Source organism: Xenopus laevis, chromosome 9_10L (genome assembly GCF_017654675.1).
Source record: "Xenopus laevis strain J_2021 chromosome 9_10L, Xenopus_laevis_v10.1, whole genome shotgun sequence".
Taxonomy (NCBI): domain Eukaryota; kingdom Metazoa; phylum Chordata; class Amphibia; order Anura; family Pipidae; genus Xenopus; species Xenopus laevis.
Window position 1 is genome coordinate 125,826,889 of NC_054387.1, and position 51,398 is coordinate 125,878,286.

At 40.6% G+C, this 51,398-nt stretch overlaps 2 protein-coding genes across 2 annotated transcripts; one reads left to right on the plus strand and one right to left on the minus strand.

Annotated features, from left to right (window-relative positions):
- Positions 1 to 2,715: 2,715 nt before the first annotated feature.
- On the minus strand, positions 2,716 to 35,475 carry LOC121398191. Its single transcript, XM_041577025.1, has 10 exons — positions 35,369 to 35,475; positions 19,470 to 21,459; positions 10,221 to 10,320; positions 8,335 to 8,418; positions 7,857 to 7,949; positions 6,647 to 6,782; positions 6,272 to 6,386; positions 5,718 to 5,836; positions 4,928 to 5,011; positions 2,716 to 3,011 (listed from the first exon to the last, which is right to left on the minus strand). The coding sequence occupies exons 1-10, from the start codon at positions 35,403 to 35,405 to the stop codon at positions 2,917 to 2,919; spliced, it is 2,853 nt and encodes a 950-aa protein (XP_041432959.1). The 5' UTR covers positions 35,406 to 35,475; the 3' UTR covers positions 2,716 to 2,916.
- A 13,418-nt stretch (positions 35,476 to 48,893) lies between these two features.
- On the plus strand, positions 48,894 to 49,888 carry LOC108701921 (taste receptor type 2 member 9). The gene has a single exon (XM_018236933.2). It carries the CDS (start codon positions 48,934 to 48,936, stop codon positions 49,810 to 49,812), a length of 879 nt encoding a protein of 292 aa, XP_018092422.1. The 5' UTR covers positions 48,894 to 48,933; the 3' UTR covers positions 49,813 to 49,888.
- The last annotated feature ends 1,510 nt before the right edge of the window (positions 49,889 to 51,398 follow it).

Genomic DNA, 51,398 nt, shown 5'->3' on the forward strand with positions numbered 1-51,398 from the left:
GGGGGGATTGAACAATGTTGTTGATCAAACATTCCCTGGTCCCCTGTCTTATAATTAATCTCGTATCTATACAAGTACATGTATGTACAAAAACACTGGCTTTTAGTTACAAAGTTATGATCATATAAGTCAACATACCACGTCAAGGTAAACCCCATATGGTGGTCCCTAACTAATTACCTCTGGTCATAGTATTCAAAGGCTGCCACTTCCCTTCATGGTAGCATCTTTTTTATATTAATGTCTCCTGACATGGGCATTGGTTTTAGTCTGAGGGCTTAGTCCCCGCTATTAGCTTCTAGAAGGGAGAGATAGCCAAGACCCCAGCATTGGTTCCACAAGCTTAATCCTCCCCCCACTTGTGAGTTTTAAGAGAGAGAGACTGCCTAGAACAACACCCATTTTTAAAAGCATGGGACTACCATTTCTGCATGTTTGAAGTTCATTTTAGGCACAAAAAAGGGTAGTGTGGTCCCATTATTAATATTAATACAAAGCAGAGTGCAGAGACCTGTGTTCTCTTGATAACTGCAGTGTTGTCTGTATTTGGTAGTGCTATGTTCAACACCCAGGTGTCTCTTCTCCTGCCAGTTCCCTAACTTCATGTTGTTTTGATGCACAAGGTAAGGAACACTGATAGGTGCAGGGCAGGCAGTAAGGACAGAGCTGACTTGTGCCCTCCAGTGCTGCAGTCTGGACCTTGCATCTGTTCAGAGTACAGCCATACCCCAGAAAAATTCTTTGGATGAACAATAACGGGTGTACTTTTGTGCCCATCAATGATCTTGCTCTTTGGTTTTGGCGGGTCTAGGTAAATGCCCCTATTATATCACAGTACAAGCAGAGTACTGGAGGAGTGGGGAAGCTGATGAGATGTTTAACCGATCCAAAAAAACTTTAGGTTCTGAGAAAACTGTATTTTCTCAAATGTTTCTGTTGAAGCACAGCATCTTCATATATGTATGGTTCCAAGTATTCCTTAAATGGAACCACTGGCTAAACTGACCTTGTCTATATAGATATGAAGCAGAACGTCAGCAATGCTACAAATATGTTGCCAACTGAATCTGCTGTTCTCTCTTGGACCTATAAGTATATTATCAAAATGGTCATGAGTTTATAGATAATGCTTAACCATCAGATGTATGGGTCTCTTGTGCTGAAATGGGGAAACCCTTAGCAAACATATTAATCACACACAACTATTGACAACACAAAAGTGACAGAGCTTCAGCTGTGCAGAGTATAAAGACGAGGTTAACGTTTGGAAACCACTTATTCTGTCAGCGCAGAGAATGATTTGCCATCTACATGGCAGTTTAGGAGAAATAAGTGACACTGGACCAATTTCCTAAGCCATGGCTTTCCAGCTGGAGGAAAACCTCAAATCCTGGCTTTGGGCTGTCATTTCTTCTTTGTATAACATAATCACTTCAATGTAGTGTAAGCATGATAACAGATAAATCCTATCCTTAAAGGGCATGTAAAGGCAAAAAAAAAAAAAAATCGAATTTTTACTTTCTTTAATGAAAAAGAAACCTATCTCCAATATACTTTAATTAAAATATGTGTACCGTTTTTATAAGAAACCTTATTGTATACAGTGAAATTCTCCCTTCATTTACTGCTGTGGATAGGAATTGTCAGACAGTCCCTACCTGCTCTGCAGGGAAACAATCATACTTATGAACAGCAGGGGGAGCCCCCGTCTTACTTCCCAGCCATGCAGAACTCAAGCAGCTTTGTTTATGACAATCCCTAAGCAGCCCAGACCACACTGAGCATGTGCACAGTCTTAGTCTTGCAAAGATGTTTAACAAAGTTACAAGATGGTGACCCCTGTAGCCAACTTTGAAAGCATAAATTATTTTGTTTGATTAGGCTTGTGGTGCAGTAAGTTCATGTTTATATTTAGTATACAAAATACAGCATTTCTAGCCTTATTCTGTTTTAGACTTTACATGCCCTTTAAGATGAAAAATGGACAGAAATGCTTTGGGATTTTTCAGAGCTGGATATTTAATTTGTTAACTGTTATTGTCCTTATTTTATTGACCATTTGGGTGCTATGTGTTTTCTTTTTTGGTTTGAGCCTTCATATATCTGACTCCTTCTGAACTAGAACCTTTGCCTATTGTCCTCTGTTGCCTATTGCCCAACCCAAGCTCCATTCATGGTGTTTGTTTGTAAGACCTGAAACCAGACACCAGCCAGATGACTTATAAGGGGTCACATTTTCCTTTTAAAATTGATGAAAATCATATCATACACAAGAGGCCAAGTTCTAACTGTTGTGCATGTGTTAGCCTGTTCATTTTCATTCCATTCTGTCCATGTACCCATATTTGTCTTTGCCACTAGATGTAGCTGGGTTCTTAAGCAGTTGGTGACACTCAAGTAGCTGAGGATAATGCCGAAGATCCTGCCTATGCCAGAAGTCCTATACTTCCCCTGGGTAGAGCTAGCTATATACAACAGTAAACTGTTTAGGCCTCACAAATAGGGATGAGCAAAATTTTTTGCCAAGTTTCTTAGCAAAAAATGATGCCCATAGACTGAAAAAAAAATGTTGTCGCCCATAGTCTTCAATGCATTTCAGTGAATTTTCGCGTTTCTCGCTAATTTTCGGGGAAGCGAAAGGTATCTCATAAAAAAGTCAAAGACACATTTCTCTACCTGTGACATTAGTTGAAAGACTGACACCTTCACCAAATATCCACTATACACATTTTTATTGTATAACAAGTCATATGACATCATAAATTGTCCAAGATTATCAACACATGTAAAATACAAGAATGTTCAACATTTTATTTTATTCCTAACTAAAAACATTTCTTCCTTGCATGTACAGAGAAGAGGAGAAGCTAAATGAAATCTAGATTACTTATCGGGCTGTGCATTAGTGGGTATTTGTTAAAAATGTAGAATTCTGAGAAGGAATAAAACAACAATGAAGTAGCCAATTCCAGAAAAGGCTGAGGTTCTGTAGGCTCCAGAAAGCTGTGACACTGCGAAGAAAAATACATGATGGTCAGACAATTAGATCTTGCAGCCCATATTCCAGATAAGAATTAGATTGTACAGGGAAGAATTGTATCCAATGAAGCCCATGGTCTGGAGCAGTAAAGACATATTGTTGATTATTTTTGTAGAACATTGTTCCCAGACACATGTTTTACAGATTTAATACATTTAACCTTTATTGGTTCTCCAACTTTTCCAGTTACATTCAATTTTTGTACCTCTTTTCCTGGAATTGGATCGATTCTGGGCAAATAATTCTGACTGAATTCAATATGAATTGTAAAGGCTTTAGTATAACATGAAATCATTTTGGATAGATAAGAGTGAACCAATTCATAACAATTATTAAGAAAAAAACTTGTCTCTAGATTAGTGGTTCCCAAACTGTAAGGCCATGTTCCCCCAAAGAGAAGAGGTAAGGGTGGTTGGCAACCTGAAGGTCTATATGATTGAGATCTGAAGAAAATGCCTATGTGCTCTCCAAAGTACACCTGAAAATCAAGCTTTAAGGGATCCTGTCATCGTAAAACATGTTTTTTTTCAAAACGCATCAGTTAAAAGTGCTACTCCAGCAGAATTCTGCACTGAAATCCATTTCTCAAAAGAGCAAACAGATTTTTTTTATATTCAATTTTGAAATCTGACATGGGGCTAGACATTTTGTCAATTTCCCAGCTGCCCCTGGTCATGTGACTTGTGCCTGCACTTTAGGAGAGAAATGCTTTCTGGCAGGCTGCTGTTTTTCCTTCTAAATGTAACTGAATGTGTCTCAGTGAGACATGGGTTTTTACTATTGAGTGCTGTTCTTAGATCTACCAGGCAGCTGTTATCTTGTGTTAGGGAGCTGCTATCTGGTTACCTTCCCATTGTTCTTTTGTTTGGCTGCTGGGGGGGGGAGGGAGGGGGTGATCACTCCAACTTGCAGTACAGCAGTAAAGAGTGATTGAAGTTTATCAGAGCACAAGTCACATGACTTGGGGCAGCTGGGAAACTGACAATATGTCTAGCCCCATGTCAGATTTCAAAATTGAATATAAAAAAATCTGTTTGCTCTTTTGAGAAATGGATTTCAGTGCATAAGTCTGTGGAGCAGCACTATTAACTGGTGTTTTGAAAACTGATTCATTTTTAAAAAAAAAATTTTCCCATGACAGTATCCCTTTAAGGATTTATTAGGGTGAGATTTGGGGTGAACACTGTAATAGAGAGCCAGAATAAGGGGTAGGCAGAAGAGGCATGTACCTAGGGCGCAAAGGCAGAGGGGCACCAGGCACGTACCTCTTCTGATGCCTTCCCCAAGTTCGGACTGTTTTGTCCGAAAGCAGTGGCAGCAGTTCATGCGAGTGCACACTTTTTGGCGAATGCGGACTTGCACTTCTTCGTCACTTGCGATGTCCCGTGCATGCACACTGGCGCGGCCTCGCCACTCTTACATGCATGCACACTCACGCTCTCGCCACTTCTGAGCATGTACGAGTGGTGGGGCGATGTAGTCGGCCAGGTTACCTAGGGCTCCCGGCCGACTTGGTCCGGCACTGCTGTAATATTTACTGTTTTTTGGGGAACTTTTGCTGAATGGCTGATATCCCATGTTTTCCAATATATGTAACCTTGTTTTGAACTAGGCAGTACCAAGACCAAATGAAGAGGTCTTCAACTGTAAAGGTTCAACCACTGCTCTAGATGAAGTTTTTTCCAACATGTCTTTATTTTATGTTGTTTTAGAAATATTGAAAGATAGATTCACTTTAATTTCAGGGTGTGGCTGTGTGTGCCAGATGCTTCGCTTACATTTTCCCTATCTGTAGGGGGTTTAAAGCTTAATAAGATTGGCAATTTGAAGTCATCTATGGAGTCCTTTCACTGTCTATGTATAAATCAGTGTATTTAAGATAATTACCTGGCTGGCATGATGATGAATTAGGAAAAAATCCTAACGAGCCTGGAGATACTAACGAGGCCACTGCAATTTTGTCGTTAAACCCTGAGGTAATGTGAAAAGGAGAAGGTGAGAGTCATCAGAAGGAAGAGAGTGCAAAACACAAAACATCTTATAACAGATTTTCTAAACCCACTTAAAATGTATGAACCTAGTACAGGTATGGGATCTGTTATCCGGAAACCCGTCATCCAGTAAACTCCAAATTACGGAAAGGCCCATAGACTCCACTTTAAGCAAATAATTATTTTTTTTAAAAATTATTGCTTTTTTCTCTGTAATAAGAAAACAGTACCTTGTACTTGATCCCAACTAAGATATAATTACTTGATCCAAACCAAGATATAATTTTTAGAGGCAGAATAATCCTGTTTGGTTTAATGAATGTTGAAATGATTCTTTAGTAGGCTTAAGATACGCAGATACAAATTCCTGAGCATTCAGGATAACAGGCTCCATACCTATATGTATGTGAACTGAGAATAAAGGAAAGCTGTGGGTCCTACCAGCATGCTACTTACAGAAATTACCAATAATTAGCTGGTTTATTCAATATCTATCTCAGTAGTGGTGTTGGCGAGAAAGAAAATGGTTACAGAAGAAGCAACTGGAAGTAGAAAGAAGGAAACATTTCTCTATATTTTTTTACTTTATCGTCTGAAAAAAGCAAAAGTTAAACTATCCATGGTAAGATAATCTACCCAGTGATGTGCTTGGCCTAGCAACTCATTGCTGCCAATTGTGACATTACCAATGATGAAGAAGGTGACCTGATAGCACGTCTCATTTCTGCCTTGGCTTTTCGATATCAAAATTATTTTCCAGGTGGGAACTTTTAAAGCAGTGGACACTGTCTTGCAGAAAGCTGTCCTGCAAAAGGGGGCAAATACATGTGGTTATTTTCACAATTAAAAAAACTGTAAGTCAATTTTTTTTTATTAGTTATTCTTCTAACCTTGTCCCTCTGTTTAGTGTCCACCATAATGTCCATTATGCACCAATATGGACTCCAATTACTGCTTATTTGTGCAAGTTGTGGTCTTTTGGCACACGCCACAAGTTACAAATGAGTGTGTTTGGAAGTGGGCACCTTTACACAAAGCTTCAATGTGTGCTCAATTGTAGCTCCATTTTAGAGCTTTTTCACTTGCTCTTGGAAGTACTTGAGCTCTTCTTTCCCAGTTTTGGAAATAATCCCTCGTGTCTTTTATCAAACAATCACTGCATCTAAATCACTACCCAGTACATTGTACACACCATCCTCAGGGTAGCAGGGCACATTCTACATTAGGAAGCACGGCTCACCTGTTAAATGGAGTTACAGTTGGTGAGTAAAGTGTAAAAAGAGGCACGTCGGGCAGAATTTTTGCAGATACAGGTTCCAGGGTGTCTGGCTTTAGCACTAGGGATTTTCCAATGACTGAAACACAAATAGAGAGCATTGAGAGCTTGCATTAGTCAATCCCTTTATACTTAGGCACTCTTTTATGTTGAAGACTTAATAATAATTATTTACTCTTTCCTTTTATGGGACAGAGATGTTGCAAACCAGCTGGTTACAATAATATTATTTGCAGTATTCAAACTCTGCCACCTTAACTTGCTCAACTGAACTGGTGGGATTTACCTCTATCCTTAGTCATCATGCTTTGGTACAGTTAAGTTTACATGTGCCATTACCTGTAAAGTCGCCGGTTAGAGGAAGGTTGATGTCAGTGAGCAGATTTCTGTTCCCAGCACTTATGGTTCCATGTTTGCTAGTTAGGTCTCCAACCTTACAATGAAGGGGGTTCAGTGAGCCGCACATCTTTTCACCCTGTAACAGAAAATGATTAAAATCACGAGATATTTACTGGGGAAATTCAACCAACAGCTGTTTTTCCATAAAGAGTAAAAAAAGTATAAATCTAAGCAATTTATAGGTGTAACTGTATTTGAAAGCAGCCTCTGTTGGTCCATTTCTGTTCTTTGGTTTTGACTTTTGAAATACTGTAAGGGAGTACAAATCAGCTCTCCACCAACTCTCCTCAGTGCTCTGCCCTATGTAATTGATATTAAGAAATTAGCAAGTGGGGGATTGCTAGTAGGTGTATAAGGAATGTAAACTATCCCTGTTGAGAGTACTATACCTATACTATGTCCTGGGGATGGGCATTGGCCCAGGAGTAATAGTTGAAGTGTAAGGGCTCACCCTGGTGGTCTAGTGGGGACTAGGGGCCTGGAGGGGACAACTTGAAGCTTTGTGCTTCACCAAGGATATTATGTGTGGGATAATTCTCCAGGAGACTCTATCCAGATTGTAGGGACTGTGTTTAGCACTTGGGGAAGCCTTTGTGTAATCCCTTGGAGCACCCTGTGAGATCCTGGTACATTTTGGACATATTACCCATTGTTAACTTGGTGTACAATGTGATATTGCGCCAACTATATTTGATGTACAAAGGAAAGACCTTCTGTTCTATTATTTTGTTTGCAAATCTTTCTGGTTAAAAAACAGTGGTGCCAAATTAAAGTTGAGCCAGCAGACCCTTTCTCCAATACTTCCATAATGAACTACATATTCATTAGCTGCATACAAGCTTAAATACCTATGATTTATAGATACACTAAACCAGTAAGGGACTCATGATTATTAAGACCTATGGACCTTGGGCTTCATGAGTTGGTACCATCCTATTCTGGCTTCCATTGGTGAGCGGAACCAGAAACTTCTTTGTTAAATATATACTGGGCATTATAGTAATCCTCCATAGTATTTTAAGCATTTAGCCATTTCCATGCAAAGTTCTATTAGCAGTCGCATGTAAAGTTGTAATGTAGATATCAACTATTTACTCAAGCTAGAGTTTTGGTTCCCAGAAGCAATTAATGGCTCTGTTTACATTCTTACCTGTGTGTGATTCATCTGTACTGGAATTTCATATGGATTGTAGAATTCCATTCCTGTGGCCTCACTGGGAAGGTACCACTGAAGGTTGGTGCTCTGTGAAGAAGAAGACAACACCAGCTTAATGGGTGCAATGCTAAATTAAGGTTTGGGTAAAATTACAACTGCCAGCAGGCTCACCTCCCTCTTACAACTTTCTACTTCTAGTTAGTGTTGCAAGGTTGCATGTATGAGGTTTAAGATGTTATGTGCAGGAACCCATAATGACTAATTAACTACCAAATGCTTCCTGATAACTGGCAACAAATCTCTTCTCCTCCAAATGCTTCCTTACCAGCGATAAAGCAGTTTGCCAGTGGTAAAACATATGCATCGCTTAGTTTTTTTCAAAGTCGTTTCCTCTTGAGACATCTTTGTTTCAATCTGAAGAAGACCCCACCCTGTGCTATCAGAGAAGAACATCCCTACTGCCTTACTGTACCTTGTTGGCATTTCCTGGAGTAGAAAGGAGATCCACCAGAATGATGGTATCACTGGACCCTCCATCTGGATATATCACCTGGCTCTGAAATAATAATGATACAGAGAGTGTAAGGACCTCAGTTCAAAATTTCTAATTTTTTTTAAATTTGCGTTTTCTTTCCCTCCATAAAAATGTCTGTATATCAGGAAAGAAGTGCTGTCAAACAGACACCAGAGGGCCTCTTAGGTCAGTTCACAACTGATATCATGTATTGGCTGTTTGTATGTTTATGATTTCATGATATACAGTACAGTTAAAACAAACATACCTGAGTGTTCTCTGCTTGGCCTACTCGGTCTACTTAAGAGCACCATGGTATCAAAGTTACTTGTCTGCCATAGGCCTCACCATCATTTCTGAAGAAACTTTTCCAGCAATACTCATGCGGTTAAGGTGGGTTAGATGGCTGACAAACCTCAAACAGCGACTTTCTTCTTTCCTACTGTACTTATAGTAGTAAATTCATGTTATTCTGCCCTTTGTAAGCCTTGTTATCAGTGCATTCACCTTTTCCTTGTACAGTACAAATATGCCCACTATATGGATATCTAGTTGGTCTAATGAAAGCCGAGAGATCTAGATTTGTTTCCTTGATACCTGTACTATCATTAGGTTCCAACAAAGAACTAACAATCATAATTAGGGAGATGCAGTAGATGTAAAGTATGAATATGTTAAAGCACTGCGGTTGTTCACCTTCAATTTAAGTTTTGGTATGAGGCACAGATTGATATTCTGAGACAATTTGCAATGTCTTCAGTTTTTATTTTTAGTTGGGTTTTATTTAAAATTTTTTAATTATTTAGCCTTTCGTTCAGCAGCTCTCCAGTTTGGAATTTCAGCAGGTATCTGGTTACTAGCAGCCAGGCAGTGGTTTGAATGGGAGACTGGAATATCAATAGGAGAGGGGCCGAATAAAAAGATAAATAATAAAAAGTAGCAACAATGCTAAAATAGAGCAATCATTTTTGAAAGCCGGAAAGAGTCAGAAGGAAAAAGCAAATAATTAAAAAACTAGAAGAAATTAAACTGAAATTTTGCTACAAATTGGCCATTCTATAATATACTCGGGGGCACATTTACTATGGGTCGAATACTGAGGGTTAATTAATGCAAATTTTAAAATTAAATTTGACTTTTTAAAAAATCACAAATTTTTCAGACATTATTAAACCCCGAGGATGGAAAAGTCAGAATCTGAAAATCCGGCAACTCAGACCTGTCGAGGTTGTATATAAGTCAATGGGAGAAGTCCCAATGATTTTTTGATGTGCGCTGGGTTTTTAGCAATACCTCAAAGTTTTTGGGTGAAAAATCGAAAAAAATCATGAAAATCCGAAAAAAATCTTGATTTTTCCGGATTTTTTCCCACAAAGAAATTTCGGAAAAACGGAAAGCCCAAAAAACCTGTGCGGATTTGGTTGGAGTTTTATTCAGAAAATATTGAGATAAATTTGGACTTTGATAAATAACCCCTTAGTGTTGCCACCTGGCTGGTATTTTACCGGCCTGGTCGGTAAAAATGATGGGTGGTCCCAATGTTTTTAATAGGGAAAACAGATAAATATATAGGAAGGTCAGTATTATTTTTCCAGAAAAGTTGGCTACCCTAGCGTCTATAGGGAGCAGGTCTAGGCCAGCTTTTCCCTGATGTCCTGCTGACCCAGTATGACCCTGAGTGTCAGGCAGCAGTCACTAAAGCTAGCAAATATCAACTATAGGCCTATAGAGGTCAAGGAATTTTCCAAAAACAAAATCTTATCTTGGATACAAGTAACTCTTCTCTACAGTCCATGAATCAGCTGGAGTACGGTTAAGACCTTAGCAATAGTTTCTTTACTCACCAAGGAGATGCTTCCACTTATGGTGCCATTGAAATTAGCTTGAGCACGAACGTAATCTCCACCGGACTTTAAGTCGGGAAGAAAGTTGGCACACTGCATTCTGGGGGAATAAAAAAAAATTATACTTTTGTGAAAATATATCTTTTGCACAGAAGCATTTAGACTTTATGGTGTAGAATTTTTTTTCCTCCTAAACTCAGAACTTAAGCAGCACAAGTTTGTTGGGTGAGCAGGGATGTGATATGGTTAATTCCCCTTAGGGTTATCCCCAGGGCTGGGACTTTTTTTGGAGCCGGTTGGTGAGGATTTCCCTTTCCAAGTTAAAATATGCCCTATGGAAGGAAATAGGTAGTTTCCGATTGGTTCAACTATAGTAACATTGTAAGTTAGGTTGAAAAAAGACACACGTCCATCAAGTTCAACCATTAAGTCTATATATAACCTGTCTAACTGCCAGTTGATCCAGAGGAAGGCAAAAAAAAACCATTTGAAGCCTCCCCAAGGGGAAACAGTTTGTTCCTGACTTCAAGATGGCAATTATATTATGGGATACCCTGTCCCCTAGATGATAAAAGGTAGGGACTGCCATACTAGACTCTTGGTACTCCAAGTAGTAGGTAGGTAGGAGTGCTGAGGGTCCAGAGGCTGAATTCGGCCTCACTTCTAGATTAAGCTGAGAGACCAGGACTTGTGAATAAGGAGTTGACATGTTATAGACCCTGTAAAAGTGCAGTGAATGATAATAAAGATGGACTAGGCCGGGGGGACACCAGAACACTGCCTGAGACCCTGTGCACTGCTCACTGACCTCCCACACTGGCCCTGATCACTGGCACAAGAAGAAAAAAGTGCATACAGGGGAAGGGGCTGGTGGAAGGGCTTGTGACTTGAGGCGGGTGTGGGGTCCCTACACTAGGGAGGCTATTTATCATGTTGTGTAAAAATTGGAATGAAGCATTACTTGTGATGTTGCTCATAACAACCAATCAGATCTTTTGTTTTATAACTGTTGTCACCTAATTGCTAATTGGTTGCTATGGGCAACAGCACCGGTAATGCATCACAACATGTAAGTGTAGGGACTACACTAGAAAGTGATCCATACTCACTCTTTTTTTCCTGGATGGCATTTGCTGTGGGCATCAGAAGAGTTAAACTTGTGGGTGAAACTCCACCCTGTTTTTATGTTCAACATCATGTTGCTACTTTAAAGGAGAACTAAACCCTAAAAATGAATATGGCTGAAAATGCCATATTTTATATAGTGAACGTATTGCACAAGGCTAAAGTTTGAGCTTGTCAATAGCAGCAATGATCCAGGACTTCAGACTTGTCACAGGGGGTCACCATCTTGGAAAGTGTCTGTGACACTCACATGCTCAGTGGGCTCTGATTGGCTGTTGAGAAGCTAAGCTTAGGGCTCGTCACTAATTATCCAGCAGAAAATGAGCTTCCCTGGCTGTAATATAAGCTGATGCTACAGGTTTGCTGATTATTCAATTCTGATGCTAATTGCACTGGTTTCTGTGCTGCCATGTAGTAATTATCTGTATTAATTACTAATCAGCCTTATATTGTGACATTTCTATTCTATGTGTACTGTATATTGTGAGTGGGTCCCTAAGCTCAGTAAGTGACAGCAGCACAGAGCATGTGCAGTGAATCAGCAGAAAGAAGATGGGGAGCTACTGGGGCATCTTTGGAGACACAGATCTTTACTGCTAAAGGGCTGTGGTTGCCTTGGGCTGGTACAGAAGCAAAAAAGCTCCATGAAAACTATTACTTAAATATTGATTTATAAGAAAGTGTATGTTGCTATATTTATAAAAAAACAAACTATTTCTTCTATAATCTTAACATAATAAATATGTGAACAAAAAACATGAAACAGAAGAGTCAAGCTGTTTGTTGATCACCAGCTAAAGGTCTACTGGTAGATCCTGATTAGGGATGTAGCGAACTGTTCGCCGGCGAACTTCGACTGTTCGCGTCCGCCGAATGTTCGCGAACGTCGCGCGACGTTCGCCAATAGGCGTTCGCGTCAAAAATCGTTCGACCATTCGACCATTCCATTCCTTCGATCGCTAAAATCGAAGGATTTTCGTTCGAATCGAACGATCGAAGCCATTGGATTGAATGAAATCATTCGATTGAATGGCTTCGATCGTTCGATTCGAATGAAAATCGTTCGATCGAACGATTAAAATCCTTCGATCGTTCGAATCGAACGATTTTCGGATGTTCGAAGTTCGCGAACAGTTCGCGAACTGTTCGCATTTTTTGCCGGTGTTCGCGAACGGCGTTCGCGAACACATAAACGGCAGTTCGCTACATCCCTAATCCTGATCTACCTTTTGGCACCCCTTACCATTACCTACTGAGCTGAAAGAAAGAAATATTAGAGAGAGAGAGAGAGAGAGAGAGAGAGAGAGAGAGAGAGAGAGAGAGAGAGAGAGAGAGAGAGAGAGAGAGAGAGAGAGAGAGAGAGAGAGAGAGAGAGAGAGAGAGAGAGAGAGAGAGAGAGAGAGAGAGAGAGAGAGAGAGAGAGAGAGAGAGAGAGAGAGAGAGAGAGAGAGAGAGAGATACAAGACAAATATCAGGACAATGTTAGTAATGGAGCAGAATGTGGAAGTCTGGGATGACAGAAGCAGATGTTCTCAGTTTCCCAGTCAGCATTGGGAACAATAGGGCTGACAAAGAAGCTCTTGAAGAGAAAATGTATAATGAGAAATCTGTACATGACACGGTGGAGATCGGACTGGTACAGAACACAGATCAGAGCTGGGAAAATACTCTGACTCTAATCTTTATTAAGGGAGGCATGATCATGATCATAGTAAGAATGTTATTGACAGTGTGTGATGGTGATTATAGCTAAAATAAAATAAAGGCCACTCACACACACACTATATATTTCACATAGAAAGATTTGCATTTTAAAGGAGAAGTAAACTTTAAAATAATGAGGCTAGAAATGCTGTATTTTATATACTGAACTCAATGTACCTCCCCAGAGGTTTAGCAACCCTATAACAACAATGATCCAGTCACTGCTGAGCCCCATCTTAGATTTTGTTAAAACATTTCTATGTAAGTCCCATAAGTGGTGTCACGTATGGTTTCCCAAAACCCAGGACAGACACCTAGGTTCCAGTCAAGGTTAATGCTTCCACCTATAAGAGCCGCCTATTGATTCGGGAGGAGCCCTCAGCTACTCTGATGGTGCAGTACAGTGTCGGAAACCAAAAGCATTGTTAAGGACACAGGCCTGGGTCAAACCATTTAGTAAATGCAGTACAAAGTCTGGATCTGGAAGAATAGTCAATTACAGGCAAAGGTCGGGTTCAGGCAGCAATACAGGGGTAGTCAAGAATGGGCGGTGGTCAAGGAACAGAGAAAGCGACTAAAAGCGCACCCAGAAACTATCAGAAATAGACTTACGTTGGTCAGGGAGAATTGTGGGTGGTGTCATTAAATATTTGGATTTTGCACCCAGCGCGATGATGTCATGCAGCAGTAGGAGTTGTGTGGAAGAGGCAGCGGGCGTCCCCGCAGGAGTGGCTCCTCCTCCCAGGTATCATTACAAGTGACAGCTTTTGTAGCCTAATTTATTGTTGAACTTTCCTTTAATGCACTTTAAGTCACTTTATAAATGTCCAAAAAAGACATGTGTACCAAAATCCTGCAAAATATAATACTTTCAGAGGTGTCTACCTGGGAATGCTCCTTCCTATGGAAATTCTTTTATATGTCCTGTAATGTGCTGTAATATTAAAATAAGCCTCTCGCTCCAGACATTGTACATTGTTATGCTCATAAAATCAATTCTAATGAGCTCATTCCTTACTCAGCGATTTCAGGCAGGTTTTTGTCCATTGGTTTCTTGCCAATAACTCTCAGCAAGAAGAAGCTTGTCCCAAGCTGTATTTATATCTTATAAACCTACTTCACTTATCTAGTGTATTTCCAGACTGGGGTGTATGGGACCCACACCCTCAGGGGCCTCCAGGCCAGTTGTGAGCTTCTCCAGATGCAATACCTAATGTCCTCTTCTCCCTTGCGTGAACCTTTTTTATGGTAAGGAATTGGAGGAAAGTCAGCAGTTTACGACGGACAGTGTCCCATCAACATGTCTGACACTGCCTCAGGGGGATGCAAGAGACTCTTTTTACACACTAGGCATGGTCACCATCCTCTTTCTGAAGATATCCAGTTCAGAACACCATGGCTTCAATGTTCATTTAACCTTCAATCTAGTGAAAGTCTCTGATAGGCTAAAGATGCTATCTATAGGTGGAAAATAATGTAGATTTAGGGAGGCTTAGTCTATACAATTAGAAGTGCCCCATTGGAATTGGCAGCTTCCTCAAACAACATTTCACCCATCTCCCCTGATGGTGCTCCAGCCAATTAAAGGATGGCACTACCCCAAGCATAGTTATATAAATGGCTTAAACTATTATAAGATTCAAAATATATTATTCTAATTTGTTTCTGTAGCTTAGCCATCCAAACATACAGAACAGGGTTTGCATTTAAGACGTACACCCATCTAAAGCAACACAACACAGTGCAGGAGAATGTTATACAGTACATTACATTTGTGTTATTACATGTCAGATAAGGTCACCGACTTTCATGAAAACTTTATAACCATCCTTTAAAGCCTCCACTATAATTTTGTTGGCTTTGCTCATCTTGGTTATTACTTGTATGACGTAAAGCCATTTTAGTTATTAGCTTTCATTCTAGGGTTTTTTCTAATCTATCCAGTGTGTGGAACATCTAAAAGTCTACCTTTTAGATGTTCCACACATCAGGGAGTATTCTACCAAATATTCTCACTTCAGTGCTGCTTCTGTGGCTTATTGTGTTGAACAGATGGAGCTGGATTTTTCAGTCTCATTAAGCTCCTTTATGGGGCCCAGTTAGTTCTACTTCTAAGGAGCCCGACCTGGGCCAGGAGACCCAGCGGGATAAGTGCTGATGTGACATGGGGAAGTCTATAGCCCTTCAAATTGAATTGTACTAACTAGGGGCTCCAAGTTCGGCAACACTGTTGCTGCCCTTATGGGGTTCCCCTTAAAGATAACTTGGTGAAGACCACTGGGAATAACTGTACATTTGCAATGGATCAATGGGACCACAAATCACAGCCATGTCTAAGGCAACATGTTGTCATATTGGGACAGAACGTTATTCTTTGTACTTAATTGCTTGTCTAAAGGTGTTAAATTGCCCTAAAATTCAAGATAACAGCACCAGTCAGAGATTATTCTGTACAGGGGCACATTTAGCAACACTGGGTAGATTTGTAGCTGGGCAGTAACACATAGCAACCAATCATTGACTGACTGCTTTCAGCCAGCTGCAGGTTGAACACTTAACGCAACCATCTGATTGATGGGTTACTGCCCAAGTGCAAAACTGCCCAGTTTTTATAAATGATTCCCAGTGTATTATGGAAAATGACTCTCTTGAGGCACGAAACATGGCTGCCTCTATGTGACTTTATCTTTATTACACAAATGCATCCCTCGCGGTGATATTCCACTACTAAAACATTGATGCCGGCCCTTATCCTCTCCAGGGTAGACTACTGTAACCTTTGGTTTGAAGAAGAAAAAAGAAGTAAGAACCCCCTGTAGTCTAATTGTTATTTGCTTATTTGTGTCAGTGCTGGTTTAACCACCAATCAATGCATATATCCACATTATAGTGCTTATAGTGACTTGTGCTTTTTATTGGATTTTTACTATGAGAATTAGGGTCAAATGTGACTATTTACTATTTGAATACCTATTGTTTGCACATGCCACTAATCACTAGTCCTAATGAACTGCAAAAGGGAGGTGTATTGATACATAAGATGTGCAATTGGGTATTTTGGCAAATTAAACTTAGCACTGGTTATTTTACGAATCACTGATTTTGGACAACACAAGTCACTATAAGCACTATAATGTGGATATATACATTGACTGATGGATAAGCCAGCACTGACAATACTAGGCAAGTAACATTTAGACTAGAAGGGGTTAGTTTCTTTTTTTTCTTCTTTGAACCAGTGAATTACGTTTCTCCCTAATAGTCCTATTTAGTTTGGAGTAGATATAAACTGATTACCACAGTTTTAAGATACTACTGTAACCTATTTCTAGCTGGTCTTCCAGCATCTAATTCCCACCCACGGCAAGGCACCCTTACAAATCCTTACTGCTGCTGCCCCATCATCTCACCTGCATCTAAACTTCTCTCCTCCCCTTCATTACCAAAGTCTATGTCCTAGTTCTTGTCAAGTGGTGTATAAAGTACCAAATTCTCATCCTGTCCTTTAAAGTCCTGCTCTGATGTGCTCCTCTTTATTTATAGTATCTGCCCTTATCTTCCCTTACACTTCCTCCTGGTTCTTACACTCATCTGGGGACAATCTATCGTCCATACAGTTCACCACAAGAACCGAGTCTCACATTAAACAATTCCCCCTGTTTTTCACATGCTTTTAAAATGCATAAGGAAAGCTCTAGCTCAGGGGTCCCCAACCTTTTTCACCCGTGAGCAACATTCAGAAGTAAAAGGAGTTGGGGAGCATGAAGAATATTCCTGGTGGTGCCAAATAAGGGCTGTGATTGACTATTCTGTAGCTCCTATGTGGACTGACAACCTACAAGAGGATCTGTTTGGCAGTACACCTAGTTTTATGGAACCAAAAAGTGTCTCCAAGCCTGGAATTAAAAAAAAAAGCACCTGCTTTGAGGCCACAGGGAGCAATAGATTGGTGAGCAACATGTTTCTCATGAGCCACTGTCTGGAGATCCCTGCTCTTGCTTTGTTCTCAAGCATCCTTAAGAATTACTTTGTAGAAGAAGACTTTTAACTAGTCTTTGTTTGCAAGTAAGAACAAGTTTATTTTCAATTAGGGATACTAATCTTTGATTAAAAGTAAACACGTGATTTTGCCTACAGACTGCCGTGTTTGGCATTACAGACTCTTTTAAAATCGATGTTCCACAAGGGTTGGTACCTCCTGTTCTTATGCATTCACTAGGAAGTTGCGCAGCCTACTTTAATGTGGTGTATTATTTACTATAAACAGTGTCTAATTCTAAATTCTACTTTTTATATGTTCTTTATATGAAAAAATAAGAAATATGGCTGGCATTACACCACACCCTGCACATATGCAATACGCCAATTAAATGTAGACAGCCCTCTGGCAGATGCCAGATTAAAAACCTTGTGCAGAGTTTAAAAGAAGCAAGAAACTCACCAGTAGTACCCCCGTCCCTCGGTGGCTAGCACCAGATGATCCGATATCAACTGAAAAAACTTTGTGCGTTAATGCTGCAAGTCTTGTATCCCATAGCAACCATGTCCCACATCCCGGTCTGTTGTTTAAAAGCAAACGTCTGATCTGGGTTACTAGTAATTGCATTAGTCATTAGATTGACCTTAAAGGTACAGTAACATCAAAAAGTGAAAGTGTTATCAAGTAATGAATAAATAATATAGAGTTGCCTTACACAGGCAAAACTGGTGTGTTTGCTTCAGAAACAGCACTATAGTTTATGTAAACAAGCTGCCATGTAGCCATGGGGGCAGCCATTAAAGCACAGGACACAGATAACAGATAATCTATGTAGAATCCCATTGTATACTACACTGTTTATCTGTTATCTGCTGTGTAACCTGTGCCTTTTCTACTTTTTTGGTCTTGACTGAGTGGTTGCCCCCACAGCTATCCAATAGCTTGTTTATATGAACTAAATTATAGTTTCTGAAGCAAGCACACCGGTTTTACCAGTATAGGGCAACAGTATATAATATTTTCATTACTTTAAAATACTTTCATTTTTTTGGTGTTACTGTTCCTTTAACCTAGGCCTTTTGCACCATGTGGCCAATAGCCTTCTCCCATTTATTTAAAGTTTTGGCTCTGTCCTAAACTTGATTGTTAACTGCAGAAAATGATCACCCAAGTTGACCAGTTGTAGAAGGAGAAAGCTTTAATGCTAAGGGGCCAAGTAAAAAAACATGGTAACAATTTATATCTATTTATAGAGACGGAGCAAAAAACTGTACAACTAGACACTTGACTCAGATTTCTCACCATGTCCCACCTTCTAACAGATATGAAACATTTTATAAAAAAAATTAGACCTATAATTTATACAGGTCTATGGAAAAGTTCTTACATTGTCTAACGTCTGGTTTCTGGTATAACGTTGCAAGTGATCCTTTTATATTATTCTATTGAGTTTTGTACAATCCTGCCTTGTTACATTCCCCTTTGTTCTTCGTTGCCCTTTTATTAAGAGGCCATTTCCTTCCATCTACTTAGCCGTTTCAAAATACAACTTAACTGCATGTGTGGCATCAAGTTCTTTCCATTCTATAAGTAATAAGATCTCATAGATTTCCCTTCCACCTTGGTGTTGTCTTCTGCTCTCTAGTCATATTATATTCCCCTTTGTTCTGTATTTTACATGATAACATAGCTAAAAGGAGTTGGAAAAGGAGACCTGTCCATCAAGTTCAGCATACCAATGTATTACCCAGTACTTATATCCATAGCAAAGGCTGAGAAACACCCACACCAGTCTGTACCTTAAGAGTAGGGAAATAAAAATTCTATCCAAACCTCATGAAGAGCAGGGAAGTTCTATGCTGACCCTATTAGTATGAAGACTAATTTCCTGAATTAGCTGGTATACTTCGAGGAGTGGTTTGAAAAATATAACATTGTTTCTTGACTTACATGAAGTTAGAGTTCATTCTCTCTATAATGTTAAATGTTTTCTGCCAATTTGCATAACCCATTCACTGGTACAGGTTCAGTCTGTAGGGTGTGGGTGTCTCTCTAAAGTAATGTGTCTGTGTTGTGCACAACATTGTGTAACACAGTTTCATAGAGTCTTAGAGTTGACAAATTTTGTTGGTTCTAACATGGCCTCAACTTCACTATTCCAACTTAATCTTGACCAAGACCTAAACCTTGACCTCAGTTCTGATTTGTCCACAGACCAGGTTGTTTTGACCCAAATACCCACTCCAGCTTTTTGTGTTATATTGAGATGCCAGGTTGAGATGATTGGCAATGGCAGTTCTTCTTTAGAGCCCAGCCCAGTTGAGGTTTTTAGCTACTTGTGGTATAATACCACTCCATCTAATATTATGGAATATTTAAAATTTACTTGGACTGTTCACGGGCATTGGAGTAATCACATCAGTAAAGAACTTTGTACTTACCGGGAGCCATTGGTGTAGTGAATGACTAGAGATCGTCCCAGGATGCTATGAGTCCCTGAAAGAGGGAAATTTGTGTCTGTGAATTGTGTGACCAGATGGTCTTTGCCCATCAATAGTCCACGTCGACCACTTATATCACCCATCTCATATTCATCATCAGTCCCATTTCCCGCTGGTGGGGATGTTGATACATTTACCCCAAAGGGATTGAAGTGACCTTTAATGAGGGAATTTGAACAGGGATCCATAGAACCACTTATGACTGGCAGTTGATGTATATGATAGCCACCACTTCTGTTTTTTAGTTCATGGAAAGTAATGTTTACAGTTGTTGGATCCAGGTCTGAGATCTGTGAAGCAGTTAGCATGCCCTGGGCATCACCAGATCCAAACCAAGGTCCTGTTTTGCCTTCTATGGGATGTTGGGGTATTATATTCGCACAGGCTAACCGGTATGCGGCTCCATCAGGACCATGAATAACTAATGCTTTTCCTAAAATGGAAGTTGGACCAGTTATAGATGAGTAGGAGTCAGTGAACAAATATCTGGTAGGGTAAGGGCATGCAAGGGTGATTGGTGTGTGTCTACCAGCATAATCTCCAAGTTCACAGAGCAGGGGATTCATGTATTTGCATTCATATTTGTAGTTTCCCCCTGTTGACACATTGTGAGGGTTGAAATGTGCTCCTACACTGGCACAGCTGTCTGACTCCAGTTGTAATGGAAATTCATGAACATGCCAGTTATGGCCATTGCTCATTTGTCCAGACACAGATGAGAGCTCCACCAAAATAGAAAGGTCATGGTCTGAATCTTCGAGAGGCTGGCGGAACACTACTCTGCCAACCGCTCCTTTACGGAATGATGCAGTTGCCACGACAATATCCCCCTCTTGTCTTATGGTGCTACAAACCCATTCTATGCCATCTGTTTTAGACAGAACCACAGAACGACCAACAATACTGTTATTGCCATAAAGTGGTAGATTCCAGTCTATTAAATTAGTGCTTATTTCTTCATATCCTTGAAAGGAACCATGACGACCACTGAGGTCTCCCATTTGCCACAGATTATGGCCACTTCCTGATTGTTTTGGGTAAGAAGAAGTGTTTCTGTTAACTCCTAAGGGATTCCAGATGTCCCCAGTACCATTCTGATTACAGAGATTTTGTCCAGGCCCTCGGTGAGCAAGAACAGGAAGAGAGTGGATGCTGTAATGCCCAAAAAGACTTTTTAGATTTCCTAGTTTTAGTTCTAGCTCAGTAGGGTGGAAAGGAGAGTTCTGCATGAAGAGCAAGTGCCCACTGACACCATGCATGCTGAAATGCGCAAGTGCTTTCTTTGATCTCAGAGGTTTTAGTTTTACACAAATTATTTTACTCTGGAATTCAAGAAGTACAAAGGGCATTACAGTGGTAGGCATCAGCTCTTTACGGCTTCTCAAAGACCATGTCCGGTTCCCAACTGTGAAGTTGCCCAAGGATTGGTTGACACGTGTATCGCAGCTATTTGCAAAAAATAATGAGGCATGGGATTCAGGGGTTTCCTGCAACTGTGCCAAGTCAGTCAGAACAATAATAGGATCTTGTTCCATTACTTTGAGGAAGTATAGATGGCCTACAACAAAGGAATGGAATGTGGCATGCCAGATCTGAAGTGGGCCACTGGTATCATGAAGATTAGTGCATGAAAGATGACCACATGCCTCCACTACCACTGACTGTCCGAGGGGCCATTGCTTGATTTTGAAAGATCCTTGAGAAGAAGCATTCAAGCTGAGTTGGTATTGTGAAGGTCCAATGGTACGGGTGTGGCAGGGATCCTGAGATGCTCCATAGAAGACTGGAAATTCATGTATGGAAATCTTTACATGCGTACAGGCTCCTGAGAGATTGGCTGTGATTGTCTGTGAGGAAATATTCATTGAAATGTAGCCCCTTACACCTTCCATGTCTATCTGGGCAGAAAATTCCCCTCGACAAAAGGAGCCTGTAAAAGGAAGAAAACCATCAGTTGACTTGGATAAAATGATCAGCCTATGGATCTCCTGCTGTTGGGAGAACAACTCCCTATAGAGGGATACCATGAGCTTTATTTTATAATCAGAATACTACAATATATTTAACCCTGGTATTATTGTGGCAAAGCTGAACCAAATAAATAAACAATCACATGACCTCAACTGGAAAATATTTTTTTACCCAGACAAATTCTATTGAAAAACCTATTATTTCATCTAAAACTGTGTTGAAATATAAGTATTATTGCTAAGCATGAGCATTTCCAGAAAAACAAAGAGAACGACATAATACATGATGAAAATACGAGCCCTCCCCCAAGCAATTAGCCACTGAGACATTTAAAAGAGCTACATTAATTTATTCATGGCTAGGGATGGGCAAATTTGACCCATTTCACTTTTTTGCAAAAAATTGGCAAAATGCATTAAAGCAAATTTTTTTCTGGATTCGCAACATTTCTATGAGTCTATGGGTGTCATTTCCACAGAGAAAATCATGAAAAAAATCGCTCATCCCTATTCATGGCTGTTTTTCCTATTTGAATGTATACACAGACACACACATACACAAACGAAGTGACCTTAATTTAACCTGGCTGGCATGTATATTTATAGTAACAAAAAATCCACAAATTATGGATATGGTATTAATTATAAAGTATAAATGCAGCAATCAATTATTTCCCTTTTTGATAAGAAATTACATAACCTGCTCTTGTAGTAAAAAAAATCCTCTGCCAATGGTGAAATCTCCATTAGAATATTTTGCATAAAGTTGGCCCTTAAGTGAACAAGTTGGTGATATATTAATAGAAATTTCATCTAAATAGAAAAATATAACTGAATTACATTTATTTATAGTTTTATTGCACTCAACAAAATTATTGTCATTTTGCCAAAAATTAATTCTCCTAATGCGCATAGGAAATAATTCATTTGGTTAGATCTGAGCTCAAGAACAAATTATTCCCCTAATTGGAAGCATTTGGATTTTGTCGAATTCAATGTAAATTCAGGTATTAAAATTTGAAATTCAATTTTTGCTGTGATTCTAGGGCATTTGGATTTGGTCAAATTCAATGTAAATTCATGTTTTAAAATTTGAAATTCAATTTTTGCTGTGATTCAAGACTATTCTGAAATAATAATAATAGATTTGAATACTTTAGAGCAGTGATCCCCAACCAGTAGCTCGTGAGCAACATGTTGCTCTCCAACCCCTTGGATGTTGCTCTCAGGGTCCTCAAAGCAGGTGCTTATTTTCGAATTCCAAGCTTGAAAGCAAGTTTTAATTGCATAAAAACTAAGTATAGTGCCAAGTAGAGCCTCTTGTAGGCTGTCGGTCCACATAGGGCTACCAATTGGTCAATCATAGCCCTTATTTGGCACCTCAAAGGACTTTTTCATGCTCGTGTTGCTCCCCAACTCTTTTTACATTTGAATGTGGCTCACGGGTAAAAAAGGTTGGGGAACCCTGCTTTAGAGTTTGAGTTTCAATATCAGAATTTGATATTTTTATTGCTGTACAAAAGACTGGGAAGCTTCTGTTCTTCATGGGACTTTTATTAAAAATATTTCTATATATGTGTGTGATTAATGTGGATAATGGGATTTTCATGATTTTATTTTTTGAAATCAAGTGTTGGGGAAAAAACGTGAATTAGAAAGATTAATAAATCATCCTCCTATTGATCCACTAAACCAAATCCAAATCCTTATATTCATGTGACATTACAGCTTTGGACAACTGAATGTGATAATTATTTTGGTTAAAGATCATTCGATTGCTTGAATTTTTTCTCACATTTGATTCTGCAAATTAGGACTTGAATTCAAAATATTTTGTGGATGATTCCAAATAAATCCAGAAATTACAGTGTCTAATTTTGATATCCCCCCCCCCAAATTCTGAAGGTTTATGTTCTTCAGGAACAATTAAGTGAAGGTGGATAAGGGAAATATACCAGATTGTCATTGCTATTAAATAGTGATGGGCGAATTTATTGAATGATACAATTTTTTTGGATTTTTCTGATGGGGCCCTGGCACTATGGGATTGGATGGTTTGTGGCTCCTGTGAGCAAATGTTGCAAGGTAATACATACTAGACAAGCACCGTTATTTTTTTATTTTAATGGCAATGGTGTACTATGAGAAAATGAAAATTTTAATTTTTTATTACAAAACAAGAAAATCTAAATGAAAAGAATTAAAGTCCTGACTGCACAATTATGTAATAATTCACAAATTTTTCATTTTCACTAATCATCTCATCTCTCAGCATCATCTCCCGCTACTATACCTGCTATTCCACAGCCAAATTCCCTTCCCAGAGACTATTATCCCACTACTTCTATAGGCACCATCTCTCACTACTATACCTGCTATCCCACAGTCACACTCCCTTCCCAGAGACTATTATCCACTGTTACTATAGGCACCATCTCTCCCTACTATACCTGCTATCCCACAGTCACACTCCCTTCCCAGAGACTATTATCCCACTGTTACTATAGGCACCATCTCTCCCTACTATACCTGCTATTCCACAGTCACACTCGCTTCCCAGAGACTATTATCCCACTGTTATTATAGGCACCATCTCTCCCTACTAAACCTGATATCCCACAGTCACACTCCTTTCCCAGAAATTATTATCCACTGTTACTATAGACACCATCTCTCCCTACTATACCTGCTATCCCACAGTCACACTCCCTTCCCAGAGACTATTATCCCACTGTTATCATAGACACCATCTCTCCCTACTATACCTGCTATCCCACAGTCACACTCCCTTCCCAGAGACTATTATCCCACTGTTACTATAGGCACCATCTCTCCCTACTATACCTGCTATCCCACAGTCACACTCCCTTCCCAGAGACTATTATCCCACTGTTACTATAGGCACCATCTCTCCCTACTATACCTACTATCCCACAGTCACACTCCCTTCCCAGAGACTATTATCCACTGTTACTCTAGGCACCATATCTCCCTACTATACCTGCTATCCCACACCCACAATCCCTTCCCAGAGACTATTATCCACTGTTACTATAGGCACCATCTCTCCTTACTATACCTGCTATCCCACAGTCACACTCCCTTCCCAGAGACTATTATCCACTGTTACTATAGGCACCATCTCTCCCTACTATACCTGCTATCCCACAGCCACAGTCCCTTCCCAGAGACTATTATCCACTGTTACTATAGGCACCATCTCTCCCTACTATACCTGCTATCCCACACCCACAATCCCTTCCCAGAGACTATTATCCACTGTTACATAGGCACCATCTCTCCTTACTATACCTGCTATCCCACAGTCACACTCCCTTCCCAGAGACTATTATCCACTGTTACTATAGGCACCATCTCTCCCTACTATACCTGCTATCCCACAGTCACACTCCCTTCCCAGAGACTATTATTCCACTGTTACTATAGGCACCATCTCTCCCTACTATACCTGCTATCCCACAGTCACACTCCCTTCCCAGAGACTATTATCCCACTGTTACTATAGGCACCATCTCTCCCTACTATACCTGCTATCCCACAGTCACACTCCCTTCCCAGAGACTATTATCCCACTGTTACTATAGGCACCATCTCTCCCTACTATACCTGCTATCCCACAGCCACAGTCCCTTCCCAGAGGCTATTATCCCCACTCATACGTTACAGTGAGAAAGTGTTTTTGGAGTTCTGTGGAGCCTAAATGATGGCTGGAATAAGCCCAGGCCCTGCTTGGTGTTTGATGCGGCTCCTCTGCAAACTTAGGCCCAGGCTTTGGGGCCTTGCTCTTGGGCAGAATCTGCAAGGCCAAGGTTGAGGAATTTCTTACCGGGAACCTCAAGATTCACAAAAGGACAGACAACCAATGAAGGCAAGATACAGATGGAATCTTTTTTTTCTAAAACAAAGAAATGAAGGAAAAATAATGCTCAACTGCACATGACTTGGAAGTGGAAGTCACCGTGGAATCCCACAAGGAGAAACTGCTCACTCCAGAAGGGTAATCCCTCACCCCTCTTTAGCTGCTGAAGTAGTGTGGGGGGGGGGTTGGCAGGAAAAAACCTTCAGCTAACGGAAAGGATGGAAGGACACTAGTTATGGGCGAATTTGCGCCGTTTCGCTTCGCTGAAAAATTAGCGAATGTCGCGTGAAATTCGCGAAATGGCGAAAAATTCGCGAAATGGCGCCGGTGTCTCGTTTTTGATGCTGGCGCCCGTTCTTGATGCCGGCGCCCGTTTTTTTTACGCCGGCGCCCGTTTTTATGCGAATATTTGGCGGGAAGTTTCGCAAATTTATTCGCTGGCGGCGAATCATGCAAATTCGCCACGAATTCACGCCTGCCGAATAAATTCGCCCATCCCTAAAGGACACCAAAAGGCTCCTGGTTGAAATGGAAAGATTAACAGCCCCTGGGGATGTGCTACAAACTGCTGATGTAGAGAGACCCTTGGTGAGTGTGAAGTAATTTTCAAGCATGTGGGAGGCAAACTTCAACAAACAAATCACCTTGCAGCCATTGATAGTAAGGGCATGCCAGTAACAAATATGATGCCATCAGTGAAGGAAAAAGGAGCTAGCAATGATATCGGCAGTGAACTTAAAGAGAACGATCGGAGTGATCAGTCAAATCTCAACACAAACAGGGGTTCGGGGGAGGAAGTAAGTGAGCAGGTTCACAAGAAGCAGGAAGTCAGGAAAACAGTCAGGGGCAACTGCTGAGGTTTCAGCTTCCCAGGAGGAAGTAGTTACAAAAGATCAAGGGCAAAGTCTAGGAATACTAAAAAGAAAGATAAGAAACCAGAGAAGGCAAAAGAACTGGAGGTTAGGGGTGAAACTAATGGAAAGAAAGCTAGGACTAGGCATGTGGCAAGCCCAGTAACCTGACCCAGGAGAAATGTTTTTTCAGTTAGCACCGGGAATAAATACTCAGTGCTGGATGAAGACCCAGATGCCTGAGGTAATAGGACAGAAAGGGAAGAGCAGGAGGAGCTTTACATGATACAGAGGGAGGAGGAGAAGGAGCAGGAATATATGGAAGTGCATATGGCACCTTAAAAGAGAAGAAGGTAATCTTAAAATCAGCCTGTAAGGAGAAAACCTAAGGGGGCAGTTGCAGATTCTTAGGGGAAACGTCAGGTTGTGTATGGTGATAAGGGAGGGCCTAATTTTCCGAGTGTTCAAGTGAAACACTACAGGGAAACTACTTCTCTAGTTAAGAGGGGCAAGAAAAATCAAGTGAACATTCATGATGGTATAGACTCCAGTTAAATGTTTAAAAAAAAAAAAAAAAAAATATATATATATATATATATATATATATATATATATATATATATATATATATATATATATATATATATATATATATATATCTCTGTAGCATTAAGGCTCAGAGTACTAGATTTTTGGTTTTGAGATCCTGGCTAGATTTGGTGCTGGGGTTATTTACCAGGAATCCCAATGTGCTACTAGGGTGAATCATAGAAGAGTGAAGGCTGTATGGTACCTCTTTTAGGTCAATAGCAGAGGAACCATATGAAGGTATTGCCGTGGGTTGGAGTCGTATTTGTTTCAGTAACACCTACGGGCTGCAGTCTGTGGCGGCAAGGTGGGCCCTGTTGGCTGAGATATAACTTTTCTTACATAAATTGTTCCTAGTTGTCTTGGCTGGTGACTTTTACCAGGTCGTTAGGCCTGAGGATCATATAGGGAATCCTAGGAGGTCTGAAGGATATTATTTAAATCAGATGATACATCAGGCAGGCCTGGATGATGTTACCACCCGGGATGGTCAGAAGGCAGCTCATACTTACAGGTGTGAAGGGAGAAGTAGTTGCCTAGACATGGCCTTTGTTGGGGGAGGAGTTTGTTGATGCAAAAGAGGTTGGAGTCGAATATTCTGATCATCTGGCACACTCTTTTGTGTGGGAAACCTCTTTGGTTCCAGCAAGGGGCAAAGGGCTGTGGCGACTTAGTGAGGATTCCCTTAAGGGTGATTCAGTGGTATAATCCTTTTATGCACTTCAGAGTTGCATGAGCTCAGCAGAGTTGATTTTTATGACTCTGTGTTGGTGGTAAAGAAGGGTAAAGAAGTAAAAACAAATGCTACACATTTTTCAAAATGGAGTGGAATAAGACTTTGGTCACTCTCCTCCTTTATGTGTGCTTAACTGTCTGGAAAGTTATACATATGAGTTTAATATGCATTCTCTTTGTCTTTTTAGCACTAAGCAGATGCACCCACCAATCTCAGAAACACTTGGAAAAAGCAAAAATTCTCCAAATTTTCTTTTGCTATCAAGGGTAATGTGAATGGGGGATGGGAGATGTGTTATGGATGGCCTGTTGCAAGGACTTAACCTATTCACTGCCAGCCAATTTGGCCAAGTTAAAACTTCTATTGCCAGACCGTTTTTGAACATTTGCTGCTCCACAAAACAGCATACATCTGATTTCAAGGCCAAACATTCCACTGACAGTAGGTTTACCCTAAAAAAAACTACACCTTATTGGAAAGAATAGATTCTAACGAGTTCAAAATGGGTAAATATATATTTGTACTCCAAACTACCAAGTTGAAATTCTTTCCTAAAGTCAGCAGTTTTTATAAAAATGTGTTACATTTTTGAAAAATTACCTCAAAGTGTCCAGTCTACAGCATCAAATCTCCCACATATCATTATATACCAAGATAAAGCATCGTAAATATGAAAGCCCAGGGTCCGCTGAACAGTTTGATGTCCAATATGCATAGGTACACCTAAGTATGTGGCTTATAGGGCCCCCAGAAAGAAGACACCCCATATGAGTTATCAGTTCTGTAATTGAAAATACTGCAAAATCAGCACATTTACAGCATTTTTCAAGGGGCAAAAGTACAAAAATGTATGTTCATCCCAGAAAACCATATATTTTTAGAAAGTACACATTCTGACAAATCTAATATGGGTATGCATGTCTTTCTACTCCAAAGTACCAAGCCGTAAAGCTTTCCTATATTTGGCAATTTCTATGACATTTCTGAAAATCACCTAAATTTTGCAAATCTGAAGCATTGTATCTCCCACATATCATTATATACCAAGAAAAAGCACCCTAAATATGAAATCCCTGGGTATGCTGAACAGTTTGATGCCCAATATGCATAGGTACACCTAAGTATGTAGTGGATAGGGGCCCCAGAACAAAGACAGTTCTGTAATTCCAAATACTGCAAAATCAACACATTTACAGCATTTTATGAGGGATAAAAGTACAAAAACGCACGTTCACCCCAGAAAACTATATAATTTTGGAAAGTAAACGTTCTGACAAATCTAAAATGGGTATGCACGTTTTTCTACTCCAAAGTACCAAGCCGCGAAGCTTTCCTACATTTTGCAATTTCTATGACATATACAAAAATCTCCTCAACACTCCAACTCTAAAGCATTGTATATCCTACATATCATTATATACCAAGATAAAACACCCTAAACATGAAAGTCTGGTGTCCGCTGAACAGTTTGATACCCAATATGCATAAGTACCTCTAAGTATGTGGCGTATAGGGGCTCCAGAAAAAAGACACCCCATACCAGTTTTGTAATTCCAGATACTGCATAATCAGCACTTATACAGCATTTTGCGACAGGCAAAGGTACAAAAAATTACATTCACCCAAAAAAAACATATATTTTTGGAAAGTACACATTCTGCTGAATTAAAATTTGCTAAAACTGTCTTTCTACTCCAAACTTACATACTGCAAAGCAATGCTAAAGGCAGCGGTTTTTATGATATTTCTGAAAATCGCCTAAAAATATTGCAGTTGGTCGCACTTATCTCACCCAATTTCTTACATACAAATGGAAAACACCCTAAATATTGACGTCAAGAGTCTACTGAGCAGTTTGATGTCTAATATGCATAGATATACCAAAGCAGGTGGGCACGTGCGGACCCAAATGAAAATAGTGCATATGAATTTTCTCAGCTGTCAATTCGTCTTCTGTGAACATAGCTCCCTGACTGCATATAATGTGCCGTAAGACCCCTAACAGTACAAAGACCCCCAAAAACCATATATTTTTGGAAAGTACACATACTGCTGAATAAAAATTTGCTGCAATTGTCTTTCTACTCCAAACTTACATACTGCAAAGCTACACTAAAGGCAGCGGTTTTTATGATATTTCTGAAAATTGCCTAAAAATATTGCAGTTGGTCGCATTTATGTCACCCAATTTCTTACATACAATTATAAAACACCATAAATATTGACGCCAAGGGTCTAATGAACAGTTTGATGCCCAATATGCATAGATATACCAAAGCAGGTGGGCACGTGTGGACCCCAAATTAAAGTAGTGCATAAGAATTTTCTCGACTGTCAATTAGCCTGACTGCATATAATGTGCCGTAAGACCCCCTAACAGTACAAAGACCCCCCAAAACCATATATTTTTGGAAAGTACACATTCTGACGAACACAGAATTGCTAAAAATGCTTTTCTACCCCAAATGATCAAAGTGTAAACAATGCTAAAAATGACACAAGGAAAAACAAAAAAACACAAAATATCAAATACAATTAGGAAAAATGAACAAAATAACAAAATAACTGAACCGACAGCGTTGTTAGTGGTCAGAATGCTTGATCCAGTAGTCACGCTGTGAAATCTAACGTTTTTAGGGAAATAACAAGAGGGAAACTTAGAAAATGAAGAACTAAAAAATTAATAAATAAAATAAAAAAAGCCCCTATAAGTGTGTGCTTGTGTATGCATGGATGTACAGCTCTAAAAAGTGTATAAATTTGTGCATATGTGTATGTGAGTGTGTAAATAAGTGCAAAAGTGTGAAAAATCAAAAAAATCAAAAAAAATTTTACTAGTATGTGTACTGTGTATATGTAAATGCTTGTAAATGTCTGTAAATAAGTAAGGGGGGCACTTACTGAATCTAGATGAAGGGGGGTCCTTTTCAGTGCTGGAGGGTCCAGGATCGCAAAGCAGCAGGAAGTGCGTGGGCGGCGGTGGAACACGTGAGGCCCAGATCCTACAACAAAGAAGTCGTTGGTGCGTCTCTGTCGCTTCTGTGCCGTCATGGAGGACGGGATCGCCGATCTATTGCAGGTAAGCTCGTTGCCTAGGGGGTTCTGCTGCTCATCGCCCCTCTCTGCACACTGATTTTGCCGTGCGTGATGAAGAACATATCTCCTACGTTCTTGGCACTTAAAGCCTTTTTTTAAAAGAATGTAGGAGCTACGTTGTTGGCAGGCAAAAGGTTAAAGGCCAGGATTTGTGTATATGATGCTGGTGTTGGGATGTATCCCGTTGGACTAAGAGAGGACATTGGAAATTATTTGCTGTGGGTGGGATTACTGACATAGGAAGGACATTGAAAGGCATTTTTATCTATTTTGTGATGGGTAATTTGTTGATATTTGTTCTGTATGGCTTGATTCTTATTGTAAATTGTTACATTTCTACTAATAAAAAAATCCCTTCCCAGGGAGACTATTATCCCACTGCTACAATAGGCACCATCTCTCCCTACTATACCTGCTATCCCACAGTCACACTCCCTTCCCAGAGACTATTGTCCACTGTTACTATAGGTACCATCTCTCCCTACTATACCTGCTATCCCACAGTCACACTCCCTTCCCAGAGACTATTATCCACTGTTACTATAGGCACCGGCTCTCCCTACTATACCTGCTATCCCACAGCCACACTCCCTTCCCAGAGACTATTATCCACTGTTACTATAGACACCATCTCTCCCTACTATACCTGCTATCCCACAGTCACACTCCCTTCCCAGAGACTATTATCCACTGTTACTATAGGCACCATCTCTCCCTACTATACCTGCTATCCCACAGTCACACTCCCTTCCCAGTGACTATTAACCACTGTTACTATAGACACCATCTCTCCCTACTATACCTGCTATCCCACAGTCACACTCCCTTCCCAGAGACTATTATGCACTGTTACTATAGGCACCATCTCTCCCTACTATACCTGCTATCCCACAGTCACACTCCCTTCCCAGAGACTATTATCCACTGTTACTATAGGCACCATCTCTCCCTACTATACCTGCTATCCCACAGTCACACTCCCTTCCCAGAGACTATTATCCCACTGTCACTATAGGCACCATCTCTCCCTACTATAACTGCTATCCCACAGTCACACTCCCTTCCCAGAGACTATTATCCCACTGTTACTATAGACACCATCTCTCCCTACTATACCTGCTATCTCACAGTCACACTCCCTTCCCAGAGACTATTATCCCACTGTTACTATAGGCACCATCTCTCCCTACTATACCTGCTATCCCACAGTCACACTCCCTTCCCGGAGACTATTATCCACTGTTAACATAGGCACCATCTCTCCCCACTATACCTGCTATTTCACAGTCACACTCCCTTTCCAGAGACTATTATCCACTGTTACTACAGGCACCATCTCTCCCTACTATACCTGCTATCCGAAAGCCACACTCACTTCCCAGAGACTATTAACCCACTGTTACTATAGGCACCATCTCTCCCTACTATACCTGCTATCCCACAGTCACACTCCCTTCCCAGAGACTATTATCCCACTGTTACTATAGGCACCGTCTCTCTCTACTATACCTGCTATCCCACAGTCACACTCCCTTCCCTGAGACTATTATCCCCATTGCTACTACAGGCACCATCTCTACCTACTATACCTGCTATCCCACAGCCATAGTTCCTTCCCAGAGACTATTATCCCATTGTTACTATTGGCACCATCTCTCCCTACTATACCTGCTATCCCACAGTCATACTCCCTTCCAGAGACTATTATCCCCATTGCTACTAAAGGCACCATCTCTACCTACTATACCTGCTATCCTACAGCCACACTCCCTTCCCAGAGACTATTATGCCACTATTACTATAGACACCATCTTTCCCTACTATACCTGCTAAGCCGTAGTCACACTCCCTTTACAGAGACTATTATCCACTGTTACTATAGGCACCATCTCTACCAACTATACCTGCTATTCCACAGTCACACTCCCTTCCCAGAGACTATTATCCCACTGTTACTATAGGCACCATCTCTCCCTACTATACCTGCTATCCCACAGCCACACTCCCTTCCCAGAGACTATTATCCACTGTTACTATAGACACCATCTCTCCCTACTATACCTGCTATCCCACAGCCACACTCCCTTCCCAGAGAGTATTATCCACTGTTACTATAGACACCATCTCTCCCTACTATATCTGCTATCCCACAGTCACACTCCCTTCCCAGAGACTATTATCCACTGTTACTATAGGCACCATCTCTCCCTACTATACCTGCTATCCCACAGTCACACTCCCTTCCCAGAGACTATTATCCACTGTTACTATAGGCACCGTCTCGCCCTACTATACCTGCTATCCCACAGCCACACTCCCTTCCCAGAGACTATTATCCACTGTTACTATAGACACCATCTCTCCCTACTATACCTGCTATCCCACAGTCACACTCCCTTCCCAGAGACTATTATCCACTGTTACTATAGACACCATCTCTCCCTACTATACCTGCTATCCCACAGTCACACTCCCTTCCCAGTGACTATTATCCACTGTTACTATAGACACATTCTCTCCCTACTATACCTGCTATCCCACAGTCACACTCCCTTCCCAGAGACTATTATCCACTGTTACTATAGGTACCATCTCTCCCTACTATACCTGCTATCCCACAGCCACACTCCCTTCCCAGAGACTATTAACCACTGTTACTATAGACACCATCTCTCCCTACTATACCTGCTATCCCACAGTCACACTCCCTTCCCAGAGACTATTATGCACTGTTACTATAGGCACCATCTCTCCCTACTATACCTGCTATCCCACAGTCACACTCCCTTCCCAGAGACTATTATCCACTGTTACTATAGGCACCGTCTCTCCCTACTATACATGCTATCCCACAATCACACTCCCTTCCCAGAGACTATTGTCCACTGTTACTATAGGTACCATCTCTCCCTACTATACCTGCTATCCCACAGTCACACTCCCTTCCCAGAGACTATTATCCACTGTTACTATAGGCACCGGCTCTCCCTACTATACCTGCTATCCCACAGCCACACTCCCTTCCCAGAGACTATTATCCACTGTTACTATAAGTACCATCTCTCCCTACTATACCTGCTATCCCACAGTCACACTCCCTTCCCAGAGACTATTATCCACTGTTACTATAGGCACCGGCTCTCCCTACTATACCTGCTATCCCACAGTCACACTCCCCTCCCAGAGACTATTATCCACTGTTACTATAGACACCATCTCTCCCTACTATACCTGCTATCCCACAGTCAAACTCCCTTCCCAGAGACTATTATCCACTGTTACTATAGGCACCGTCTCTCCCTACTATACCTGCTATTCCACAATCACACTCCCTTCCCAGAGACTATTATCCACTGTTACTATAGGCACCATCTCTCCCTACTATACCTGCTATCCCACAGCCACACTCCCTTTACAGAGACTATTATCCACTGTTACTATAGGCACCATCTCTACCAACTATACCTGCTATTCCACAGTCACACTCCCTTCCCAGAGACTATTATCCACTGTTACTATAGACACCATCTCTCCCTACTATACCTGCTATCCCACAGTCACACTCCCTTCCCAGAGACTATTATCCCACTGTTACTATAGGCACCATCTCTCCCTACTATACCTGCTATCCCACAGTCACACTCCCTTCCCAGAGACTATTATCCCACTGTTACTATAGGCACCATCTCTCCCTACTATACCTGCTATCCCACAGTCACACTCCCTTCCCAGAGACTATTATCCACTGTTACTATAGGTACCATCTCTCCCTACTATACCTGCTATCCCACAGTCACACTCCCTTCCCAGAGATTATTATCCACTGTTACTATAGGTACCATCTCTCCCTACTATACCTGCTATCCCACAGTCACACTCCCTTCCCAGAGACTATTATCCACTGTTACTATAGACACCATCTCTCCCTACTATACCTGCTATCCCACAGTCACACTCCCTTCCCAGAGACTATTATCCCACTGTTACTATAGGCACCATCTCTCCCTACTATACCTGCTATCCCACAGTCACACTCCCTTCCCAGAGACTATTATCCCACTGTTACTATAGGCACCATCTCTCCCTACTATACCTGCTATCCCACAGTCACACTCCCTTCCCAGAGACTATTATCCACTGTTACTATAGGCACCATCTCTCCCTACTATACCTGCTATCCCACAGTCACACTCCCTTCCCAGAGACTATTATCCCACTGTTACTATAGGCACCATCTCTCCCTACCATACCTGCTATCCCACAGTCACACTCCCTTCCCAGAGACTATTATCCCACTGTTACTATAGGCACCATCTCTCCCTACTATACCTGCTATCCCACAGTCACACTCCCTTCCCAGAGACTATTATCCACTGTTACTATAGGCACCATCTCTCCCTACTATACCTGCTATCCCACAGTCACACTCCCTTCCCAGAGACTATTATCCCACTGTTACTATAGGCAACATCTCTCAAAACCACAGTCCCTGCCTAGAGGCTTTTGTTCTCACTGCTATAAGTGCTGATGCCCTGAACTATCACCCCAGTTAAGAGCCCATTCCCCTCAAGACTTTTCAATCTGTATGATTATACTGTATGTGCATACAGGTTGCTGTATCCGTTTGTTTTGTGTGTGTGGCTGATGAACTAATTCCGTAAGACCTGCCCTGGTGAATATTTATAATAACAACCTTGCTGACAGTGTGTTCTACTCACCCAACAAGAGCAGCATCATTTCGGCAAGGAGCAGCATTATGTTCAGCCAGACTCTACCTCTGTAACCGACTCTCTGGGCTTTGAGCTCTTATTCCTGGTGACACAGAGAGAAGTGCCTGTCCCTCTCCCCTTTCTTTCTCTCTAATCTGTGATGTTGTGTCTCTCCCAGAGGTATCGCCTGTTACTAAATCACCTGCTCACAAAGGAGCATTGCAGATGTTCCTCTTATCCAAAGGAACTGCCCTGTCTTGGATATAACTCATCACTGTACGGTCCCTATTTATATAGTTGTTTTACTAAATTGTGTAATGAGGAAGTTTAATTTCTAAGCTGAAAGTTTCATGTTTGAACTGACTGTTCACTAGGTTTATTTTTCCATTCAAGTGTTGGTTTTATTCAATATTTTTTCTTTTTTTTAAATCAATGTTTCAGCTATCATGCTTTGCAGATGCATTGACTGGAATCAAAACCCCAAATTTCCAAATGCAGAGCTGACATTGTGCCATGGAGCTGCCCATCAGCTTTAGGGGTCTCTGCAGCATCCGTAGCACCCCTAAAGCTGCAGCAGTACTGCTTTTTCTCTGTAAAATGTCCATTAAAGCAGAGATTGTATCTTTGGGCTAAACATTAACATTTAGGAATGCAAGGACTGTGCAGAAGAGTTCGTTAGCACTGGCAGAGCTGGGTCCTCATTGCCACTGTATCAGGAACATGGTATGTACTAACTGACTTTTATTCTTAATTATAACACAGAAATGTTGTATTATTTGTACCCAGAGTGGGATCACTGATTGATATTTATATGTTTAGCCACGTCCTCAGTGGAAACAATTACAGCTGAGCTCCAAACAATCTTTGGACTGGACGGTCAGTACATAAACTGTTCATAAGGAGCGTGGGGTTGTTATGGGTGATCACACAAACGTCAGCTGGAGTCGGGCTAAAGGTCACTGCCATTGGAATTTGAAGCAGTGGAAACCCATCATCTTGAGTAATGAATTACATTTCCCCACCCGGAAGTCTGATGGAAAAGTCTGGGAATGACAGTTTCCAGGTGAACACTACCTACCTGAATGCATAAGGCTGACAGCAAGGTTTGGTGGGGGTTGGGAATAACGGTGTAGGGATGTTTTTCCGTTGTGTTCTGTCTCAAGAAACCAAGGAAAACACCCCCATGCACAAAGGCAGGTCCATACAAAATGGATCTGCTGTGATGGATGAACTTGACTGATTTGTACAGAGCCCTGACCTCAACCCAACTAAACTGAAGTGATCACCAACTTCAAGCCAGACCTTCTCCTCAACATCACTGCTCAACCTCTCTAATGGATGGATAGAAGCACATTTTCCAAAATCTAGCTATTATGACTATTGTTTAGGAAATAAGATGGTGTCCAGATGCTTTTGGCCATTTAGCATAGTTACTGATCCCACCAGGTAAAGTCAAAATGTCACTGTGTATTGGCAACAAAACATTTCCCCATTCCACCACTGAGTGACTTAGGTTTGTCCGAAGTGCCCCAATATTACATGTAATACAATATAAAAATATCATAATGTATTACACAAGTGGGACCTTTCCCACAATCACACATAGTAACATAGTAAGTTAGGTTTTAAAAAGACACACATCCATCAAGTTCAACCTTTTAACTTTTTCTAACCTGCCTAACTGCCAGTTGATCCAGAGGAAGGCAAAAAAAAAAAACCCCCATCTGAAGCCTCTCCAATTTGCCTCAGAGGGGGAAAAATTTCTTCTTGACTCCAAAATGGGACCAGTCACTGGTTCAACTTGTACTATGAGCTATCTTCCATAACCCTGTATTCCCTCACTTGCTAAACACCATCCAACCACTTCTTAAAGCTATCTAATGTATCAGCCTGTACCACTGATTCAGGGAGACAATTCCACATCTTCACAGCTCTCACTGTAACAAACCCCTTCCCAATATTTAGGCGGAACCTCTTTTCTTCTAATCGGAATGGGTGACCTTGTGTCAGCTGGAAAGACCTACTGGTAAATAAATCATTAGAGAGATTATTATATGATCCCCTTATATATTTATACATAGTTATAATTTCACCCCTTAAGCACCTCTTCTCTAATGTGAACTTGACCAGTCTTTCCTCATAGCTAAGATTTTCAATACCTTTCACCAGCTTAGTTGCCCTTCTCTGTACCCTCTCTAATACAATAATGTCCTGTTTGAGTGATGGAGACCAAAACTGTACGGCATATTCTAGATGGGGCCTTACAAGTGCTCTATACAGTGGAAGAATGACCCCCTCCCGTGACTCTATGCCCCTTTTAATACAGCTCAAGACCTTATTTGCCCTTGATGCTGCTGACTGGCATTGCTTGCTACAGCCAAGTTTATCATCTACAAGGACTCCAAGCTCCGTCTCCATAATGGATTTGCCTAGTGCAGTCCCATTAAGGGTATAAGTGGATATTTTTACATCCCAGGTGCATGACTTTACATTTATCAACATTGAATCTCATCTGCCACTTAGCTGCCCAGATTGCCAGTTTGTCAAGATCATGTTACAAGGTGCCGCAACCTGGATGAAATTAATTGGGCTGATAGTTTTGTGTAATCTGCAAACACTGATACATTACTTACAATACCCTCCATAAGTCATCAATGAACACATGGGTGGAACTTCATATTTATGTAACACAAAGGCACACAAAGCCTTTATTGTTTGTATAAATCTTATACTTGACTCACCTACTTACATTTGCTTCTGATTCACAATTCTTCAAAGTGAAAACTCCCCATCACTTTGAATCAAGAACAGAAATGACAAAAGTTTGCCTAATATTTTCTATAGGGACAGAATCCAATGGGGTGTTGTATGTCAGGGAATGACAAAAACCACAACTTTATCCCCCAGGGTATTGTTCCATCTCATCCCATCACCTGCACATGTCACATAATATTCAAGCCTCTCCTGTCCATACAATGAGCTGGGGGTGTTGATAGCACCATGAACAGGAATGTAACATTCTGGGAAATCTCAACGTCTAATCTAGGTAGTTGTGTTCTTAGACAATTGCAAATGGGCTTTTTTTTTTTATTATATTCTTTGTGGTTCTTGAGTGATTTCATTTCTTGGTTTACAGGATAACGCTTATTATAGCAACCAGGCCGTTGCTGGAATGACAGAATGGAAGCAGACCTGTCAACCCTAGTTAATCTTTAGAAGTCATATGTATCTATACCCCCATGGGCAGAACAAGGAGCATGGCGAGACCATTACAGAATGTTGTTGGGGGACTAAACAGGGTGTGCATGGGTGAAACAGCATTCCCTGAAATTCTTCTAAGAATTGTACCCTATTCCAGATATGGTGGAACCCTATTAGTTCTTATTGGAGGCTGCAGAAAATTGACTTTTCTTACTCTCCCAAAATTTTACTGAAATGATATAAGGTAATTGGATCTCACTAATATTACATTATATCCAATGCAATTGCCAAACCCCATAGTTCCCTGTCCCCAGTCTACAAATGCAAAGCCTTGCAGCAGAAAAAGCAGGTTATACCTGGTGGTTATCACTGGTCAATTCTGGACTTCCAATGTTAAAGGAGAACTAAACCCTAAAAATTAATATGGCTAAAATGCCATATTTTATATACTGTTCTTATTGCACCAGCCTAAAGTTTCGGCTTGTCAATAGCAGCAATGATCCAGGACTTCAAACTTGTCACAGGGGGTCACCATCTTGGAAAGTGTCTGTGACAATCACATGCTCAGTGGGCTCTGATTGGCTGTTGAGAAGCTAAGCTTAGGGCTCGTCACTAATTATCCAGCAGAAAATGAGCTTCCCCTGTAATATAAGCTGATGCTACAGGTTTGCTGATTATTAAATTCTGATGCTAATTGCATTGGTTTCTGTGCTGCCATGTAGTAATTATGTGTATTAATTACTAATCAGCCTTATATTGTGACATTTCTATTCTATGTGTACTGTATATTGTGAGTGGGTCCCTAAGCTCAGTAAGTGACAGCAGCACAGAGCATGTGCAGTGAATCAGCAGAAAAGGAGATGGGGAGCTACTGGGGCATCTTTGGAGACACAGATCTTTACTGCTAAAGGGCTGTGGTCGCCTTGGGCTGGTACAGAAGCACAAAAAACATAATGTACAATATTTCCTAGTTACTTCTTTAGTTAGGCTTTAGTTCTCCTTTAAGTCTAAGTAAAGTGTTTTTTGTTTTTTTTTTACAATAAAAGAAAATGATAGGAACATGAGAGGTAGAATCACTGGGGGTGGCAAGTTGTCAGGCAACACCCTTGTGATTCAGGTTGCCTACAGTGCTTCAAACTTTGGCCTGATGCTTCTCTTTTCAGAATCATTCCCACTATATACTTTATTGATTTTTATACCATTCATGAGCTAGTGCAGAGGACACTGGGCCACCAGAAGAGCATGGCGGAGTGGTGCTGAGAAGAAAAATAACTGACTATTGATTATATCTTCCTTGTCCTTTGAAATGCAGTTAATATCTCTTATTATATGTGCCCACACTAGCTTGAGTTATGAACAAATGCTCTTCCCATGTTAAACAAAGAAGAAGAAGAAGAAGCCATAAGTTGGTAGCATGGGAGGAAGTAATAAGGAAACTGCTCGGAAAGATAACTTCTTCTTATTCAATTATTGCAGATGGAATGGGGTAATGCCATATTTACTTGCACTTTCATTCTGCAGAATATAACACCTATCATTAACCCAGGTTTCAGAACTATCCATGATGAGAAGATCTTCTCTACAGTTTGTAGAAAACAGCCATTATCTATTTATTTACAAATAAAAAAAAACATTGTCCTTCAATGAATTGGTTTAAATTCTTTCTAATCAAATAAAACATTTTTAAAATTAAGCAAATTGCCCCCAAAAGAAAGGTAAAACCGAACCATGGCTAAAATGACATAAAGAACCAGGAAGTATCGTTGGTAACACTGAGGCTATTGCATTTGTTCTGCACAGGCAGTGAGAGATATTGTATAACAATGACACAGCTAATTCATTAACTGGAAATGTGAAGCACAAATACCCATTCAGGTCCCACATGTGAGTGTGTATGGAAAACGGCTAATTATTTCCTAACCGTTGAATCCTGAAAATTTCAGCACTGAGGGAATTGCTGTGACGTGTTGATTCTGGTTTCTCAAGCGCAGACAGAATTCTGTAAACAAGCCATAGGTGTGGCTACTTGTAATAACAAAATGAAGAAAATTTACTTGGGACAAGAGACATCAGCACAAGAGCAACATTTACTCCTCTCTTCCTGCATTAAAAACTAACATACCAGTGTTTGAGTGGGGCACCTGGGGCTCACTACAGGACCTGATCCCAAGGGCCCCCTCCACACAAGGGTTGCCACCTTTGCTGGTAGAAAAAACTGGACAAAAGGGGTGGAGTGATGAAGTTGGGGAAAGGCTGGTTCCATTATGGATGTAAACATGACTTCAGGGATGGGCCAGTGACATTCAGGTACAGTCTGGTGTTCGGTTCCAGGCCTAGTCGGCCCCAACTAGGCTTGCCGCCTGGCCGGTATTTTACCAGTATGACTGGTAAAACACCTACCAGGGTTGGGGCCTGTAATACAAATTTACTGGCAATGTAGTTGCCGGTAAATTTGTAATACCCTTAAGATTAATCCTTGGCCCGCCCCCAATCTATCCGACACAACTTTTTTCTTCATAACCCATCCTCAGGCCGTTGCATGCAGTGCCCTGCCCCCTTTACATCATAACCACACCCCTTTATGCCACTACCATTCCCCTTTTTGGTCACCGCCTCCCACCGGCTGGTAAGTGTTCTTTAAAAAAGTGGCAACTCTACCCCCAACCCACCTGCTTCTGAACAAGTGCACGGTAATGAAGCATTGACAGAAGGATCAGGAAATGATAGTGCGGCCAGAAGATCAGCTGACAGCCAGGTGATAAAAACCACAATGGAACATTTCAGGCTTGATAAAGGGCCAAACATGGCCTGAAACATTGTTGTGATGCCCTAAAATTGTGCAATAAAGACATTTTTATCCTTCACAATTAGTGATGGGTGAATAAATTTGCCAGGCATGGATTTGTGACGAATTTCCATGTTTCACCACCAGCAAATAAAGTCTCAAAACTGCAATGAAAATTCACAGGTGAAAAATCCGCCACAACAAAAAAATTGTCTAGCGTCAGAATAGTTTGGCATATAAAGATTAGCACGCGTCAAAATGATTTCACACTCATTGATTTTAATGCATTTGTACAAAATAGCCGCGCATATAATAATTGTTGCACGTCAATATTATTTTGACACTCACTGACTTATGTTTCGCAAATTTTTCTGCAAAGTGAAATGCCACAGATTTCGCCCATCACTATTCACAAGATGAGTGCCGTTCCATTCTGGTTGTCGTGTATGTGCCAATGGAAAGTGGACATTGGGGGAACCTGCACTACCTAAAGATTTGAAGTGTTGTGCCGACTACTTTCTACCAGCCGGGTGATGAGAGCCCGAAGTAGGGGTAGGCAAGGAGAAGAAGTCCGTGAGGCAAATTCACTAAACTACGAAAATTTGCCAGCGACAGCTTCGCTCACATCGCCACACTTCGCCAAGGCTTAGATTCGCCAGGCGTAGATTCACCAGGACAACGCTAATTCACGAAATCCAAAATTACGTTCAGGGCCACAAACCCTGGTAAAGTAGCACTTCGCCTGGTCTTAGGTGTGCAAAGGCAAGTTTGGCGCAAGAGAACGTTCAGTAAAATCCGCATCTTAGTGAATATGCGTAGTTACATCCATTTGCCAGAATGCAACTTCGCCAGGCGTAAGGGAGCAAAGTACCGCTAGAGTCTATCCCCTTCACTAGGGAAGCTACACCAGCGAAGTTACGCCCTTAAAGGACCAGTAACATCAAAAAAATTTTTTTAAAAATTCGTTAGTATACAACGAAAAAAACACACCAAGACGAATTAACCACTAGTAAATCGGCGAAGTAACAAAATGACGTCACACTGGCGAATATTCGCTGCCGTTAGTCATTTTGCCCTTTAGTAAATCTGCCCCTGTATCTTGTGCCACACCACCATTGTGCCTCTTCAGACTACCACTATTTTTGCGCAGCCAGTGATGGTGTGGGCAGGGCTATGAGATGTTACACGCCATGCAGTTTAATGGGCTGTCTGGTTCAAAACCAAAAAGGTGGCAACCTTACTTCCATACTTACAAGCCCACTTGATGTTAATTAAAAGACTCACGTTAAGAAACGGAAGAAGATACAGGCTGTAGCAATGCTCTGTCATTATCGCTTGCCATAGGACATGGCTGACCTGCACTCTCTGATTCTGCTAATTAAAGGAGAAGGAAAGCTACGGAGGCATTTTATTGCCAATAGATTAGCTGCAATAGTGCAAGCTAGAATGCTATATTTATTCTGTAGAATGTTTTACCATACCTGAGTAAAAAGCTCTAGAAACTCTCTGTTTGTTTAGGATAGGAGCTGCAGTATTAACATGGTGTGACATCACTTCCTGCCTGAGTCTCTCCCTGCTCTGGGCTCAGATTACAGTAGAGAAGGGAGGGGCGGGGGAAGAGGAGCAAACTGAGCATGCTCTTGCCCAGGGCAATGAGGTTTAAGCTGAAGGCAGGAAGTCTGATACAGAAGCCCATGTGTACACAATAGAAAGAAAGAAATTCTGTGTTTCTTTTGACAGGGGACTCAGAGCAGCATTACTTTGGGGGTTTACTGGTATATTTAGATGGACCTTTCTGATAAGGCTTACTTAGTTTTAACCTTTCCTTCTCCTTTAAATATGGACTACGGGCACCGAGGGGAATCGTAAATGGCCCCCTATAACCTGTGTCCTGCTGTCAGGTCCTTAGCCAGCTGGCATTAACTAACTTACATGTGATGCCCCATTGAGATTGTGCTTTCTTGTTTTCTATTGCACCTCAACTTTCAACATAAAATGATGTGTAATTAATGTTTATTGAATGTATAATTAGTGCCTGCACAAGTAGCATTGAGTTCATATTTTCAGAGTACCTTGTGTCTCCTGACACTCCATCCTTGTGCCAGGAGAGAACCCATGCCAGGGTACACCCACCTCCAGCCCATGTGAAACTCTTCCTGTATGCATCACTGCCACAGATATATTTTAAGGATTTATTAGTTTCATAACATTACAGAAATTTAGCAATAAGTGTTTCTTATGTAAGCACCAACAGCCCGTGTAAGGGCCACCAAACTCGATGTGGCGACATTGATAATCCAGAAACCTGGAAATTAATTTACATATTGCCAGTTAATTATACTGTGCAATATTGTGATTGCAATTTTTACAGAATCATTAACTGATGAGGGGAGGAAATATAGGAAAGTGTCAAAATATTAAAAATAGAATTGCAGAAATGAGGAACTATTTGGTAATGTCTCCTAATACGCTTTAATACCACAACGATTGCAGAGAGGAACAAAGGACTCCTATCAATTCACCAACATCATGCAATATGAGAAGAACCAGGAACTGAAGAAGACACCAATTACAAGCAAAGGTACAAATAAAGAAAAACAAAAAAGTAAAATACCATAAAAGATCATTGGCCATGAAGAAGTTTATTTGCAGTTCTTCTGACTGGTCTAATTGCTGTGACGTGTTTATTCTGGTTTCTTAAGTGCAGACAGGTCTAATACATTTCAATTACAGTATGTCCCACCAACCCAACAATGATGAGACAATGCCTATGGATATTTTGATTTTGATGCAATTTTAGAGTTGGTAATAGATGGACGCAAAGGTACCAGGTTGGGCAAATTGTATGATCCCCCAAAATAGGAAATCTGGTTGGTTACTGATTTCATGACGGGTACTGCAGAAAAGCTTAGCCTCTCGTCGGAAGTCCAGGGTGCACTGAGCATGTGTGTCATGATTGGCACCCTAAATCCAGAACAAGGCTAGGCTCCCTGGTCATGGCTCTGCTTCCGCCTGTAGCAGCCACCTTTGGCCTCTGGAGGAGCCCTCAGCTATTCAGATGCCGCCAGGTCTTAATAAGAGTGGAAACAAGCAAGAGTTCTGGATGAGTAAAGGGGCACGATTGATTACCCAAGATTTAGGATGGAAGTCAACACAACTCAGAAGGATCAAAAGGAATATCGAGGTCAGACAGGCAAGGATAAGGATTTTAGAGTTTGGAATAGTCAGGCAGGCAGACAAGGGTCAAACAAGGATACACTAATAGGTTTACGTAGAATAATCAGCCAGGAACTAATCAAGTTAGACTTATCAACGGACAAATAATTCAAATCCGAAGCCCCTTTAAATACCTTTGAATTTCGCGCCAAAGCTCAATGACGTCATCAAGCCGGCGCTAAAATCCGCCACGCACGCCATAGAGAAACCGGAGCTCAGGTAAGAAACAACCACGTGGCAGGCATCTCCGCTGGCCACTAGACCACCAGGGTAAGTGTTCCTTACAATGTGCAGTGCTACTGACACTAAAACAGATATTTGTTTTCTTCTAAATATTTAAACCAATCTGCAAAAGATGATTGTGCATATAATAATTTTATATTATCCTAAGTAAATAAAAAAATCTAATGTTGATTTAAGCAAAAAATAAATGCAGCCTAGGTATTTCCTTCTGGGTTTCAATGTTTTCTATAGGTTACAAGACCTAAACGATGTGTTTTTTTTTATTACATTAGCTGCTTGTATTTCTGTACACGCACATGGACTATTCAACACACAAAACAAAACACGTGTGAAACCGATACAGAGAGTCTTATATCCCATAGCAGGAAGGGGAATCTGAATTGTTTTAATAATAGAATGGAACTTCAATAAAAAAGTGTGGCAATTATATGAATGATAGGGAAATAAATTTTTGTCATTGTTTGCCTTTGGGTATATGCAATTTCATCACGTTTATCCAAACGGCATATGTAGGCCTCCCATACCTTCCAGATTCTCTGTGATCACCCCCTTTCAACTGGGCATCCTGGGTCATAACAGTTTTTTTTTTGATGTTAAAATGTTCCTGTTTTGAAGCAAGTGTCCTGGTTTTCTTTGGAAAAATGTAAAACGTCTAAAAATAACAAATCTATTTCTTGGGACTTCTTGACACCCCCTTTTTTGCTCTTTCTCTTGGTTTCAAGAAACCAAGGAGGATTTATAAAGAGTTGGTGGGATTCCCTGTTGGCCATACAACTCTCTTATTTGGTAACGTCACTGTATCTTTGCTGGATTTGTGCCAATTCAGGCTAATCCAATCATTTGGCCCCAGGCTAGTGAGTGATCATACAGAGTCCCATGGGGTCTGGGCTGAGGCCTGAATAAACCTACTAAAGTTGTCATTGCCCCGAATAGATTTTCAGATATCTGGATGATTTTTGAGCAGGCTGATGGGTGGGCTTTAATGGTAAGGTCTTCTACATCTAGTCTGGGATAGTTAATTTTTTTACCTTTGCATTGTACATTGATGCACTGCATGTTTACAAATACTTTTCAGATGTTTGCAAACAATTGCCATATAGCGGGCTTCCCTATTTAAAGAGGAACCACATAATTTGTAACAGTTCTGCATGCAGTTTATGAAAAGGCCTGTTGCTGTGCTCTTGGTTCCTGTTTCAAGTCCATCATCTGTGTTTATACAGAAATTGCACAAAGACAGACAAACATGACACTGCCTTTAACTTGAATCCTTAGTAGTCCCTCTGTCAACTCCTATGTGACCCCCTAGTCATTGACTAGTGGTGAATCTCTGCTTCAAAAGGTGCCATCAAGCTTGGATCTCTTTCTGGAAGTACTAATGCAAATATTATTTTAGTCTTAACTTATAATATTCTTCACTTTTTTAAAGAATTCCTACCTGAGCTGTGACATGTAGAAGCTAGTTTATTTTTAATCATTTTGGGAAAGTGTTAGTGCTGTTTGCATGTTTCTCAACATCTTCTACCACATGAATCATCAACCTTTTGAATCCGTGAGCAACATTCAGAAGTAAAAGAAGTTGGGGAGCAACACTAGCATGAAAAATGTTCTTGGGGTGCCAAATAAGGGCTGTTATTGGCCTTTTGGTATCCGCTATATGGACTACATTAAGGCTCTGTTTGGCAGTAAACCTAGTTTTTATACAATCAAAACTTGCCTCCAAACCAGAAATTCAAAAAAAGCTCCTGATTTGATGCCACTGGGAGCAACATCCAAGGGGTTGGAGAGCAACATGTTGCTCATGAGCTACTAGTTGGGAATCGCTGCTAGCATATGGATACATTGTACAGTATTGCAGTTGTAGCATAACACACAAGAACTCACCCGCAACTGTCCCGTGGATCCAGACAACACCTGTGCTGCAACGTTAATTACATCCAGTATTGCAGTTGGACACATTGCACTTTTCTGACATCCAGTGGCACTTTGTAATATTGCATGTTGCTTTTATTATGCTTTTTATGCTGAATTAATTTTTGGAACCCCTTTTGGAAACTTTGTTGAAGGTCTTTACTATATATTTATAATAGAAATAGATTTTTATATTAATGGTTATTTAATAGTCTTGTTATACTTTATACAAATTGTGAAATACTTGGACATATGGTTTGAACATAATATAACCATATAAGGACTTTAAGTTTTGGAACAATGGACATGAAACAAAATGGAAATGAGTGTCAAGCCTCACTATGGATACACAAAGAACTTTGGGAATTATGGGTAATTGGGTGTGATGATCAATGCTTTAAATGCCTTGGTAGCACTTGTGTTTCTATCCTGATGAAGGGAGGATGAAAACCCCCCTGAAACGTTGATGCACATGTGGTGACAACAAAAGGGGTTAGCTCCCCACCTGCGACAAAATTGGTGTTGTGCGACTCTTTTCCAAACTCTATTGCATGGGACTGACGTGTGCCAACTGTCTACAGGGATTAGCACCACCAATCAGGGATCATAGGAAAGGAGGTGCGGAAATTTTCATAATTGATATGAATCGCTAACCATATTTACTGTTTACGTGCAGTACCCTTATTACTTGGAATATTTTCAGCCTTGAATAAACTATTTCAGTCAATAATTGTTACTAAGGGTAACTAGTAGTTTCTCACAACAGAATGGGCATGGATTTTATGAAGCAGGCTAAGGGGTGGTTTCTTTGTCTTGAGCATTGGTACATCCATCCCTTCAGGCTCAGCAGTCTATACAGAAGAGGTTTAGAGTATAGAAGTTAAAATGGGCCCTGGGTACACAGAGGCCTAACCAGGCCCAATAAATAGTGACTTTCTATGGCATCTTACAACAGCTTGTCTGCCATGTGCCAGAATCCATAGATTGCCAGTATGGGCCTGGCAGTAAGGTCAAATGGTGACAATAAGACCAGATTGTAACAGAAGTATGAAATTTGACTACTGCAAAATAGACTTTTCATCAGTATCAAAAATTTAGATTTGGATTAGATTTTATGGATTTGGTGCTTCCCCATTGCACATGAATTCAGGGCTGTTTGTGGCCATTCTGTCACATATTTACTATTGCTCCTGACCCTGTCCAGGAAGGTGGGACTGTTCCCTAATCCAACCTCCTCACCTTGAGAACAGAACCCATAAAAATAGACAATGGATGTTTTGAGCATATTGTACCAGAGGAGAAGGGTGTGGGGAGAGAAGAGAAAGCTAAAGAACATCTAAACCAGCAGTAATTATATAGGCATATAAAGATGTGCATCATGTAAGAATATGGTGCCAGCTGGCTCACAAAACTGACCAATGTCAATGATCTGTGAGGGCATACCATCTGTGAGGCCAGCCAAATATGGCTTCTGTGATTTTCTTTTTTTTTTTTTTTTTTACAAATGACCAGTTTATGGTGCGAACCATTTTCACCAATCGCCTTAATATTATTATGCTTGTTCAAGAAATCAGCTAAGTCATGCTGAAATACATTTATAGAATTTATCACTACATCACCTGGGAGTAACTTCCACAACCTCACTGTGAAGAATCACCTACCCTGCTTCAAATGAAAGTTCCTCTAATCTAAAGGGGTGAATACTAGTTCTTTTTTCCATTTTTATAGGGAAAAAGATCCCCCAATATCTAATGTGCTAGTAAAGAGTAATCATGTCCCCCTTGCAAGTTTTCCAGAGAAAACAACCCCAACCTTGACAGTCTACCCTCATAGTTTAAATCTTCCCTCCCCTTTATCAGTTCAGTTGCACGTATCTGGTTTGATCCATCTGTCACCAGTATGGTTCCATCATCTCTGTGAACTGTCCGATAGGGTTTCAACCAGTTATGAAAAATATAATTAAGTGTTATATAAAAAAAAAACCAACAAAGAAACCCCGTAGTTTTAAAATTATAAGTAGAATGCTGTTCTGTAAATTCTATCCATTGGGCTCCTGCTGACCTTTAATACACTACCTTGCAAGGGAAATCAGGCAGTGAGAAATTTGCATTTTTTTTGTATATCACTTTTGAACGATCTGTGTTGAATCATTTCTCTACCTCCTCCTGCAAAGCTCAGCTGTGAGCAATATTGAACTTTCAAGCAGAGAAACTTCCAGAAAATGCTTTCAGCGACCACGGTTATGATGTGGATGCTCATTGTAACGTGGCCATGTGGGACCATCCTGAACTCATCCATTATAGCTGTCTATCTCAGCGACTGGAAGAAGGGAGTGAAACTTGGGGAGTGTGATCAGATCAGTCTCAGTATGGGGTGCAACAACCTGCTCTTTCAGTGCTTCCTAACATTTGGATGGGCCTTTATCTCATATGGACAGCACCTGTCTTTTGCCTTTAAAGTCAATTATGTTGTTGGAACTTTGATTTGGTTTTCTGTTTATCTCTCATTTTGGCTCACTGCCTGTCTCTCTCTCTGCTACTGCCTGAGACTGGTCAATTTCTCCCATAAATTCTTCATTCTGTTAAAAAGGAGACTGTCTCGCACTGTTACCCCACACCTTCTGTGCTCAGTGGCAATTTCATTCATTATTGCACCTCCAACTATCTGGATATTTTACAGAGAAGCTAACCAAAACATAACTTTAATTTATAATATGTCTAATGCTGGTTTAAATTCCATCATCCCTGCTGTTACAGTTGGTACCTGCCTGCCCTCCCTCATTACTTCTATCTGTATTTTACTTTCTGTCATATCGCTGCTGAAACACATCTGGAGAATGAAGCAGAATGCTCAGTTTGGGAATCCTCAGCTGAAGAACCTTATAAGAGCTTGTAGGAGTATGATATTACTCATGACTCTGAATTTTATTTTCTTTCTGATAAATTTCAGTTTAACAACACCACCAAATAACATGGAAACTATATGGTTCATGGTGCTCTTCTTGGGGGAACTGTTAAACCCATCTGGGCAAGCTATCGTTCTGATCTTTGGGAATTCCAAGTTACTCAGTGCCTGGACAAAGAACTTGTCTCGTCAGTGATAGTATCATGAACGAGAAGACATCTGTGTTACTGTTCTGTTGGTTATGTTTAAAAGGGAAAGGTACTAGAAGTAAAATAATCTTACCCTACATTTATTGTGTAGAAAAGTAATTTGTGGTATAACTTATATATGTTATCAGTACTTATGTCCTTCCTCTGCCAATGTCATCAGGGAAATGAATGTACAGTATAAGTGCTATGAAGTGAATGTAATGTATCCCAACTCATAAAATCTTGTGTTGAAGTTTCATGGTATAAACAGTTGATTGCGTTTTAGAACTACTGGTAACCGAGTTAAGGTGGCCATACACGGGCCGATAAAAGCTGCCGACAGACCGAGACGGCTGCTTATTGGCCCATGTATGGGGCCCCCCGACGGGCTTGCACTTTATTGTCCATGGAGGGACACATTTCCATGTAAACATGCCTTATGGAATGTTGGAGTTATTTACTATAGACACACTGATTGTTAGGCTAATTAATAGATTTGGTTTTACTCACAGGAACTTATTTCCAGTGATAGGCAGATCACCCATTTACATTCTTGTAGTCTTGTACATTTGGGCTCCAGAAAACCTTAAGAAAAAGGCCCATAAGAAGTCACCAATAAATAATCCCAGAAGTTCTCACCCACAAGTCCCTGTTGACCCACAGTATGATATGATAGTTGCCTCTAAGGCATCAGACTATGTTGGCCCCAGATGTGCTTAGTCAAATTGGGCAAAGATCTGCTTTTTGGTAACCTTACCAAAAGCGCAGATTTTCAATGTGTCATCAGCAAGGAAGGATAAACTCTCAAAAAAATTACTACTTTTCAGTCCAGCCAACTATAATAACAGAATAACAGAAAAGGAACAACTTTTAGGGGCATATTTATCAAGGGTCGAATTGAAAAAACTTCGAAATTTGAATTCGAAATTATGTCAACGTTTTTTTTGGTCGTACAGATCCGTTTTCGATCGAATAGGTTCGTACTCAGCAGAATTCGAATTGTACGAAACAAAGGAATAGCCCATTCGATCTAATTCGATTCAAAGTTCCCCCCCAAAAAATTAGATTTTTCAAAGTCCAGCAATTGACTCCAAATGGGTTCTAGGAGGTCCCCCATAGACTAAAACAGCAATTCAGCAGGTTTTAGATGGCGAATGGTTGAAGTTGAATTTTTAACAGTACATGATAAATTTAGATATTCAAATATTTGAGTTTTTTTCAAATTCAAATCGAATTTGGACTATTCCCTCGTCGAAGTACACAAAAAAAAGCTTAAAATTCGACCTTTGATAAATCTGCCCATAAATGTTGCTCTGCTCTGACCAAAGATACACAAGCAGGGTCTTTCGTGGTCTCTTATTTCGTTTTCTAAGCACTTTATGTCGGTGCTGACAAATTTTCACATGTTTTTGCTATTGGGAACTCCCAATGCTGACAGTTAAAGAACTATAGTTTGGAAATATAGAATGTTCTTTGCATTTTGAAAATGCTTGAATCCAACGTTTATTTTGTAATGAACGTGAAACAACTGTTCCATCTGCTGTTCATTTTGGCCAATTGTATACAGCCATGTAACCTCACTGTCCTGACTGTA

Excerpts from the sequence above, each read along its gene's own strand:
- LOC121398191 (XM_041577025.1), bottom strand. The coding sequence starts at position 35,405 with ATGCTGCTCCTTGCCGAAATGATGCTGCTCTTGTTGG. Across the intron at positions 7,950-8,334 it reads CTCCAGGAAATGCCAACAAG|AGCACCAACCTTCAGTGGTA; the intron begins GTACAGTAAGGC and ends TCTTCTTCACAG. Across the intron at positions 6,387-6,646 it reads TCTAACCGGCGACTTTACAG|TCATTGGAAAATCCCTAGTG; the intron begins GTAATGGCACAT and ends TTTGTGTTTCAG.
- LOC108701921 (XM_018236933.2), top strand. The coding sequence starts at position 48,934 with ATGCTTTCAGCGACCACGGTTATGATGTGGATGCTCATTGTAACGTGG.